Source organism: Canis aureus, chromosome 38 (genome assembly GCF_053574225.1).
Source record: "Canis aureus isolate CA01 chromosome 38, VMU_Caureus_v.1.0, whole genome shotgun sequence".
Taxonomy (NCBI): domain Eukaryota; kingdom Metazoa; phylum Chordata; class Mammalia; order Carnivora; family Canidae; genus Canis; species Canis aureus.
In genome coordinates this window covers 652,581-723,897 of record NC_135648.1, presented here as the reverse complement: position 1 = coordinate 723,897, position 71,317 = coordinate 652,581, and the positions used below count along the sequence as shown (strand labels likewise).

The following is a 71,317-nucleotide window of genomic DNA, read 5'->3' as shown; positions in this document are numbered from 1 at the left end:
TGAGGTTCTTACAAAGTTTGGCTGTTTGTCTCTCCCTTTATTAAGGGACAGGACACAGAAAGAAACCTGGGATTGGGCAGGAACTCTGCCTCTAAATGTAAGTGTTTCCCTTGCATTGTGGCAGCAGCACCAGGCTTTCCTCTAAGCAATGTTATCTGTCAATCACTCTTCAAAGTTCTGGGCTCCAGGGAAAGACTCAGAGGCAGAATGACTTCCTATGCACAGGTGAAGTGGGTCAGAGCATCAGCATCCAGGGGGAAAGACAGAGACAAAGACCTGTGACCTTGTCGGGCTTTCTGTGCTTCCATTCCAACACACAGGCCTGAACAAAGGATGCAGAAGTAGACACACACGGTAATCGAAGCCTTTACCTACTCAGAGAAGCCTTCCAGAAGGTCAATAGTAAGCTGGGGTTGTGTAGCAGGGATAAATATTAACTGTGGAGGATTCAGAACAGTAGAAAAAGATGGAATGTTAATCATAAAGACAGAGGGACAGAATTAGTGATGTGTGATGACCGTGTCTGAGCCACTTGTGTACAGCTGAGGCCACAATTGTGTTGTAATGCTCAGGAGTAAAATGCCTGAGGTGATGATCAGGACACAGAACTCCAGACATGATGTCGTGAGAAATAATTGAGAGAACTAAGAGTGTTAGTCAGGAGGAAGATGAGACCCCTAAAGGGATATGACCACTGCTCCAATAACTAAAGGGTTGTGATGGCTGCAAAAGAACCCCTTGCAGGTCTGCAGGGGACACTTGCAGAGCTAAGGGCGAGTGAGCATGGAGACATATCGGGTTCATCTTCGAATCCAAAGGTTCTCAACAATCAAGACACCTAACAAGAGAGCCCCTCGCTGCGTCGGGGATTTCTTATAACTGGATTTTGACTCTGGGGACTAGACACATTGCCCAGGTTTATAGAAAAAGTTCACAGAATTGGGTGCAAATGGAGGAAGGAGATTCCTGAGCTTCTTCTAATATAAAGATTGTCTGGTTGTCTCAGGCTAGTGGGAAGTTTTCAGCACTACGTGCTCTCGGGTCAAATGGCAGATCTTCCCACATATAATGGGGAGAGTCGTTCTTAGAACATTCTGGAGGAACAGAGACCTCATCTCTGTCTACACTGAGGTTGAGCTCTCCTTAGCCTCTTAAGCTCACATTCCCATGAAATCACAATCAGGAAATCCCCAACATGTGGGATCATTCTATGCCTCTCCCAAAAGCTTCATGACTGATTTCCATCATAAATAAATCTCCACACTTTTAACAATAATAATAATTGAAGATACTTGATTGCATCTAAGCAAACGCTATTTGAGCCAAACATAGGAGGGGCTGGACAGATCACTTTTCATTGGTTTTTGTCTTTTCCTGAATTAGATTCTCATAAGGTGGCTTCTCAGGTAAGTGATTTTTGAGGGTTGTTGCTCTCATGTGGGTTAAACACATGGCTTGATCCTTTCAAGCCTCCATTTCTTTTTCCATAAAATGACGGGATTAGCTGAGATGAGCTCTAAATCTCCTCTTGATTCAACACACCGCATGTGAACCTTCAGATGTCCTTGAATTGGGACATATCTTAGGTCACTTCTCCTGGTGCTTCCTGCTTTCCCCATCCTATGATCCTGTGCTGAGGGGTTAGCTACTCGCTTTTTCAAGCCAGGATTTTCAGCTTTGTGCAGAAGCACAAATATGGTCCCTTTTGTCAAATTCTTTCTGTTCACAATTTCAAGATGTCTGAATCTGATTCCCACTGACCAATGAGGAGACAGAACCAGAGCATGATTACGGAGTTCATCCTTATCGGCTTCTCAAACCTGGGAGATCTGCAGATCCTTCTCTTCTTCCTCTTCCTCCTGGTTTACCTGACCACTCTGATGGCCAATGCCACCATCATGACTGTCATCCGTCTGGACAGGACTTTGCACACCCCTATGTACTTCTTTCTCTTTGTCCTCTCCTGCTCTGAAACCTGCTACACCTTGGTCATTGTACCAAAAATGCTGACCAACCTGCTTTCCACGAGTCAGACTATTTCTTTTCCTGCATGTGCTGCTCAGCTCTACTTCTTCGTGGGCTTGGCTTGTACCAACTGTTTTCTCATTGCCGTAATGGGCTACGACCGCTACGTTGCCATCTGCAACCCTCTCAACTACACGCTTGTTGTCAGCAGAGCCACCTGTGTGCAACTGGTCCTAGCCTCCAGCTGCTGTGGCTTCCTGATCTCTGTGGTTGTTAATGTCTTGGTGTTTAGTGTGCCCTTCTGTGCCTCCAATCGGATCAACCACTTTTTCTGTGATATTTTCCCAGTCATCAAACTAGGCTGCACTGACACCAACATGAAGGAGATGGTCATCTTCTTCCTCAGCATTCTGGTATTGCTGGTCCCCCTAGTGCTGATCTTCATCTCCTACGTCTTCATTGTCTCCACCATCCTCAAGATTGCATCCGCCGAGGGGCAGCGGAAGGCCTTTGCTACCTGCGCCTCCCACCTCACAGTGGTCATCGTCCACTATGGCTGCGCCTCCTTCATCTACCTGAGGCCCACATCCCTGTACTCCTCAGAAAAGGACCGGCTCGTGGCAGTGACCTACACTGTGATCACCCCGCTGCTTAACCCCCTTGTCTACACCCTGAGAAATAAAGAAGTCAAGACTGCACTGAGTAAGGTTCTCAGCAGGTACTCATTCCCCAAAACTGTATGATGAGTTGGTAAGTGAGCAAAGTTATCTTTGGGGAAGAAATGAGGACTTCAATTACCTTGGTTCTTTTTATTGGGAAGTCTTTATGGTTGTTATGTCTGCTATGGAGGCTTTACCCAGTGGTCCCCAGAAAGTTATGTGAATGTGGAAACTCTCAAGCATTGCAGTCATGCTATTTTCATGCACTGGAAATCTAGGTTCTCTCAGCTGATGCTACAACTGACGCATTCGCCTTCTGAGTATGCCCAGGGACTGATACTCTTCTCACACTGAAAGACACAATGGCAAAGGACTTTTAAGTTCCAAAATACTTTTCTCTATATTTTGAGGTTTACAAATAAATGTTTATAATAAATTATTTATAGATAAAAAGAATGAATTTCCCATGGATTAATGAGGAGGGAATTCAAGTTCTAAAAGACTGATATTAGAGTAGAAAATGCAGACTTTGACTGACAGGAATTGGGTTTGGGTCTTGAGTTGGATCATTTTCCAGGTAAATGCCATGAGCCAGGGTTACCCTCTCTTGTGGTCAGTTATCCACTGGGTAACCTGAGACTCCCAATACTTCTTCCATTGTGTGTTTTAAGAACTCAGTAAAGTAGTCATAGATGCCATGCAATACCATGTTTGTCTGATTGAGGGTATAGGCATTACAAAATGTTACTCCCTTTCACTCTACCTTCCTCTTTCTTCCATAAACTAGTATTGTACTAAAGGACAGATATGGTGGGCAAGTAATTTGGCTACTGTGTGCAAAGTAGTAAAGTCAGTGTTGTAGGGAAACAACAATCCCTTTACAAGAAATGATCAAATTTCAGTTACCTGTTTTAGTGCCTCATACAAATTCCCCTGAATTTATTGTGAATTTTGTTAAAGATGTGCTTCAAAAAAAAAACCTTTATTATATATAATAATTTCAGAAATATTCATTTCTTAGCCATTCATTTTAGCACACACTAAGCTTTCAAAAATCTTTGTTAAATTAATAAATGATGATAAAAGACAGGTCATTGAGTTATTCTAATTTCCCTGTAATTGTAAATAATCACAAAATGGAATGGATTTTTTCCAGATATTCAGTGGTACCTTTAATATTTACATAATGCATTATTGAATAAAGATTTATTCTGTATGCTTGACTCAGAGTGTGTTTTCTACTTTTATTCATTTATCTAACAAATAATTATTTGGCAGCTGTCACTCAATAGGCACAGTGAGAGTAACTAAAATGAAAAACACTACAAACTAAAAAGCATTAGAATGCAGTATGACAATAGTTTGGGAAGTAATGGCTGTATATGTGTGAGGATCTACCTCAATCTTTGAGAAATCAAAAAGGATTTCATGAGGTAATATTGACATTGAGATCTGAAAAATAAGTGGAAACTAAGGAAGCAAAAAGCAATGAAGAGTGTTCTGGGCAGGTGCACAGACTCAGAGAAGGATTAGATGGCTCAGCTGCGTACTTTTAAGTGCTCCATGTACCCAAAATAGACCTCTGGGGTGACAGAGGTGATAAAGATAAGGAGAACAGAATCCTGTAGGAAGAGCTTTGTAGGTTAGATTAAGGCAGCCAAGTTCAACCCAATTATATGAACAAATTGGGTTTATCCAAAGGTGACTTGACTTGATTTACCATATTTTACATATCAAAATTGCTGCATTTATGGCAAAAAAAGGATGGACAGAATGATAGATTTATTGATTAAATTAGATCAGTAGATCAAAACCACAAAAATATACCACCTATCACTGGTAAGAATTACTAAAATTAACAACTCAGGAAACAATAGATGTTGGTAGGATGTGGAAAAAGGGGAACGCTTCTACACTGTTGGCAGAAGTGCAAGCTGGTGCAGCCATTCTGGAAAACAGTGTGGAAACTCCTCAAAAATTTGAAAATAGAGCTGCCATATGACCCAGCAGTTACACTAGTAGGTGTTTACCCAAAAGATACAAACATAGTGAATCGAAGGGGCACTTATACCCCGATGTTTATAGCAGCAATGTCCACAATAGTCAAACAATGGGAAGAACCCAGAATTGCATCAACAGATAAATGGATAAAGAAAATGTAGAATATTATAGACAATGGACTACTACTCAGCCATCAAGAAAATGAAACCTTGCCATTTGTAATAACATGGATAGAACTATGCTAAGTGAAAAAAAAAGTCAAAGAAAGATAATCACCATATGATCACATTCTTAAGTGGAATTTAAGAAATAAAACAGAAGATTATAGGGGAAGGGATGAAATCAGACAAGCTGTAAGAGACTCTTAATTGTAGGAAACAAACTGAGGGCTGCTGGAGGTGAGGTGGGTAGGGGATGGGGTAACTGGGTGATGGACATTAAGGAGGGCACAGGGGCACAGGATGTAATGAGCACTGGATATAAGACTGATGAATCATTGAACTCTACCTCTGAAACTAATAAAACAGTATATGTTAATTGAAATCAAATAAAAACAAAACAAGAGAAAATAAAAAGCATTATTCTAGAGGACTTACATTTCCAATCACCAAAATTATACTTAAGTTACATTTAAAAAAATATAGCATAATGAAGGTGCAAAAATATAAACGTGAACAATGGAAGAGAAAGCATCACTCAGAAATAGTCTAATCTACATATATTTGTCTGGTTCTGGCAAAGGTGACACTGGAATCAAGTGCATTCTGTTATATTCGGAATAAAAGAATCTTTACAAAAATAGTGCAGGATCAATGGATATCCACAAGAGAAAAAAGAGAAACTATCTCTATCTCATATCATACACACAATCAACTCCAGTTGGATACTAGAACTAAGTGTTGAGGGTCAAGCAATACATTTTCTAGACTATTTAAGAATTTATGATCTTGTGGGTGGGAGGGTGGGTGGTGGGCTACATGGGTGAAAGGGATGGGAGGTGCCCCACATCTGCTGTATGGAAGGGCAAGGAGAGACAGCAAGTGGACGGAGATGTCATCCCTTTGTCATCCCTCCCTCACATGAGCCTTGAAGGGGTTGTGGAATGGAAAATACCCTGGGAGAGGGTCTGGAATGTCTCAGTCCAGACTCATGACCTGGGTGGGCTGAAACCAAGTAAATAAATCTATGCTTCCCATTTAGGTAGTACGTCTGAGGTTTTCATATTGTTTTGCAGAACTTCTTGCATTCTGCTTAGATAGCCAATAGCAATTTCTGGCTTCATTAAAACAATCAGTACTTCTATATTGGAAATCACATCCCCCACATGTTTTATGTCTGTGAACAACATGGCTCTTAGTTGTTTTCATTGTCTCTAGAATTACCAGTATAAATTTTACTGCATAATTTGAGTCCAAGATTAATACATGTATTTGGCCTCAGGGTATACATTTCTATTTTCCTCCTTCCAAATGACTCCTCCCAAATTCACCTTATTAACATATCGTTACTTTACTTTTGCTCCAATTTCTTCTTATTAATATATTTATACTTGCCTGCACAGCACACCCTTAAATCATCTCAATCCATCCTGGAAGGGGACAAGGTCGTATAATTTAAGGTTCTTTGGGTTACAAATTAAAAGTAATCCAACTCAAACTGGTATTATCAAAAACTAAACCCATTGGGTCATGTAAGCTGAAAAGTCCAGTGTTGCAATGGTTTTGGGCACAGGTTGATGTAGATTCCAACAGTCATCCTCAAATAGTCTTCGAGATGTGTCTCAAAGTGCTGCTTCTTCAGTCTTGGCTTTGTTTTTAGCCTAAGCTCAACAGTCTCTGACACCTCCAGCTCGCAGAATCCAGTCCAAAGGAAGAGACAATTCACTTCTTCAAATGTCAAAACGAAAGTTAAGGCACTGAATCTTGCTGTGCCTGCTTGTCCAGACTTGAGTCACATACCCACCCTGAACCAAACCCTGAAGCCAGAGGGAACCCAGTGACTGACTGATTAATACGTGTCACCTGCTCTCCTCTGAACTTTAAAGTGAAGCAACTAGATGAGAGTGAGGCCAAAACTGGAAAACAATAAAGATAGTAAGGGTGGCCATTTGTATATCTTCTCTGGAGAAATGTCTGCTCCAGTACTTTACCCTTTGTTTAATCGAGTTATTTGTTTTTCTTTGCATTTAAGCTGTGTGAGTTCCTTATGTATTTTGGACATTAACTGCTTATCAGATACAAACTCTGCAAAAATTTTCTCCTGTTCTGTAAGTTGCCTTTTCATTTTGCAGACTGTTTCTTTGCTGTGCAGAAGCATTTTAGTTTGCTATACTTGACTTTTGCTTTTGTCGCTTGTGCTTTTGGTGTGGGATCCAAGAAATTATTGCCAAGACCAGTATCAAGTTAACATTCCCTGTTTTCTCTGAGAAGTTTATACCTTCAGGTCTTATGTTTAATTATTTAATCTATTTTGATTTGATTGATGTGTATGTTGCAATATATGGGTCCAATTTCATTCTTTTGCATGAAGATATCCAGTTTTTCCCAACACTTTGGTTGAAAATACTGTCCTTTTCCCACTTTGAAAACACACAAAAACCCAAGAGGTATATGGAAAATTGCTAAGCATCACTTATCATCAGGGAAATGGAAATGAAAAGCACAGTGAGATATCATCTCACACCTAGACTAAATGTTTAAAAGAATGAATTTTATCAAAAAGACAAAAGGTAAGTATTGGCAAGGAAGTGGAGAAAAGGGAACTCTGGCACACTTTTGGTGAAATTGTACTTGGAATAGCCATTATGAAAACAGAATGGAATTGCCTAAAATATTAAAAATAACTATCACATGATCTAGCGATCCCACTTCTGAGTAAATACATACTATGGAATATTATTCAGCCTTAAAAAGAGGGGGAAAAAAGGAAATTCTATCATTTGCAAGATGAGTGTGGAGAACATTGTGATAAGTGAAATGAACCAGTCACAGAAGGACAAATACTATAGGATCTCTTTTTAAGTGGAACCTAAAATAGCCAAACTCATCAGAGAGAATGGAGAATAAATGGCGGTAGCCATGGGCTAGCAGGAGCAGAAAATGTGGAGAAGTTGTTCAAGGGTAAAAATTTCAGTTATTCATCAGAGAGAATGGAGAATAAATGGCGGTAGCCATGGGCTAGCAGGAGCAGAAAATGTGGAGAAGTTGTTCAAGGGTAAAAATTTCAGTTATGGAACATGTGCTCTGGAGATCTACTCTACCACGTAGTACCACAGCTAACAATATAATATTGTGTACTTAAAACTGGCTAAAAGGATAAATCTCCTGTTTGGTGTTTTTACCACAAAACAATAATAAGAAGAATGATAATAATATTGATGGGAAGAAATGTTGGGAGCTGATGGATAAGTCTATGACCTTGGTAGTGGTGATGATTTTATGGGTGTGTATTTGTCCCCAAATACACAAGGTACCTGCATTAAATATACACAGCTTTCCACAGGTCAATAACGCCTTGATAAAGTAGTGCAAGTGAGTGACGGGCATCAACAATGAAACACACTTCAGCATTCCAATTCAAATAGGTTAAATTCTTGTTTCCTCCTTCTTCATGTTCTCCATTCTTTCTTATTCTCCTTTTTGTCCTCAGAACCGCTATTTCCTCATCTACCAGATACTTGATGATTCTCTACTGTGTGCCATGTCATTGTTAGGGGTTTTCAAGATCCACCTAGGTAGGGTGGGAAAGTGATGCTGAGATTGCACTCATTCCTCTTGTGGCCACAGGACAAGAGGAAACTAGAAATTTTGGAGATTAGAAAATATATGATGGCATTTTTATGTGAACTGAGAGGTCATTCATATCATAGAGTAATGTTGTCTCTGACCACTGATGCACCCAACACTCTGGACACATTGGTTTGATGTCTGCTACACGCAACAGTATGCTGTATTTTTTTATTTTATTTATTTATTTTTTGGTTAACGGAGGGGAGAGGGAGAAAAATGTACTCTGTCAGGGTGGTGTAATGTGTGTCCTTTCAGCTCACTCCCATCAGAGCCTTCGCTATAAAAAGCAATATTGCTCAATCCACCCTCTCAGCATGACAGGAAAGACTTCCCTAATTATGAGTACAAAAGCCAATCAAACATGTTTTATAATGTACTTATCATCATGAATTTTCTGCATAAATTTCCTTGTCCATTTGGTAATGTGTAAAATTGAGAAATCAACTTAAATTACTGAAATTTTCTAAAATTGCTGCATGCTGCATCTGAGAGTTGCTGAGAGCCCTCTGTTCCCCAAGCCCTCTCACCTGGCCTCAATTTTGAGCAATTTGGCATTTGGTGACTTGCCTCCATCTTCCACAATCATCACAGCTGTTAATTAAACCCAGTGCAACGTCTCCATGACAATGACTCTGGCATCAGGAGACCCAGCAAAGAACCGCCCGCTACCAATAAATACAATGGAAATGCCAACTGTTCTGTGGTCAGTGTTTGAAGTGGGTTGTGGACTTTGTTCAATTGGTACAAAATGGCAGGAGGAAACTGGTTGCCTTTGGTCGGGGTCTAAGTCCCCAGACCATCATCACATCTCTGTCCCTGAGTAGAGATCAGTTGCCTCTGTCCCATTTTGACCTTTTGCTTTTCTCCACTCCAGCTTGGCTTCTGTCTCCAACAGCCTCTGTGCCTCTGTTCTGTAAGGAAAAAGGAGGGCAGATGGGAGTCCATCTTTGAATAAGAGACATCATCTTGGACTGAACCCCTATCAAACTGAGAAAATGGACAATGGACAGGATGTGAGAGTAAACATCTAGCTCCCAATGGGATCCATGGTTTTACATCTCAGGTAAGAGACAAAGGGTGATGGACCCGTGCTGGTGCAGTGCCAATAAAATCAGACAATGCCACGAGTAAGGATGTGGTCTGCAAACAACATGAACCAGGACTCTTTAAGCTTTAAAGTGAGCTTCTGTAAAACTGTGCATATAAATTTTATACCTATCCAAAGTTAGCTGACTCATTGTGCTTTCTCAATTTACATAGACACTGGCTTGGTTCTGATTTAAGTCAGTAGGGCACTCAACAATATTTAACCACAAAATATTGTGTTCATTATATCAAGGATACTTAACATGAAATCTAACCTCTTCGTAAATGTGAAGTACATAATGCCATAGTGGTAACTACAGGCACGGTGCTGTGCAGCAGATCTCCAGATCGTGTTCATCTTGCATGGCTCACACTCATACCCATTGAACAGCCATACTGCACCTTCCCTCCCCTGACCCTACAATAACCATTCTCCTCTGTGTCTATGGGTTTGACTCTTTAGCTCTCTCCTATAAGTGGAATTTGCTCTTCTGTGACTGGCTTACTTCACACAGCATAATGTCTTCCAGGTTCCTGTTGTTGCAAACGGCAGAATTCTTTTTTTTTTTTTAATGGCTGAATAACATCTCATTGTGTATATATATACCCACAAAATCTTGAATAAGGACCTTTTTCAGAAATGGTTGTACAATGTGAGGTCTAGACAGTTACAATACAAGTCCCAAGACTTAGTGAGTCCCTCTGGTGAGCCCTGCAAACAATGATAATTGACAGGAAGACACAGAAACCCACAGGAACACACAATCAGAGTCGGTCAGAGACACTAGCACAAGCTTCTAGAGAATAGCTGGGCTCAGGAACAGAACATGAGATGCACAAAGAGGGAATTAGTATGTACATAATAGACACTTTGAGGAGGCATAACGACACGATTGTAATAACATTCTGAAAGACAAACACATCTCTTCTGCTGCTAGAACACCCACTTGGGGGCTTTCTGGTTTGGGGGCCTTCACAGTGCTCTCTGAAGGTCAGTTTCTCCATCTCCCAGATGCGACCGTTGGGCTAGAGCTTTAAGATCTCCTATGACCATTACAGTTATGATTCCGATTCTTTGTAGATCCTCCTAGGGAAGCAACAGGGCTAATGCTACAGACCTTCCCCAGTCTTGCAAAGGGAAACTGTCTTTATCCTACCAAATCCTTTCTAAAATTTGGTTGGTAAACTATTACCAAAACTGTGTTCTATTTCTTTCTTCCTGGAAATATCAAAAGGAATAGTGGTGGACTAATGGTGGGCATGAAGTTCTTCCAAAGAACTAACTGAAGTACGCTGGGGGTGAAGTTATTTTGTGACCTTAATATGGAATTTATGGTACAGAAACAGAAGAAAGGAAATGGAAAAATCAGTGTCTCTTGTTTCACAGACCTGTCTAAACATCTGCATTTCCTTTGGAAATAGGATGTCTCTGTTTGCTTTTACAACAAATCAGCAGGCAACGTGCAATTCGGAAGGGCCAGTCTACACTGAAGAAGAAGGCAGTCATCAGCTCAATCACAATGTTTACATGGGTAAAGCCAGTAGTGCCCATATTTTTATCAAAATGCTTACAGGTGATATAGAAACACTGTTTATCCTTCAAAGCTTTCCAGAAATGATTTGATTTTTCCTCAAAGTTTTCAGGCCATTTTGCTTGTACTTCTTTCGTAATGCTTATGATGGTCTGACTTGTAATATGTCTGCTGTTTGATGGTCTCTTCTCAGAGAAAGGAACAGCCATTTTATTTATGTTTACAATTTTCTGTGTTTAAAACATAGTAGAAATCATGAAATCATAAAATATGAGAATTAATGAACAATGAATTCTAGCTTTAGGAGTTCAAAGAATAGTTGAGTTTGATACCTAAAAATATAGATACCTAAAAACATGTTGTATAAAATATACATCATTGATAACTAAAAGCATTTGTAATTAGAAACTCCTAAGTTTATAATTCATATGTGAATAAAATTAACTACCATTTTATTTCCTAAATTTGTTTCATACTGAACTCCCCCACCCCCCAAAATGGAAAATGTAGGAAAACTCCTTTGCTTTCTACGAGGCATAAATAACCTACACTGGTGACTCTGCCTGCAGAGCAACCAGACACCAAATGGCTGGCATCATCCTTCAAGGTCCAGCCCTTGCTCCCTCCAGCACAGGCAGGACTCTTTGGAAAACCAGATTATCTTCAGTCAGGGTTGGAGAGCCCTGGGGGAATGATAACCCCTCTTAAATTTTCCGTCCCTTGGAAAGCATGGAAAAGGCAGTTTCATCAATTTGCCATGAGTTAAATGCTGATTATCTCACTGATGACAATATTTCTGGACCTGTCCCCCACAGAATGATGATAAAGTAATGGAAGGGAAGTATTTACTGAACATTCACTATTTACTAAATTAGACTTTTTAATATATATGATTTCAATGAATTTTCACTGTAGCCCTGGGATGCAGGAATTACTTTTCTCACCATACAAATAAGAAAATGGGACTTGGAGAATTTAGGATCCACTAGAATATACCAGAGTCAGAGTTAAAGCTGACCCCTGTGTAAGTTCAAAACCTGCTTTATTCCTACATTACTCAACTTTGCATGTGTTTACAAAACACATGTAAAAAAATTTGAGCTCATCCGCATGGAAATTGATTAGTAATCCTGAGAATCTGGGATCTGGATTTAGAAAGATAACAGTATACTGGTAATAAATATGCCTTCTAGGAAATAAAAAAACTGTGTCAGGCATTGAACAAAGAACCAGGGGAATAAGGTGGAGGAAGAGAAGGTCTGACGAGGGTGGGGCTGATACTATGGAAACACAAAACATTAGGGGCAGGACAGCAGCTGTGCTTCCCTGAACTGTTTATACATCTGGACAAAAGTGGTAGAGACTAAATTGTGCCCCGTCTCATGATATTTCCCCAAGATTGCTTTAGTTCAATATTTCTATAACAGATAGAAAGAAACCTAGAAATAAGCAAAACATATTATTTTCCAAGGATGTACAAAGCTTTGTCTCCTCGGTGGTCTTGGTTGCAAGTGCAAATCTGTGATTACAGTTGCACATCATTTTATAATAATCACTTCTGCAAACACCTCACCCTGAACCAGGAGGCCTTGGACTGGGACTTATTTATACGTGTGTCCCTAACACACAGCACATGGTCATAATCACACTGCTTAATACTTTTTGTGTAGCACCTGATATTCTTGATTTAGGGGTTCTCTGCTAAGGTAGGGTACATTGCCATTAATTTTTGTTCTTGTTATTTGTTAGGATAATAATTGTGAATGATATTTTTTTAAATGGGATAAACACAAGTCTACCTTATAATTTATCTCCCATTTACGTGCATTCTCATATGCTCTAGAGAGTAACAAATGTCCAAGGAATTGGGAATACATGGAATTCCAGGGATGCTCTCTTTAGTGCCATATTCGTATTGTATACTGAGACTGCCCTTTTTGGTTTGAAAGATACCGCTTAGTTCCTTGTGGTACAGAAATCCTTAGGCATCCTTGGTCGCATACAATCCTCATGCTCAGTAGGGAAGAACACTGAGGATTCTTTTACTCTGCACATTCTACGAAGGCTTATTGACATCATGAGGTAGGTAAAAATATGCCAAGTTATCTTTTTTATTTGTATGATTATTGTTTACCGAGAAGCTATTAGACACTTAAAATGGTTCTAGATACTGAAGAGAATTCAGATGAAGATCTATACAACTTATATCTTCCTCTCAAGGGTACAAAATCCAATGGGAAAGAGATGAGAAAAACACAACACAATATTTCAAAATTAAATAAACAACATATCAAATTGGCAATAAATTCTGAAGGAGAAACAACTCTTTATGGGGAGATATCAAGGAGGTTCCCCAAAAAAGCAGATTTGGCTGAGGCTGCAGAATAATGGTAAAACATTTGTAAGTCAAAAATGGGTTGTTAGCTGGCATAAGCAAAGAATAGAGGCAAGGGAGATGCAACATACCTGCATGATAGTGATGCATTCCATAAAGGTTGATATGACCACAGAAGCATAGTTTGGTTTCCAAAACAAGACCTTGAAAACCACAAAGAGTTGGAATATAGAGTCATGAGTGAAATTTTGCTGAGGGGAGCAATATGATACAATTTATATTACAGAAGTTTAGCGTGGCATCAGGGGCAAGACGCATTGAAGAGATGTGGGATGAAACGGGAAGGACGGGCACAATGAGGTGTCAGTAGGAGTTAAGAGAAGTGGTGGAAATGAACGAGGGTCCTGAGGAAGATGGGGGTTCCCTCTGCAGGAGGAAAGACTCTGAGGTGGACATGGACGATGCAGAGGTATATTCCATTCTGGAAAACTTTTCCCAGATTGGGAACCAGAAAGAAAGTTCAAAAGCAAGAGCCAGCGTGATAAGAGTATGTGAAGGTGCACCAATGATCATGCCAGGAAGTGTGGTCAACAGGGGCAAGGGGAATGCAGATCCAGGCTATGGAGAGACAGGGACTAAAAGTCAGAGAGTAAATATAAGGGGAATGCTAATGCGAAGCTGCTGAGGATCGTAGACAAGGTTGCCTCTTAATGTAGTGTATTGTGATGAATTATTCTGCAACTGAGGGTATGGACAGGTGTGAGGACGAGCAAGCCGAACAGCCAGGTTGGGGAAGAAGCAGAGTGAGGGACAATGAATGTGAATGACAGCTGCATCCTGCATGAGGAGACGAAGGGATAGTTGGGTCTGAGAAATTTCAAGAGCCGTTTGACTGTGGTGTTAGAATAATTATAGAGATGCAAGGTTGGACGTGCACTTGGCTGATTATAGGCACCTCTTTGTATCTTAAATACAAACTGGATGGAGGAGGAATAATGGATTTAGAACCCAAGTCTTAACACCTGCTCTATGATGACCAATCTCTTGTGATTCTACTAGTTTTCAGAGGTTTATCTTGACACTATCTCCTCCTCTTTTGGATTGTCTCTGAATGGTGTAGCTTCCATGGAGCAGGGCAATGAGACCCTGGTGAGGGAGTTTATCTTCCTTGGCTTCTCTTCTCTGGCCGGGCTGCAGCGGCTGCTCTTCGTCGCCTTCCTGCCCCTCTACCTGTTCACTCTGGGCACCAATGCCATCATCATTTCCACCATCGTGCTGGACAGAGCCCTGCACACCCCCATGTACTTCTTCCTGGCCGTCCTCTCCTGCTCCGAGACCTGCTACACCTTTGTCATCGTCCCCAAGATGCTGGTGGACCTGCTGGCCCAGAAGAAGACCATCTCCTTCGTGGGCTGTGCCATCCAGATGTTCACCTTCCTCTTCCTCGGCTGCTCTCACTCCTTCCTGCTGGCAGCCATGGGGTATGACCGCTACGTGGCCATCTGTAACCCTCTGCGCTACACAGAGCTCATGGGACACCGGGTGTGTGTGGGACTCGTGGCCACTGCCTGTGCCTGTGGCTTGACTATTGCACAGATTATCACCTCCCTGGTGTTTTACCTGCCGTTCCGCTCCTCCAACCAGCTCCATCACTACTTCTGCGACATCCCTCCTGTCCTCAAAGTGGCATCTCAACATACCCACTTGAGTCAGATTGTCATTATCATGCTCTGTGCATTGGTCCTGGTTATCCCTCTGCTACTGATTTTGGTATCCTATATTCACATCATCTCTGCCATCATCCAATTTCCTTCCACATTAGGCAGATACAAAGCTTTCTCCACCTGTGCGTCCCACCTCATTGTTGTCACCATTCATTATGGTTGCGCCTCCTTTATCTACTTAAGGCTCAAGTCCACCTACTCCTCAAGCCAGGATGCTCTCATATCAGTCTCCTACACCATGCTCACTCCACTGTTCAACCCACTGATTTATAGCCTCAGAAATAAAGAGTTCAGGTCAGCGCTTCACAGAGCTGTGCGAAAAATCATTTTCCTGCCACAATGTTAATCGAGATCTTGCTTTTTCCAAGCAATAAAGTGTAAGGTGTACAAGGAAAAATTCCCAGAGCAGAATTGATCAAGCAAAAGAGCACAGTTTTCAAGAATAGAGATCATTTCCCTCATTTCCATGTATAAAATTGAGAAAAACACATCTTCTTGGTATAATCATGTCCATAATTGCTTATGAGGTTTTTTTCAGTTGAGGGAAAAATAATGGATGGCTATTACAGGACAACTTTTATGTGTCCAGAATTCTAGACTCTGGCAAATACTATTATTCAGTCTCAGCCAGATGGGAAATAAACCCTGAAAAATACCGCATGCCCCTGACCCTCTGTTTCAGGGACCCAGGAAGCTCCTGTCTCCATATTTCTCCCTTTCTGGATATTTCCTGAGTCTCAGTCTTTCAATATTGGCAGACCACAACACTCACATGACATTACACTTGTACAGTGAGCATGACGATGTTGGGGGCTTAAGATGTATACAAGCAAAGTTCAAGCAAGAAAATTATGCAAGAAGTTATCCATTTCTGTGTTTCTAATGTATTATGGGAACTGATTTTTTTTCTAATTTTCTATGCACTGACACAAATCTAAATTTGGCTAGCATCTCTTGAAGATATTTGCAGAACGATGGGTTAAAAAGAACACCCTTAAACCTCACAGCGTGGCCAAGAAAGGCAGGCTAAGCTTAACCCTTTTTCGTGAACTATTCAGCAAATAGAAATCCCTGTGTAAAGAGCAAACAGTTTCTGTTCTCTGTGCAGCTCTGGAGTCTTGTGTGCATTTGAGACCAGGATTTGTGTTAGACATTTTTGTTTTCTTGCCTTCCGGCAGGAGTAAAAACAAACAGGGCACTCCGCTCTGGGCAGAGTTGCCTCCTGGCTATACGCTTCCTTCCGAGATGCACTTGTCAATAAAGGTCTCCTGACTGGATCATTTTGCTTCCACGTTTCTCCCTTATCTTCCACCAGATGCTCATCAATGACACATCCCTGCCAGGGCTTGCAACAAGAGGGAGGGGACGGGATGTCTCACTCGCAGTCCCTATCTGTTGTGGGAAGCTGAGCTTGTCTGCAAGGCTATAACTCAACTGTGCTTCTTCCATTTCTTTGAAGCTTGAGACTAGCTGAGAGCAAGGCCTGAAGACCACAGAGACTAAAGCACAGTTAATCTCTCTTTTCCTTAAGCCTGTTGCTCAGCTCAGACCCTAGCCTATCAAGATCTCATGAAAAGGAAATAAACTGATAACCCCCGTGAGAGTCCATTTCATGTGCTAATTGTTCAAACCTACAGTATGTGCTGCTGTTTCACAGTTGTTACTGGACGTGCACTTTGGGCAGCCTGGAAGTACACAGTAGCATCCATATTTTATAGGTGAGAAACTGACTGTTACAGAATTAAAACATCTTGCCCACTAGTGAGTCGAATTGATACCAAGCCCACATCATCTGCTTCTTTTAAGGTCCCTGCAGGGCTCTCACATGACTTCCTGTGAAGATATGATCTTTTTATTAGTTGAGGGTGGAACGCATATGTATTTCTCTCCAGCCGCAGAAGACTACGCCAGGTGACATATCTGGAAAAGATAAACTATGGATGACATGAATGACCTTCACCTCATAGTGTGTCACTAACCTCCACCCTAATAAGGTAGAGATTGTTGGGTGGGAGTCATAAGAAACTTCCCCCTTTTCCTCTGGTCTTGCCATGACTCATGGACTCTGCTACTTGGAGTCAGATACCAGAACACTCATAAGTGGGTGGGGTCACCGTGTGTTACAAGATCATGTGTGTTTGATGGCTCTCTGGACACTTCATCCTTACTCTTTTATTTTTTTATGTGATGAAAGAATTCAATTGACCTTGAGCCTGACCTCATAGATTAGAACTGAACAACATCCTCTCCTTCTTCCTCTTACACACACACACACACGCACACACACGCACACACACACATTCCTGTTAATTATAGCTCCACTCCTATGTATCATGCAGGAAAGTGGTAAGATCTTCAGATCTGGGGTTGGCTTTAGTGAGAAAGCCAAGCCCCTTAGGCCTTCAGACTAAGGTATTATTCCAGCTGAGCTTACAATAAACCCATGTTTTGTTTTGTTTTGTTTTGTTTTCCATTCAAACAAATTGTCGTCCATGAATACATCATGGGAAAGGCTAAACTGAGCAGAATTAGAGATCAGGGAAATTTTTTTGTGACCTCGGCAGTAACACAATGAAACAGCAGTACGAGTAGACCTGTGGCCTTCAGGCTGGCCTCATGCATTAGGACTGATTTTCCAGGACACCCTCTAACACCGAGCAGGCCAACCGCTATTCAAGAAAATGTAATTTTAAGCATCTCAACCTAAGATATCTACAGATTAGAGGAGAGTGAGTTAAGGCTGCAGACGAGACAGCAGCTACACCCTCACCCACAGAGACACTCACTCTACGGGAGGACAAGTCCGGTTCAGGCAGCAGAGATCCTCTCACCCCACGGAATTCCATTCCACAGAAGTCAGTGAAAGATTATTTTAAAATGAAAATGTGTGTCTTCCTACTCATTAATTTATAACGATATTAATACTCACAAAGATTGAGAGTTGATCAGATTGGGTATTTACAGTCAGAGAAAAAAATCAACACATTATTTTTTCCTAAACTCCTGATGCTTTTCTCATTTCTCTTGATGACTTTAATGAGATGTCAGTAGTTTCACACATTTTTCAGAAGACCAGCCGTTGTGAAATAAAAGATGGAATTCTATGTGGGCCTGCTCGGCTCTGCACGTCTTGCCAGGATATCTTTCCTTTGAGAAGACAGTTGCTCAAAAGAGCACCCTGAACACTTTTGTCCCTGTCCTTCCCTCCTCCTCCTCTCCTGGCAATTAAGATGTGGCTGTGGAACAAGTGCACCTCCTCAAAGAGGTATTGAGCCCAATGACCAGAAATACAGACAACGTGTGTCTAAACTGATGAGAGAGATCAGCTCGCAGAAAAAAACAGGTTCCAGAAATCCCCATCTTCTAGCAGATTATCCCTATCCCTTCTGCACTGACTCAACCCTTCCTGTGTTAATTCAAACTCATTCTATGCTCCGTGAGATGACTTCCTATATCTCCCCCCCTCCCCCAAAAAAAGAAAAAAAAAAAAAAACCTTATGCATTTCCTGCGATGACTTTCCCCACTATTCCACTCTATCTTGAGCTTTCCTTTATGGAAAACCTTTTGGAATGTGATTTTGCTTTTTGCTTTTGCCTTTTCCCAGCTACGTCTCAGTCAAGAAAGTTGCTCATTTCCCCTGATGAATCTTTATTATCCAGGTGGAAAGAGCTCCTGTCAAATGTAATGCAGTAATCTTTCCCAGGGGATGTGATAACGTAACCACAGAGCAGATGTTGTGTCTGTTTGGCAAGAGATCAAGAGACGTCTCTGGCAGCCATCAGTGGAGCAACAACCCAAAATGAATTTGTAGGAGACGTGAATTCCAGAGAGTGGAAGCAGGGCAGTGGAGAGACGTGCTGGCTGCCCTGGATGTGTGCACAGGCTCTGAAAGTCTCAGAGCAAATCCTTAGCCTGTAAATGAGGATTATCAGGAGGAAAGGGGCAGGTCTGGGATACATGTGTGCTCCTCCTGGAGCTCGACATAACAGGTGTTTGCAAATATCTGAAAAATAAATGATTTACCTCGTGAAACATCTAGAAATATATTTCACAATTTCTAGTCAAGACCTAGGAAAATGAAATCTTTACCTTATTAAGATATAAAGAAAGCCATTTTCTGAGAGATACAGAATAAAGACACACTATGGACAAGGCTCAGATGTCCCAATTCTGTAGAGATACCATGTAGTCCTTATTTTATCTTTACATTCAAATCAATTCCAATCAAATACCTATTTTTCTATAGTGTGATTGACATCCCTGCATTTCTAATGGAAGACTAATGGCAGATATATATCCAAGTATATTCTAAAGAGCAGTGGTAAGAGTTGTTATGCCAAAAAGCAAAATGCACAATGAATGACAGTTATTAAATTAGTGTGATATTAAAGCAAATTAGATCCACAGATCAAAGCACAGAATGAAAAATCCAAAAGTGATATTATGCAGCAAAATAATTAAGGAAGGGTTGTTTTATTTTTTTTATTTTTAAAAACGATTTATTTATTTTATTTTTTATGACTTTTTTATTTTTATAAATTTATTTTTTATTGGTGTTCAATTTGCCAACATATAGAATAACACCCAGTGCTCATCCTGTCAAGTGCCCACCTCAGAGGAGGAAGGGTTATTTTAAAAGAAGTTCCACATCATTTAATATTTAAAGGATGCTAGTTAGATTTTTATTTCACAATTTATTCCAAAAAAATTAATCAGCTTTCAGTATTTTTAAATATAGTAAATTTAAAAGATAATTTAAGTAAATACCTCTAATCTTGAAGAGCTCTCTAAATATGAAACCAGAAATGGTAAACAGGAAATGATTTTAGTGTATAAATGATTTCTACAATATCAATTAGCTATTAGTTAAAATAAAGGGCAGAATGAACAAAAGTATTTAAACGTTTTTAAAAATAATTACTTCTTTATAAGAATATAAGTATAGAAAAAATTTAATACTATAAAAGTAAAGCCAAATAATTGAAAAAAAATTAAAAATGAGTGAACAAGAAATTTTAAAAAGAAGATATAGCCATTATATAAAAAATTTTAGAAAAAAAATTCAACTGTGTAAGCAACTGAATTAACACCTAGAAAAGGTCATAAGGATCACATAAGACAGCATGCGCAAAGGAATTGTAAGGAATTTCCTGGCCCATATTAGGTCAACAAATAATAGCCAGTATTATCAGTGCCTCCCACAGCAGCTGGGGATCTCCTTAGTAGGAACTAGAGCAGGGTGGCTGAGTGGAGGAGCGGAATCAGCCTTGTTTTAGGTAGCTAATGCCAAAGTGACTCAGAAAGGTGTGGACTCTCCACTCTCCACCCCCCATGGCGATCCATACAGCCAAGTCTCAGCATCCTTGCCCAAAATGAAGGGCAAAGGGACAAACTATTTTTCTTTAGTTAATATTTTTACCATTACTTATATTTAGCTCTTTTGCCTTTTTTCACCTCTAGATTGGCTGTTCTTGCATTTTTCGCAATATTTCACTAGTTCATACTTCTCTCTTTTTAAAAATTTTTAAGAATTTATTTGGCAGAGAGATTGAGCACAGGCAGGGAGAGCAACAGAGGCAATGGGAGAAGCAGGCTCCCAGAGGAGCAGGGACCCCGATGCAGGGCTGGATCCCAGGACCCTGAGATCAGAACCTGAGCTGAAGGCAGAGCTTCACTGACTGAGCCCCCCAGGTGCCCCTCTTTTCTTTCTTTTCTTTTTATTTTTTTTTTTAACTCATAGGAGAAGGGCACAGTGTACAGAGTCAGAGCGTGGCTTCTATAGCCTCAGCCCTGGGTCCAGCTCCTTCCCTTAGCAGCTCTGTGACCGTAGGCAAGTTACTTAACCTCTGGGTCCATCACTTTCCTCATCTGCTAAGTTGTGATAGGATATTATTTATATACGTTGATGTGAGGATTACATCGGGTTAATAAATACAAGGCAGTGAACTCTGCGGAAATGCTGTTGGAATTGCGTTCTCTGTATTAACCCTTTGTCCTTAGTATCACAGCGGGAACCAGCTTGGATCAGGGGCAGAGTCCTCACATGCCCAGGCCTGACACGTCTTCCTCAACATAGCCCTTCTCTAACGGCTCACAGTGTGATTTTGTAATTTTCCCTGCAGAAGTCTGGCATATCCTTTTTTTAGATTTATTTTTATTTTGAGGATTTATAAACGGTGTCTTTTTCTCCCCTCCAATTCCTTGTTAGAATGTTTGTAAATGCAACAGATCTGTAAAACACTTTTAAAAAATGTAATAAAATTGTTAAATATTCTGACTAATTCAAATAAATTCTTTGTAAATTCTTTTGGGGTCCTACACACATAATAACATCATTGGCAGGTAATGACAGTTTGATTCTTCTTTCCTGATCTTTATTCCCTTAGTTTCTTTTTATCATTTTATCATATTCTCTCATAGTCTCATGTGAAATACTGAATAGAAGTGTCATTAATGGGCTATTTATATTTATCTCAAAGGGAAAATTTACAACATTTTACTATTAGATTTGATACTTGGCTTTAGCTTTTTTGTATTTAAACTAGATTGAGAGGTAGCTCTCCGTTTCCAGTTTGATAAGCTCTTGTTATGAATGCTTATATCATTTTCCTTTCATCAGTTACGGTGGGATATTATATTACAATTTTTCTGACGTCCAAAGGAGAATCCCTGGCATTTGGGGGGTTAAACTCAATATAGGTAATTGTGTTTTGTCTTTCAGGCTATGTGCTAATATTTGTTACGTGCTGACGTGCGTGTCCGTGCACGTGCATGCATGGGTGTGTGTGTGTGTGTGTGTGTAAACACACAACGTATGATCTCTCCACTTCTCTCGAGAGTCCCCTCTGACATTCTATAAGCCATCACTGAGTTTTACTATCAAGATCACGCCGGCCTCATAAAATGACTTGGGAAGTACTCTCTGTTCGTGTTCCCTAAAGAACTTGTGAATCATCGAAATGGTTGAGGCCATCTGGGCCTGGCTAGTTCGTTATCAAGTGGCTTATAAATGATTCATTTGTTTCTTATTTAAATAAATGCACATATCTTCCAGAATGGATCGAGTTTTACTGAGACTTCACTGATTTTCATCTGTCATAGACATAGATATAACCTTCTGCCCAGTTTGTTCTTACTGACTTGTTATTCTCTGCAGCATCTGTGGGGGAAATCCCTTTATCATTTCTAATAATATTCATGGCATTTCTCTGCCTCTGATTAGTCTTGCTGGAGACCTTTCAGATCAGTTTTTCTCAGAGGAACAGTTTTTGACTTTGCTAAATCGTCTATATTTTAAGTTTCTTTTCTATGTCAACTATCTTAATCTCTACCTTCACCATAACCATTCTTTTCCCTTTTGTACTTTTTGTTTCTAGGTCTTTTCCTAACATGTGATTTTAAGGCTATGCAAGTAGCTTTCATTCCTCTTCCTTTCTCTTAGAGGTTTTTATGGCTGTGGATTCCCTTCTAAGTACTATTGTAGCTGAATTTCTCAAGTCTTGTATGCAATATTTTAAAGATATTTTCTCACTAGACAATTCTTAAAATAGTAGTTACTTAGAAGTATGCTTCCTAACTTCCAAATGCAGGGGAGATTTTCCAGTTACACTTTCTATTTATTTATTCAGCAAACATGTATTGATCGTTATACACCATTCATTCTTCTAGCACCAGACATGGATCAGTGAGCAAAATGAAAAAACATCTCTGCCCTGGTGGGGTTTTATTTTGTTGTTATTATTGATACCCTCACTGTAGGCAAAAGCGTGTTTTGTGTGATTTTAATCGCTTCGTGTGAGTCGAACTTTATCGTCCAGTCCAGTGTATAGTAAATGTCCCTGTCCCTGTGAAAGGGGTATATGTTCTGCAATTGTTCGATGAAGCATTTTGCTATCTTTTTTTCCTAAATAAAAAGCTTTAGCATCATTGTTTAGTGCTTCTGTATCCTTATGAATCTGTGCTCTATTTTTTATAACAGTCACCAAGAAAGGTGTGTTAAACTCTCCACAATGACTATGAAGTTTCTTACTTCTTTCTTAGTTCTCTTAAAATTTTCAGTTATATAAATATTATATATATATTATATATATAAAGGATATCCATTATATAATATATATATGGTCCGATTATAGTAGCTTCCTAATGAATTAAACAATATGCATTATAAGCCGAACTCCTTATCATTGGTAATGTTTTTTGCTATAAAGCCTAAATATCACATTTTAATTCAGCTAGCACTGTATTTCTCTGTTTGGTTTTTGTAAGCCTTGACTATTTGGGGGTTTTTGTAAGCCTTGACTATTTGGGGGGGGGGGGCGGAGGGCGGGTATCATATTAGGTTCTGCTGTAGTAACAAACATTCCTAAATTCTAAAGGTTTATTTCTTGAGCATGTTGTGTTTGAGCATCAGGTGGCTACACCTACGCATTAGGCTCTGCTTCCTCTTTTCTGGGATCCAGGATGAAGACACAGCCCTTACCTGCCTCCCACTGTTCTCATTGTAGAAGGGAAAGGAGCAAGTGGATCCATGCCATAGTTCTTAAAGCTTCTGCTTTAAACATGGCCCACACTGGCATTTACATTTCCTAGCCCCAAAGCGAATCTCATGGGGCACCCGGGTAGCTCAATGGTTAAGCTCTGCTTTCAGCTCAAGTCATGACCCCGGGGTCCTGGGATCCAGTCCCACATTGGATTCCCTGCAGGGAGCCTGCTTTTCCCTCTGCCTGTTTCTCTGCCTCTCTCTCTGTGTGTCTCTCATGAATAAATAAATAAAATCTTAAAAAAATAAAGTAATATACATATTCACTCCAGATTCTTCATCTTATCTTCTCCTGAAGGCTGACCTGTGTGAATTACAGTGATTGGATATAATTATGAAGGATATAAAAACTAGGATGCTGCTTAGTCCAGGTAACTCCATTGTCTATGCATTTCTCCTATGCCTTGATTTTCCTTAAGTCTAATGTGCCATTTGTTTCCCATTGGGACCTTGGCTGATCAGTGACTGAAAACAGAAATGGCTTGGGGAAAAAAATGGGGTTCCAGGACTGGGTTACTTGCCTATATAAGAGCACACAGACAACCCTCTCACCAGCGTGTAAAGGAATGAGTTCATTCTGACATCTGATGCCATTTCACTTACTCAGGTAAGCACCACTGTGGCATAGTTTGAATTATGGAGGGAGGCCACGGCATTGGGCAATCAAATTTCATCATTGGGCTGCAAATTTCATCAGTTTACTAGGAATGGGAGCTACGGAATCATCATCTTCCTCCAAATCATATAAATTCTGTTTGGCTGGGTGGTTATTGACCACATTGATCCTCATTCCAGCAGGATGGTTGTGGAGTGGTGCCATGGCTTTCTGCTGTGGAACCTGGATGGTTTTGGTGATTCAGGGCAGGGGTCACTAAGCCGATGCTCTAGCTTAGATAGCACGGTAATCGTGGTGGCCATAAAGAATTTTTAAGCTCCTGGCATTTTCACAATTATAGAGCATGAAAACAGATTTAAAAAAAAAAAAAAGAAAACAGATAAAAACAAAGTTACAAGTAATTAATTGACAATTTAAAAGATGTCTGGAAAATCAGAATGTCCTCTTTTTTTTTTTTTTTTTTATTTATGATAGTCACACAGAGAGAGAGAGAGAGAGGCAGAGACACAGGCAGAAGGAGAAGCAGGCTCCATGCACCGGGAGCCCGACGTGGGATTCGATCCCGGGTCTCCAGGATCGCGCCCTGGGCCAAAGGCAGGCGCCAAACCGCTGCGCCACCCAGGGATCCCCAGAATGTCCTCTTAACAGATGTGCAGGAGTCCACATGTCCTAGAGTCTTAGGAAAGCTATCATTAAGGGGGAAGTCCCCGACCTGAGGGTATATTTAGCTTCGAAGGATCAACCTGACCAGAGCTCTTATGCTAAATGAGCTATGACATGACACACCAGATGGATACATTTCAACTGATCTAAGTAAGGCTGAGGTCTTGATCCTCCAATTCCCCTGAACCACCTTTATCTGTTGAGAAAGATATCACCCCCACCCCCATACATACACATCTAAGGGACTCAACCGTCCTCTGCATAAAAGACTGTGGTTGCACCTGGGCTATTTGCCCCGTCACCTAACTTTGTTTCTAGGCCTACAACGGGAACCAGATCACAATGCAATCTGGATAGAAAGGTGCAGGGCCTGCTCTGGGGTAGTTTAAACACACACACAAAAACAGAAACAAATACCCACAAGTCCTGCCAATCTGTATCAGTGGGAGTTAGGAGGCCATGTCCTCATGCAGGAGAGAATTATAAAGATCTTAGACCAGAGAAGAAAAAAACACCAATTTCAATCCTGGGATTCAGAATTCAATTTGTTGACTCATGCATCCAGCAATGGCATTAATTGTCTGCTATAATAACTAATAGAAGCCTGAAATAAATATTGACATACGGTTAACAAATTGGAAATGCCACTAGTTTTTGTAATACATCATCAAGGAATCCAAAAGCTCTGGGAAATGAATGTGTTGGGATAGAAAAACTAGAAACGACCTCCTCATCCAACCACTAAACACTATCACGCAGGAGACCTGGTTGTGTTTATAAAATGCAGTGGTAATAGCAATATAAACATCCTTAAAGAGCTCTATGGTAATTCTTATTGTAGACTAGAAATGATGAGAACTGATTTGTTTCATGAGAAGGAATGGGCAATTGGGTCCACCGATGTCAGAGAGAGTAATAGTATTCAGGAGGATGGAACCCTGGGGGCCACACAGAACTGTTAGAGATAAGATGTGGGCAATAAACAATATAAGTTGAAGTTTAGGGTGATAATTACTGTTATGACCTGCAAAGATCTGTGGAAATGGCTGACCAAGGGATTTCTAGCAATAAAATAGGTGAGCAGCCATTCAATAAACTGTTTGATTGTATTTTATGCCTGATGGATGACTGCGCAAGGTACCAGTATGGCAATTCATGGCCACTTACCTAAATTTCAGCACTACACCAATTCCTGAACCTCCTTGATTATGAGAAAAGATGGGTAATTTTGAGGAAAGAGACTGCAACATGGCCACAATTGTATCCTGAAAATCTTGACTTAGTATTTCCCAGAGGGAACTCATCATTTACCAAAGTTCCTGGGAACTGGATACAGGAAAATATCCAGACTTGGGGGGTGGGGGGTTCCTTAGATACTGTCTGTATATTTATGCACATCCCAGAAGACCAGGAATGCCCCCATGATCTACTGGTCAGAGTAGGGACCAATGGAGGTCAGGTATTAGATGAAATGTTGGTTCAGGTCCATCAGGATTTGAGTCTTTTTGAAACTAGGCTCGGGCTCTGAGAAAGCTAGCCAGTCTACTTCTTATTTGCTTCATACTCATGCTTATTTGTGCTTCTCAACCCAAAAGCTTGAGAAGTTCTTCAGGCACAAGTCCTTGGTGGTCCATGAACTGTATTTTTGTCCTCTGACTCCATTGGTTTTAACCTCAACTTTTCAGTATTTTTTTTTCCAGAATTGCATAGCCTTTGTAGATGGACTTTTTCCACTCAGCAATATGCATTTAAGGTTCTTCAATGTCTTTTCATGCATTTCATTTTCCATTTGTCTGTTCCTTCACCAATATCATGCAGTTTTGATTTATTGTTACTTTATAGTAAGTCTTGAAGTCAGGTAGTATCAGTCTTCCAACATTATTCCTCTCTTTTAATGCATTTTAAAATGTAGACTTTACTTTTATTCAAATAGGCCAACAGATCAGGAGACAATTGCCATTGAATAGATAGTTTACTGCACACAGTTCCTGCGGGATCACACATCACTGGTGCCATGCCAAGATACAGGTGAGTTGGGTCACAGGCAGAGAAGGTTTGAGGAACTGAGAAAGATCCCCTCCTTTGTGCTGTTGTTTTTGTTTTCATGAAAAGGAATGGGCAAGGCAGGGTAAGCAAGCTAAGCAGATTTAGGACTGGCCAGTTTGATCATTTCAGGGAACTCCTGAGTGCAAGGCCATCCCTAGTTTCTGATGGTTGGCCCTAGGATAACCACCAGAGGGGAATCTTGTAAAGAGCCTGAAAAAGCAGATATTTGGGGAGTATGGGCCCTAGATTGTTTAGTTTGCACATGAAAAGCATACTCTAAGGAAAGCCGAGTGTTATCTCCTGGAATTGGAATACTCTAGCCCCAGGGGGGCAGTCCCTCCCTGGTCACAGCCCCGGAATGTTAAAGCAACAGGTACGTTTATTTGGGGAATATAAAAACTAGTGAAAGGGAATAAAGGGGAAAGGAGAAAAATGAGTAGGAAATATCAGAGAGGGAGACAGAACATGAGAGACTCCTAACTCTGGGAAACGAACTAGGGATGGTGGAAGGGGAAGTGGGCCGGGGGTGGGGGTGACTAGGTGACGGGCACTGAGGGGGGCACTTGACGGGATGAGCACTGGGTGTTATGCTAGGTGTTGGCAAATTGAACTCCAATAAAAAATAAATTTATAAAAAAAAATTTAAAAATTAAAAAATATAAATAAATAAATAAATAAATAATAAATAATAAATAAATAAATAAATAAAATCCGTTTAAAAAGTAAAACAACAGGTACAGAAATCAGAAAAATGTGGTTAACGTGCACTGTTGTGTTGGCTGTTCTGGGTTTTCAGCCTTTCCATATAAACGTTGACGGTCAGTTTCTTGATATACATAAAATAACTTGTGATTTTGATTGGGAATACTTGGAATGTGTAGATCCAGTTGGAAAGAACTAACATCTTAACAATATTGGGTCTTCTCATCCAGTAACATGGAATATTTTCCCATTTATTGAAATCTCCTATCTCTTTCATTGGTATTTTGTAATTTCACAAACTGGACTTTTCTATATCAACTCTATTATCCTGTGATCTTGCTTTAATCACCTACTAGTTCCAGGAGGTTTTTGATCTATTCTTTGGGATTTTCTATGTAGACAGTCATACCATCTGGGAAGAGATGTTCTTATTTTTTATAATTTCTATTTTGTTCTTTTCTGGGAGCGAGGCAGAGTCTTCTTTCTCCAAAGATAATCTGTACTTGTGTCTTGCAGATCTTTAGAAAGACTACCACGTAGACCCACTATAAATTTACCACTTTAGATCCACTACAAATTAAATTCAGAGCTCAAGATTTCTTAAACCAATAATGATGCAAATTTGGAATTAAATTAGAATGAACCCCAACGGTTCACAACCTCTCTTGAATGAATGTATTTTCCTCACCCTGACCTATGCCTTTGGTCAGCCTTGGGGTGATTTTCCCACTATTCCTCTTAACAGGGAACTAAGGCATGCGCTTAGTTTTGCCTCATGCTTATCTTAAGGCACCGTCCTTCAGAGTTACAGCTTAAAGAGGAAGATCTACTTTTTGATCCACATTTGGTGGGTGCTGAACTTTCATTTCTATCAGTGACATTCTGGGATTCGCTCAAATCATCAACTTGGCTTTGTCATTCCTTCCAGCTAAGTAAATCTCCTCACTCTGGAAGGGACTTCTAGCCCTCCACTCACCTCTCTAGATTCTTGCTTTCTTTCAGATTTTGACCTGAAAATTTCTGGGACACTTTCATCTTGTCAATCTACGAAAAATTTTAAAAATATTTCCCCAGTAACTTAGTTGTTTTCGGAAGAATGATTTGCTGGAATACCCAGACTGGCTACTGCCAGAAATATGCTCAATCTTTTTCCCTTGAATATCCTGGTATAAAACAGTAGTTTCCACTTCACTTTCTTATTCCCAGTGTTTTTGTTCATAAAGTCATGGGATGAATCTCAGCCCTGGTTGTGTTTGAGGCTCTTCACTGGGAGGTGCTGTCTTTCTAGAGGCCCTCATGTTCACTGGCACACACTTCGGCATGCCTCTTGTACGTAATTGTGCTTGTATTTGTCTTCTGTGCTAAATTAGAATGATCAGTGTGATCCATTCATCTTTGAATCACCATCATGCCTAATGTCGTGCTCTGCGAATCACTGCACTCTATGAATGGCTGCTGAATAAAAGTCTTTACCTCACAATCCGACCCTGAAGGACGTTTAAAAACCTAGTTGTCTGACTTCTTATCCAGGCTTTGGATAGAGAAGTGAGACAGAGATTTCCTACATAATCACCAACCCTCACCTTTACCTCTTACACTTTATCAAATCAGTCTTCGTGTAAATCTCAGGGTTGGAAAAATCTCAGGGTTGGTTTCTCTTGACATCCCAGTGTTTTGTACCATTTTTTGCTTAAAAGTAACTAAACTCCCCCTATGCTAAAAGAATACTTAGTTACCTTTTTAGTGCTTTACAGAGTTGGAAAGCTTTTTGCAACCTGAATTATTTCTTCTGATATTAGATGAGATGCCTTTGTCCACATTCAGCCATTTATTTTCTCTCTCCCATTTGCTCCCCTAAGTCTCAGAGGGCCCTAGTCCTTAGAATCCCAGAAGGCTATAAATACTCTCCAACTTAATTATAGAATCTGAATTGACATATGAATAGAGAATGTGCTATTTTCTGACTCTTATTTAAGACTCAAAAAGGTTAGGCATCTTAAGTGTCAAGATAAACACTTCATGAAATGTTTAGGTGCATTTTTTTTCAATTGCTTAATCTTTCAGGACAGATGTCATTGCTTGTCCAAGTGACCTTCTACTGCTACTTCTTTCAACATCCAAAAGACCAACAGGACTCTGAGCCACTAAACTCAAAGTCATATGTCAACTTTCTCAATCATTTAAACATAAGTGGGTAAGTGTGTTTCCTTTGTCAGTTACTGTCTGAAGAAACATTTTCCACTAAAGATTTCAAAGATTTTATTTATTTATTTATTTATTTATTTATTTATTTATTTATTTATGAGAGACACAGAGAGAGAGAGAGAGGCAGAGACACAGGCAGAGGGAGAAGCAGGCTCCATGCAGGGAGCCTGATGTGGGACTTGATCTCCGGACTCCAGGATCACGCCCTGGGCTGAAGGCGGCACTAAACCACTGAGCCACTTGGGCTGCCCCCACTAAGGATTTCAGATTTGAATGTATTTGCATAATAGTTTTTATTATTATGAAAAAAATCTGCATCAAAGTAGAATTCGATTTGCTTTTTTCTTGAAATGAAAGAAGTATCCACTCTTGAGTGTACATATACATACAAACAAAAACACATATGCACGCATACCACGCTTTACACCAAATTGAAATGCTTAAAAATCTCAGAAATAAGTAATGACAATGAGGTTAGAAGTTTATCAGTATAGATTTCTATTTTGTTTTTTAAAAAAAGATGACTTTACGAATAATTAAAAAACTTAAGGGTTATATAGATTGTAGTAGAAGAGCAAAGAGCACATCCTAGGGGGAAAAAAATCATAGTCTATGAGAAAACTCGGAAACAAAAGGAGAACAAAAGCATGCCATCACTTATTAAGGTTTGGTTGTAGAGTCTGTTATGTGCCTTTACCGTGATGGGGCTGCAGATTATCCAGAACACATTGCTGTGGTCCCTGCCCCAAAGAAACAGTCTAAAGAAGGTGTGTATATGTGTTACCATGTATTATGGACTATATTCTCTATATGTTCTATACTATATATAATACATAGTATAATGTACTATATTATGTATAATATACTGTATTACATATAGTATTTAGTATAGAATAAATGGTATATATAATAATCTATATACTATACATAATATAGAATGTGTATAGTATATGGTAATATATATTATATATATATATAGTACCACAAGATGATATCCAACTTGTTCACCATATAAGTATTATTGCAAGGTCTCTAGATATTAGGAGGAGGAAAAGCATCTATGTGGACTCTAATAGTCAGGGAAGGTTTATTGGAGAATGTATACGGTCTGTTTTTTTTTCTGTATCTGAGTCCTCATCATGTCCCACATTCTCCTTATACTTTATAGCCATTGGAGGAGCCAAGAAGTTGAGGGATGTGGAGTAGTGCAAGTATTCCTGGTATCTCCTAAATCCTGAACAAGGTTCTGAAAATAAGATGATTTAGGGCTCTGGATGTTATTGTATTATGAAATAGGTGTTATTTTTATTTTATTAACATTTCTAGCAATAAAATGGCTTAGACATGCTAGCCATCTCCCCCTGAATGAAAGCATGTGTTATAAAATGGCACTCTAGAAAATTAAGGAAAGGAAGTGTTTGAAATTATACGCTGAGAAATTTTGCTTTCAAGAGGCAATTACCACTTCTTCCTTCTGTACCTTAACTGAACTACACACTGGTAGAAAAATTTCCAAGGGTGTGATGTGGAGAGAGCATTGGAGATATGGTTTGAAGGTTGTTGAGGTCTCTGTTCGCAGACTCTGACAACAGAAGTGCAACACACAGCCCGGTTCGAGAGGAATAGTGGAATTGCATTTCCCAATCGCAACATGAGAAATCTACCTTTTCTTCACCTCATCGTCCCCATTCTAAACCCTCCAACATGCCTTCTGATGTAGATCAAATGATGAGCTGGATTCTCAGACTGTTCTCTGCCAGGAATTGTTCTTGAACTTAAAAAATAAAAATGGTATTTGCTTTCATTGTTGCACACATTTGCTGATTACATTTGGCCAGTGACATGTGCTTTTCTTGCTTGCCCCCATCCTAGCAGGCCATCCACTGTGACTGCCAGTGGTCAGAGGACAGGTGTATCATGCTATCAGTAATCATCTGCACTAACAGATGTTATAAATGATGCGCATAGTTTAGATATGTGGATATTCCAAAAGCCTTTTTTTCATTTTGGAAAAATAATAGTATCATATTTAGAAGCAGTAAATCTTTCTTATTTATGTTTGGATAGTATTTTTTTCCACCCAAAAGAGGTAGAAATACTCTGGAATACGTAACAGTGAAGTATATTTAGAATCATCAAATTAAAATATATTTATTGTTAAATATTTGGAAAATATAAAAATATATCTGAAAGCAAACCCAAATCACCTCTAATCTTATCATAAATATGACTTGGTATTTTACTGTAAATATGGCTTGTATGTTGCTTTTTCTCATATTACAGTAGAAGACTTTCTCATGTCCTCACATAGTCTATGGAAATATCGAAGTTGCTTCTTTTGTTACTTCTTTTAATCTTTGTATATTTCTATAATATTGCTAATCATTCTTCCATTACTGGAGATTAATAATTTCCTGTAAAAGTCATCAAAGGGAGTATTTTTGTTGAGAGAGAGAGAGAGAGAGACCTGGAGAGAGAGAGAGAGACTTATCAATATTCTGGGCCTGAAAATATGATACTGAAAGAGAAAGCATCAGGAAAATGTTTTTATTACAATGACAGTCATCCTTTTGTCTCTCCCAAACTCACTCACAGAAAGAAATCATCCAGATGCACAGTTTCAATAGAACCACTATGGTTACGCGGTTTGTCCTGGTGGGCTTCTCTAGCCTGGGGGAGCTCCAGCTACTGCTGTTTGTCATCTTCCTTCTCCTGTATTTGACAATCCTACTGGCCAATGCAACCATCATGGCTGTTATCCGCTGCAGCCGGACTCTACACACTCCCATGTATGGTTTCTTATTCATCCTTTCCTTTTCTGAGTCCTGCTACACATTTGTCATCATCCCTCAGCTGCTGGTCCACCTGCTCTCAGCCACCAAGAGCATCTCCTTTGTGGCCTGTGCTGCCCAGCTTTTCTTCTTCCTTGGCTTTGCCTGCACCAACTGCTTTCTCATCGCTGTGATGGGGTATGACCGCTACGTGGCAATTTGCCAGCCTCTGAGGTATACACTTGTCATGAACAAAAGGCTAGGGTTGGGGTTGGTTTCCCTGTCTGGAGTCACAGGTTTCTTCATTGCTTTGGTGGCCACCAATCTCATCTGTGACATGCCCTTCTGTGGCCCCAACAGGGTCAACCACTACTTCTGTGACATGGCACCTGTTATTAAGTTGGCCTGCACAGACACCCATGTGAAAGAACTGGCTCTATTCAGCCTCAGCATCTTGGTGATCATGGTGCCTTTCCTGCTAATTCTCATCTCCTATGGCTTCATCCTTAATACCATCCTGAAGATCCCCTCGGCTGAGGGAAAAAGGAAGGCCTTTGCCACCTGCGCCTCCCACCTCACAGTGGTCATCGTGCACTACGGCTGTGCGTCCATCATCTACCTGAGGCCCAGATCCAAGTCTGCCTCAGACAAGGATCAGTTGGTGGCAGTGACCTATACTGTGGTTACTCCCCTACTTAATCCCCTTGTCTACAGTCTGAGGAATCAGGAGGTGAAGACTGCCCTCAAAAGAGTTCTGGGGATGCCTGTGGCAACCAAAGTAATCTAACAAAAAACCTTAAAATTATTGAGGGAAGCTACAGAAGTCAAAGGGAGAACATTTTCTCTGGCCTTTTACCAATCCTGTCCCAATGCTGTCAACATTTCCAAAGACTAAGACCACTGTTCCCTTTTTCTTTCTTCCCCATTCCAGAAAAAGGATGAGTCGGTCTACATGCCACATTGTCCAATGCCTGGCTAAAAAACAACAACAATAACAACAAAAAAACAGGGATGCCTGGGTGGCTCAGTGGATTGAGCATGGGACTCTTGATTTTGGCTCAGGTCACGATCTTAGGGTTCTGATATAAAGCCCTGCATTGGGCCCCCTGCTGAGAGTGGAGTCTGCTTAGGATTCTCTCTCTCTTTCTCCCTCTGTCCCTCCCTGCTCACAGTCTCTCCCAAAACAAACAAACTGGAAAACAACTCACACTTGGCAAAAAGAGAAAAGGATAAGGTTTTTTAAGGGAGGACAATACTCAAACTAAAAGGTGGCCGTGGTTAGCTTTCCTGGTTGAATAGAGAACAGGATCCAAAGCTACTGGAGTCATCTTATCTAGGACATAGGCATCTGCGTAGGCATCTATGTAGTAAACCCACTATGCACCAGGTTCCATGCAAAATGGAAAAATTAAAAGGAGAAATTAATAGCTTATAGGGATGAAGGAGAGGCAGGAACATGAACAGTGAAAGAAAACTATGACAATGCACAGCAATCAGATCTATGAAATGGATATAAACTAAGAGTTATAAGAGCCAAAAGAACAAATATTTATTCCTGCTGAAGAAAAAAAAAGAAAGTTTGGAATAAATGAGATGAGAAGAGGGGAAAGAAAATTTGAGGTGGGCCTTAAACGAAGAGCAAGATTTCAACACTAACGAATTGGGTTTTCCAGTGATGAAAGCATTGATCACTATTACCAGAATTTTTTTCAAAATTTAATACTAGTTTCTTATTATATTAATTATAAATCAAACACATTAATTTTTTTTAAACACATTAATTTTTGTTTGTAATTTTGCTTTGCTTTCATGGTGATGTGTTCAAACTTTTAGTGGACATAATTTTATTTTAATAACGGACCTAAAACAACCACTAGTGACATCATATTTGCTGCTGAAGTGGGACACAATGACTTGGCAGGATGAGCACTGGGTGTTATGCTAAATGTTGGCAAATTGACAATAAAAATTTTTTTAAAAAATAAAGTGGAGCACAATGCTCTGGGAAGGCTCAAATGGCCTGGATCTTGCAGCTCACTGACCCTGCAGTGGTCATAATGCTAACTTCACAATGACTCTAACATCCAACTGTAATAATTTGAACTATAAACACTAAGATTTTAAATCTATTACTTTATTATTTTATTATATCTATTATTTCAATTTCAGATGATATGTAAGACCCTTTGAACTGATGTGCCTTGAAGTTTTCATCCTGACAACTGAGGGGTTTTTTTTTCTTATGAATATGTGGATTATCTAGTGAGCACATAGCTTGTCTTCTTGCTGGGAGCATCGATTACTATTAATTAGACCTTTTCTCTGCCCAGTGACCCAACCCATACTAGAATAAAAATCCCCTGATTTGTTAAGATAATGTTTCATCACCCAAAGGAAAAATGGTTATCATTAATTGTGTGACTGTGAAAATTACTTATAAACAGGGAACATATTTTATATAACAAGTTAGACAGCGTGCTCTCTTCTCTGTGTAAAGCTCCCGCTGATTCCCTCTGTATAATAAACACGCGTGTCCAGCATATTGCTTTCTGGGATGTCTGTGTGGTTCAGCCCATACATATTAAATTGTCTATGGGTGTTCTCAAAACCACCTGCGATGGTTGTATTTATTATTCTAATTATTCTGCTTGTGACATGTAATTTTGTAGCATGGCCTGGTGAAGTATGATTGCAGTAAAGATGATTTGTTTGTAATATAGCTAGATGGTGTTTTGATAAAATAAAATATGACCAAGAAAATCACAGAAGAAAGGAAAATCATAAAAACCTAGAAGTGTCATTTGCTTAGATTATTTTGCAAATGTCCTTAAGTTCCTGCCCATCTGTAAATTCCTGAAAGTTTTTCTAATGAATTACGGGTGGGCTTCTGCTAGATATGCTCTAAAGGGCTCCAGTCACAGGGGCCGACACTTGAAGTAAAAGCCTTATCCCCAAGTGAAAATATTTATAAATATGTGTATATTCAGTTGAAATAAAACATTTCAATTATATAAAGGCCATTCTTTCCATTTTCCGCTCTACCAGACTTTTTTTGAATTAGTCTACCAACTACCTGACCCTATTTGGGGCAGCTGAGAGGGCTTCTATTTTATGTTTTCAATGATGTAAAAATATTTATTTTTCCTATGGATTATATAAAGACATAGTAACCCAAAAAGAAAAAAAAAAGTGGGGGGGATTGTGCTATGATGATGGACATATCATTGATATGATATTTTGATATGTTGATCAAGGACAGTTGATTAATTGTCCTTGAATGCTATTTTAGGCCATACAATCTTACAGAGTTGTATGGCATTACAAAGGTCATACAATCTCTGTAGCTGAATCCCACACATGCCTTGTTAGCAAGTAATACACTACTTCCCTCTTGAGGTGACCTAGGCTGGAGTTTTCAGTAACCCCAGGTATGCACACATTTAAGAAGAGAGTCAGAATGGTTTCCAGACAGAAGCTGTGTGCGGGCTGGTTCACTGCCATGTACGGTGCCATTTGCAGAGCTGTCCCTACAGGACCCACAGGCAGCACAGGTGCACACACCCCTACAAAGGGGCTCCCGAATGACATGACTCTCCGAGGGATGTTAGCCACGTCCCAACATAAGCGAAAGCTCCTCACGCATCTACACCCCAGGTCTCAGCTCTGTCTTTCTTTAATCCCTGTGCCCAACGCTGTCCTGTAACCACTGGCATGACCTCCGCTAAGTTTCAGAGGAGAGTGAAGTCAAGTCCACAGACAGTGATATCGCCTTGTCTTAAAGCAAACTGGCTTTCTCCCCCAACGGTGTGCTGTTTAACTCCTAGCTGGGGTTGGATTGTGTCACCGAGACCTACCTTCTGCCATTGCTTTGGTTGAGTCCTTTGTCAATTTACACAGTAAACACTGAAAATGTGTCTTGATCTCTTAACTCCATCCTTTACACTACGGAACCCGGTATCTTTCTAAGATGAAACACTGCAGCTCATCTCGATCACACACTCGTTCCTGTGGCAGAAAAGCAAAATAAAATATCCTCAAGTAAGAAACGGGTGATGTGTGTCACGAGCTTGTGGGGAAAACCCTGGCAACGTTGAAAATCAGAACTTGTGACTTGCAGGTCTCTGTGTGCCCCACAGGTGCTTTCCCATTAGCTAGCATGCTACCCCAGTTTTAGACAAAGCTGGGTCTCTATCAGTTGCTTCATTGCTTTTCTTCTTCTGACCATATGTCTGCACACCTGGTATCTCAGATCATCCTTCTATAGACTTCCTGCATAAAGAATGCACTTGACCATCGTGTTTTTATGAATCTGTGAAATGAAATGATAATCACTCTGACTTGGTACGTATTCTGGTTCTCAAACTTGTCACTCCCCCAGTTCCACACCCTTCCTGAAACTCGTATTTCTTATTATGCCAACAACTTGCTGGTTTGCCTGTTAGTACATTAGTAGATTTTGACACATGCTTGAGATACATTTTTCTAAGGGGTTTTTAAATATATTTTTAAAAACACATTGGGCGTCTTGTGAGATCACATCCCAATAATTCATCGTGACACACAAAGGCCTGTGTGTCCTGCTCCTTAGTTCCACTCTTATTTATGGCCAGATGCTCTCCTCATATTCTATGTCCTTGCTTTTCAACTTATTTGAGGTGAAAGACTAATTCTCCCAAAAATTTATTACATACCAGTGATGTTGTAAAATATAATGAAAGTGAATTATTTAAAAACCAAAATTAAAAGGACGTACAGGAACTGCTTTTGTCTTACTATTAGATCTATATACAGAAAATTATTCAATTGAATTGTAAAAGTTTCTACATATTTACTTTCGGTTCCTGCCTTCTCTTGTTAGGGAGGAGTAACAATGCGTCCTGCTCTCCTCCTGTTCCTCGGAGGGCATTGCTCTGTGCTTCTGATATTTCCAAAATACTCAGAAACCCACAACATTCAAAACTGAAATATTGTCCATCTCTGGGCCTATAACTTTGCAGCTTAGGGTCCCCCTGTGAGCAAGCCGATTCTCAGTTTCTGTGACATTTCTGATGCTTCTCTCACAACCCAGCAGGAAGAACTGGACGCTCCTTCCCTTCTGCCCACAGCACAAAATCCTTGCTTCCGACCGGCAGCCTCAGCAATGTCTTCCAACCATCGGTTGGTGTGGCTAACCCAAACATTGTGGAGTATTTCTCCAACGTGTTACTGCTCTCCAATAAGTGTCTTCAGCATAGACACATCTCAATTCTAGACCTAAACCCAGTGGCTTGTCTAAACTCTCCATTCTGAATTTTAACGGGCATTTCAAATTAAACATCCAAAGCTGAATTCTCAGTCTGTCCTCCAACTCTGTTCCTCCCACAGCCTTACGTCTCTTGATTAATTATAATTCTGAATGGAATTCCAGCTCCTCAAAACAAAAACTGGGGGTCATTCCTATCTTTTTAGTACATATAATACAGCAGGTGGAATCTGTCATCCAGTTCTAATGGTTCTGCTTACAAAACACACAGCTTCAGGTCTCTGCCCGCCCCTTCCTCCTCCAGCCCTATAGTTTACGATGGTCATTGTCTTCTTGAGTTTTTACAGTAGGCTTGAAATAGCTCTACGTCCATGCTTCCCCTGTCCCCAAGTCTATCTATTCTCAACAAATAAGGACGACCCTAAGAAGAAGTCCCATGTTGAATTCCTTCTGCCTTTTTGAGGTGCTTGTTAGTAACATCATCAGTAAACATTTTCCAGTTTACAAGAGTTCTAAACCTCTAGTTCTTGAAAAAAAAAAAAGGACAATTTAAAGGTCAGCATTAAAAAATAAAACTTGAAGATCTCTAAATATTACAAAATGCTACCATTCTAAAAGCTGTGTACACATAATTAAAGAGCTTAATTAAAAAAAAAAAAAGACCCAAAAGAAGTCAGATTATATCTCTTCTCAAGTCAAAGATCCCAGTGGTTCCCATTCTACTCTGTGAAAGGGAATCTGCCTCGGAGTGACCTACAGGACATTAGTTGTCTGAGGGCCCACTCTGCCAAAAAAACATCATTTCTGGCCACTCTCTGGAGCAGAGACCTGCAGAGAAGAACAGGACAAAGGGGAGGATGGCTTCACTTCTGTTCCTTGCCTACTTCCTTGGACTAAATCTGAATTTCAACCTGTGGATGTGTATATTTTTATTGTTCCATGCAGCTTTTGTGTGTGGATGGAAAAACTCTCTAAAACATGTACCGGCTTAAAGTTTGTAGTGGGTTGAAGCCATCTTAGTTACAACACAAATACAGCAAACTACTCTTCAAACCTTAAACATTCACAATATTTCTGTACATTTATGCATTAAATACACAAATAATTATGAAACGTGGGATACATGAAATTAGAAATATTAATGAGATGCTAGGAAGGCAAATCCAAGAGGAAAAATAACTACGAGCTTATATTCGGTGTGTGTGTATGCATTTCTCCTTTATGAAAATGGTAGCTCTTCAAGTTTTTATTTATTTTGAGTCCAGTTGGAACTCAGTACATTGAAAGACTTAAAAAGTATTCTTAATACCTGTCATATTGAAAGCATCCCCCAAGCACTAGTAGCAACACCTTTGCTTACCACTACAAAGCCATATGTGCCCCAGAACCCAAATTCCACATTAAAAAAAAAGAGGAATTTCCTATAAGGGAGGTGTTTGCTTCATTTTCTGTGTCAAGAAAAAAGTAGGTTACCAGTATTCTTCAAAGGCCTAACCTCCTACCAGTTCCCCACCATATACTGCATGTTCAGCCATGCTGAAGGTCTAACAGTTTTTAAGAACATGCCCAGTACAATGTGGCTTTCATTTGCAGTTCCTTTGCTTGGAATGGATGCTCTTTCCCCAGACACTGCCTGGCATGGTTCTTGTTCTTGTTTTACGTCTTCTCTCAAAAGCCACCTTCACAGAGTGGCTCATTCTGTCTACTGTCTATGCAATAACAGCCCATTCTCCTCCCTCTGATCCCCTTCCTCACATCAGGTTGAAATTATATCAGGTGTCATTATTATCTCACATAAAGTATTTTTATTTGCTGTCTGTTTCACCTGCCCTCCACTATCATGGAAGTTCTGTGGATAAAGGACTTTACTTTGTGTATCTGCTGCATTTCATTACCTATCACTAGGTAGTCTTCCATCAATTACTTGTTGAATGTGTAGTATTGTAGTTAAGCATGGGGTTTGGGAGCAAAATTGCCTACAGTGCTTACTAGTCTTGTGACCTCTGTCTTTTACCTATATAATGGGAATAATGGTGTCTGCCTCAGAGTTGTTCTGAGGATCACATGAGTTAATATGTATAAAGCATGTATGTAGGAGGGATGCCTGGGTGGCTCAGTGGTTGAGCGTCTGCCTTTGGCTCAGGGAGTGATCCCTGGATCCTGGGATCGAGTCCTGCGTTGGGTTCCCTGCAGGGAGCCTGCTTCTCCCTCTGCCTGTGTCTCTGCCTCTTCCACTGTTTCTCTCATGAATACATAAATAAAAGCTCTAAAAAAAAATAAAGCATGTAGGAAAATGTCTTCAATATAGCAGTTTCCGTTTAAATGTCTATTAGTATTCAATCAGTTTTAACCATACATAAAATAAGTTATTTATTTATTTATTAGAAAGAGAGCATGTGTGAGAGAGCAGGGAGGGGCAGAGGGAGAGGGAGGAAGAATCCAAAGCACACTCTACAGTGAGTACAGAGCCCAGGGTGGGGCTCACTCCCTCAACCACCAGATGATGACCTGAGCCAAGATCTAGAGTCAGACACTTAACCAACTGAGCCATCCGGGCACCACCCCCCATAAAATAGGTATTTCTCTTATTTGCTATAATAATTGAACTCCTGGTCAGTTTGTGGTCGTTATCACATTATCAACAATGGGATTGTTACATTTTGTTCACACCTGGATCAGGGTCATGGAAAGGGGAATGGAGTGTAAAAGAAGTTATAAAGAAGGATTTGCTGACTGACTATTTGGGAACAGTGATGAACCAAAGAGCTGAAAGTTTAGATGTTAAGAACCATCAAATGACAGGACCATTTACAGAAGAAAGTAAGAGTGAGGACAGAGTCAACAAAGGAGAATCATAAACTAATTTTAATTCCTTAGGAGCAAAGTCGAAGTCCCCAAAACCAATAGGTCCCCTCTGTGAGTAACCTGAAGGAGCCTTCAACATGACCTTTCCTGTGAACTCAGGCTCCAGATCATGTTCTGCATCAATATCGTTCTTCACGAGGAAGGTGATATCTTAGGAGCCTAGATCCTCATCCTAGTTGACATCACTCCACTTAACCAAGTTGTCCACACCCTCAGCTTTCTTCATTTCTCAGGTAGAAGACGGCAGACGAGCATTCTTTCAGCCATGGTTGGCTGAGGGCATATGGCTCCTGAGCTTGGCCCAGCACATCCCGATCCCCCCAATCTTCCTGCAGCCTCCTCCAACAATTACTGCCACTCCTGGAGAATCCACCAACAACCAAGAATAGTGCATCCATCTCTGTTTTCAAATCACCTCATGGTATTTTCACTGCATTTGTGTGCACAACAGAATACAGTAGGCTCCAGGTTGGTACCACCAGCAAAGCAGATCTCCTCCTTGGTTTTCTAGCTAGCAGGACTGGAAAGTACTCTCTTACTATTCAAAACACCCTGGCCCTTATTCCCCTAGAGGAATAAGCCTGTGTTCCAGGGCTTCAGCCAGACTTACGCAGTTAACAGTTCTAGGTGACACCTCTCTTGTGGGATGAATTAGTGACACACTTTGCTCTGCTCCTTGCCCGGGAGTTTAAGTTACATTAGATTACCCAGCCTGGAGGTCTACCACAGGGATGACACAGAGATTTTCTGACAATCTTCTGAACCAATATGCAGAATTTCCCCAAATCCTGTTGAACTGGTATTTCTGATAACATAGTCTTTTACCCTCAGGCCTCTCTCTGATCCCATTTATGCCAATTTTGGGGTAGAGGAGATGATGCATATGTGTAGGTATCCCAGGTCTGTCTCCTTTGAGTGTATACCTTGTGCCTCACACAAAAATACGGTCACTACTCAACTACAGGACCTTGTCAGAAGTTGAGCTAGGATGTGTTAGGGTATCGTGTTCAGGAACCCAGAGTTTCCTGAAAATCACTCTATTCAATAGTTATCCTTCCCTAAGAGATTCCCTGGGGATCACTACAATTCAGCAGCAGAGAAACCCAAAGCACCACTTTGTGGTTAATGGGGCTCCTCACTCACAGGATAGAGGACTCTGATGAGATCTTCTGAAATCTCATCCCTCCTCCCTTCCTTCCTATCTCCATCTTAGGCTCTTGCCACTCTTAGAAAGGCAATAACCTGAGGGAAAGAGAGAGCTGTCCATGACTATATTGCCATGATATTGATAATCCACTTACATCCTCAGTAACATCAGCACTTTGGAAATGTCAGTTCCTGAAAACCTGTGGCTTACTAGAAAACTGGTATCTCTAAGATCTTTAGTGGAAAGTCAAAGTTTATGTCATGTGTTCATTCAACAAACAATTTTGGTCACCCACTATATGTCCAGCTACAATCTAGACACTGGGATACACGTGTGATCAAGACAGATAATATACATGATGTCACAGTGCCTACATTGCAGGTGAAAATGACACTAACCACATAAAAGCGAATGAGATAATTTCAGCCAAATTCAGTATTTAACATAAATAACTAAAAAACATTGGAATAGAATGTGACTGAGGCCAAGTGGCCACTTGGGCTACACTGACCACAAAGGACCTCTCCATGAGGATGATGTCTGAGCTGGGAGCTGAAGGTTGCCCTGAAATCATCTTTGGAGGATCAAGGTGAATGAAGAATGGCCCCAGGTGGAGGGAAGAGTTGAAATAATGGCCTTGTGCTGAGAAGAAGCTTGGCACAAGTAAAGGACAGAAAGAAGCCTAGCATCACGGAAGCGCAATACACGGGGGGTGTGGGGGTGGGGGGAGAGGGTGTTGGACATGGGCCTGAGAGTGAGCCTGAGGCATCTTAGGAGCTCAGGAATCATCGTGACCAAAAAATTAGAGGAGTGGGGAGAAGTCCACCTAAATGGGAAACATCCGAATTCTATTTGCATCGCACACTTGTGCTAGAAACTGAGACGTCCTTACGTGAGCCTCTTCATTTTGATAAAAGTCACCGCCTTTGACCTTGTGCCATGTGAGGGGGACCTCGAACTTCATCCCAACAGCCCTGTAAAGTTCCGCCGTCCTCCCTGGACTCTTCTATATGAGCTGTCTGAACATGTCATGCAGGAAGTGCTGGACTCTTGGTGGTGGAAGGCCTGACCCCAATACCTTGTTCATGGGTAGGATTATAGCCTGGGTAAGGGGTCATGGAACCCTTTCTCTTAATTTTAAAATGCCCAATATAAAGATTGACAAGTTTCCTCTAAGAAATCTGCACAATCTGCCCAATGATCCCACCCAGGGGAAGGTGTCTGCAGGACATCTGCATGAATGCTCCACCTTAACAAGCTTCCAGCTCTCTGACAGGCTCAGTCGATGTGTCTCAAAGTTAAGTCGATAATTTCAAAATCCATATTTTAAAAAGTAAAGGGAAGACTATAAATAATAATGCTAGGAATAATAATAATAAAGTAAACTCATAAAGAAGAGTAAACGCCAAGCATCTGATCGCTCTTTCCATTCTCTGCCTTGGGTCTGCCCATGCTCCATCCCCATGTCCTCTTCCTAACCACTCAAAGTAGGACTTTCTTTCCTGAGTTCATGCCACATGAAGACGAATGGCCACACACAATCTCAAGAAGTGGGCACGTCTCATGTTCACTCTGATGGGAGATCTCTCCTGTATCATTATTTTTTTTGGAATTTCTCTGAAGACTCACAGATACCTTGGTTACTGTGAAGTCCAGAGCACCCACCTGCCTCCCTCACCTCTGGTGAGAGACACAGGGAGACAGAAAGAGTTTTAATAAGAACACAGCCAGGTGATTCATCAATGTCAAAGGGGAATGGATTTGCAAATATCTTCTCCCATTCTGTAGGTTGTCTTTGAGTTTTGTTGACTGTATCCTTTGCTGTGCAAAAGCTTCTTATCTTGATGAAGTCCCAATAGTTCATTTTTGCTTTTGTTTCTTTTGCCTTCGTGGGAGTGAATGGGTGACGGGCACTGGGTGTTATTCTGTATGTTAGTAAATTGAACACCAATAAAAAAAAAAAAACAAAAAAAAAAAAAAAACAAAGGGGAATGGATTAAGAAATCATCACTCAATTTGACAAAAAAAAAATTATTTCAGTCAGCATTTACTGAGAAACATCTTCCTCTGAACCAGCTACATAATTTGTGGAGCAAATACAAAATTTGGGAAAACACAGTATCTCCCAGCGTTAGTGAGGATTTTGAGACAGCGACCTGCAGAGATCACATGCCCATGAAGCTGGCCCTGAATCCAGGTTAGGCTTTTGGTCATAGGTGTAAATGCAAACACCGACATCCGGCTTCAAGCAACGGAGAAAAAACAGAAAAGCAAAAATCTAAATAACAACTGTTCAGAGTAGGAAGACATGAGGGTATTTAGAACGATCCATCCAATTTTGGAAGAACAGAAGAGCTTTCAACCGGGCAATCCAGGGAAGCTTCCATGAGAAAGAAGCATCTGAATTAGAGATCGAAAGATCAATAGCAATAAATTTGTGGCCCATGCAGAAAAGATATTACTAGAAGATGGGGGGAAAAATAAAATAAGTGTCCAAAGGGGTGAAGATTACTGCCACAATAAGGTGTTTTATTGAAATTATGCTTTGTTTATGGGTATGAACCATGTTTAAGAAGAGGCAGAAAGTATTTCACGTGTTAGGTAAAACTAACGTCGCCAGAGTCGATTTAGGCTTGCTTTCAATTTCTCTAAAAATCTATTTTTGACCCATGATTCCTGTGGCGTGTAGAGCTGGTGTCCAGACGTCCTGGGCTTGGGGGTGTTGGTCCCCGTGGGCGAGTCAGGACTGGGTGCAGGGGCCTTCCGATTTGAGCTGTGGACGAAGAAGAGGATTTTTATCTCAATGAAGGGACGTCAGAGAGAATGCAGGGAGGTGGAGGAAAGAAGAACGAGCTGATGAAGAGTTGAAGAAACAGACGAGAAGAGGCTCACCTGCGCTTTTTACAGCAGGTGTGCACCACGGGCAGCGTGAGCAGGGTGACCACGGCTGCCAGACCGCCGAGGGTCAGCAGGGCTGAGTTTCCACCTCCTTGGGCACAAAACCAGGATGTCAGCGAACAGGGCTCTGTCACCATCAGTGCTTCTCCTTCCACAGACGGGCCTTCCCAGATTCTCCCTCTGCGTGTTCAAGACTTCACCGCAGTTCTTCCTGAGTCCGTGTCCCCAACGCTGTCCCCGCCCCATCTCTTTCCCAAATCACCAAACACCTTTTCTCTTTAGTACTTGAATCCCCTCATCCCATTTTGGAAGTTTAGCCCTGGTCATTCTCTGCCCTTCTTTGCTTGGATTGATCCACCTCTGTCCTCTTCTCCCCACATCTGCCTCACACCCCAGGACTCAGGAAAGGGGCCCCAGCCCTTCCTCACCCCAGTGGAGGACCATGTCCTGGCCCCCTAGACTGCTGTGCTTCACCCGGCAGGACAGGCCGGCCGCCTCCCGGGCTGCCACGTCCAGGGTCGCTCGGAGATACCACGTGCCGTCAGCATGGGGCAAGAAGTCGCCTCGCCGGGTGCCCCGCTGCTCCTGCTCACCCCGCATCCACGTCACCCGCACAGGCTTAGGGTGAAAGCCGGAGACGTGGCACACCAGCCGCAGCCGGCCAGGCCCAGGGCTGGGATCAGCAGACAGCCAGGCCTCGGGTCGCACTGCGGGGGGAGTACACACGGCGCTTAGGGGCCCCTGGGACCAGGCTTAGGGACGGGGTGCTCTTAGCAGTTGGAGTTCACTTCCTTCTCTTGTCTAAGAAACAACCCTAAACCCGCACATCCGACTATTGGCCTCCCAGTGTATGTTTCAAAGGGATGGTCAGGAGTGGACCATGCAGGTCAAAGCCCTGGGGATGCTCACCTTGTCGCCCCAGCTCTGCTTTTCCTGCTTCAAGGATCCCCGCCAGGAACTGAGGGCAGATATAGCTGATGAGGCTCTTCACGATTTCCTTAATATCTTGGTACCTGTTGAGCATCTCACAGACCTTCCGAGCCCGACTCCCCGCTCCTGGAGATGGGTACCAGGAGTTTCCTTGGAAACTCAGAAAATCTGAGCCTTGATACGCTCCATTCAAGAAGCTTTCCGAGGCCTTCCCAGTGTGCAGTCTACAGCCGGCTGATATCTGGAGCTCGAAGGGGTCTGAGGGCGGACGAGGAGGACAGAAGCCGTGTGGAAACAATTAAAGGGAGGGAAGATCTAGGAATAAAGGGCGTCAAGGGAAGGGAGATTTGCTCTGGAATCACAAAGCATGCTGGAGCTGGGTGGGGAAGGGGAGGAAATTTGTGGAAAGAAAATGGGACGATGAGAAGGTATTTAGGAATAATGAGGAATAATTGATGCAGAGAGACTAGATGGGAAGGTGTTGGAAAGCTGGGGGCCAGGCTAGAAGGGCTCACTTGGGAATGGTGAGGTACAGGCTGGGGCTGGTAGGAGAAGGGACGGCCGGGTCCTGGCTGGGAAAGGCCATGTCGGGGGTCCAGGGGGTGAGCAGATCACGAGGAGACAACCATTGCAAGGATCCAGAGCACGAAGATGCGTACAGCGGTATGAAGAGGTGGGTACTTGCAGGCCCCTCTGTGTATGTGCTGGGTGGGTGGCTGGGGTGGGGATGGTGGCGAAACGTGAAGCAGGAGAGAGCATGAGCCAAAGGGGGGCAGGGGACACGTCAGGAAGACTGGCTGAAGTCCAAGCCCCTTAGGAAGAGGGCTGGAGCTTCCTGGCAAACATCGGCGTGGAACAATGAACTCACATTCAAACTGAAAATAACGTGCAAAGGCCTGCACTTCGATGGCGAAACCGTGGAAATACAGCGTGAACAGGCTCTGCAGATTCTTTAGCTCCACTGCACTGAAGTTCCCCCGGGACCAGGGCCACAGGAAGCGGATTGTGTCCCGGACATTGTCCCAGCCATGCGTCTGCAGCTCGCCCAGCCAGCCCCCGCCCTGCGTATACGCCCAGCTGTAGTTGGCAAAGGAGGACGTCTGCAGCACGCGGAAGGAGGGGGGCTCTTCTGTGGCTGGATGAGGGGGTCCTGCACCCTGGGATGCTGAGAGGCCAGGCCATGTGGAGAGAGGCCCCAAGGATGGGTGAGGGGGGTGCACACAGGAGCGGAACGCCGGGTCGGTCCCACAGCCTGCACACATTCCCACAGCCTACCCCTCTCCCCGGGCCAGCCTCGTCCCCCCCAAAACCAGCAAGAGGAAAGGAGACGGGGCAAGGTACTCTGCCTGGAGCCAGCCTGACCCGCGGACTCCAAGGGCATCCTGTGGGAGCAGTACTTCCTCCCGCGGATCCTCCCAGCACATCACCCTGATGCACCCAGCCTCAGGAATCCTCCCCAGGGCCCTTCCTACCCCCTGTGCTTGCCCCGCGCTGGACAAGTCCCCCGAAGAGCAGGAGCAGCAGGAGCGGCATTGCAGCTCAGTCGCTCGCAGGATGCCCCGAACAGGCCTCAGATGCCACTGTGCTCCGAACTCTCCAGTGCGGTCTGACTTCCCCTGCCACAGACAGGCAAACCTCACCCTCTGCCCACTTCCCTGTCAGAGAAACCCTCCTGCCTCCCCAGGGCATGCCCACGGGACTCTCATTTCCCCTCCCTCTCCACCACTCCCTAGCTTCCAGATGTTCCCCCTGCACCCCCAGACCTCCGCTCTGCACACCCGCTGTCAGAGGAGTCCTGGCTCAGGACAAAGTCTACAGTCTGTGGTCTTGCTGGAAAATGCAGATCCGCCTGGCCTTGGAGAAATGGGGTGCACGCTTGGGTTCTCAGTGTCCCCTTCCGTGAAGAGAGAGGATGGAAGGGGTCATGGAGCCCATGGCCTTTCTAGCGGCCTCCTCCTCCTGCTGCAGCTCCTTCTCCCTCTTTGTGATCCTCCGTGACTCTCTTCTCTACTTACCCATTCTTCCCTCTCAAGACTGCTTTCATCCCTCCTGCTCCCTTACTTGTTCTCCCTCCCCTCACCCCCTCTGTCTCTTCATTCTGTTCTTCTCAAGCCATTGTCCGAAGACACGGGGCGTCCAGAGAGCAGCTGTACCCCCACCATGACAAGGAGTGTCCGTGGCAATGCAAGTGGACTGATAATCTAAGAAAAGGCTCCTGGGCCCAGCTTCTTCCCCCAGACCACCTGTTAGGGTTGAAGGGGTCTGAGGGTGGGCTTGCCCTGGCAGTGGGGAGCTGGCTGGCAGGTAATTCCCACTTGAAGGATAGGAGTGGGTCTGGAGGGAGCACACAGGAGTCTTGGATCCTCCCCATCCCCAATTAATCTAGAAGTCTGTGGGCAGGCCTCACTCTGGGTGGAAAGGGTGCTCAGTTCATGGCCTGGGAGCACGGGTATCCCCTGGGTGATGTCTGACCCAAAGGAGGTCCACTGGAGCAGGGAAGGAGCACTAGGGGCCTGGCGTGTGGCTGAGAGAATTAGCTACTGTCTAAAGCCTTTATTTTTGTTCTCTTCATGGATGCTTGCTGGGGAAGCGTGCAGCCAGCTGGAATACCGGTTCCTTTGTTTGGTTCTCCTGTGTTCATCCAGCCAACACTGCATCGGAACCCACCTGGTGCCAAGAAGTCCTTCAGAGGAAACAAAACAAGCTCAACCTAAAACCTCTACTTCTCCTACAGAGAAGACTCAGAGAATAGTGACCAATTCTTAGAAAAGGCCCACACTCCCTCTCATCCTGGTACTATTTCTGAATTCTAGGGGTAAAGAAAAAATCAGACAAAATTGGCTACTTTCAAAGAAGAATGACACTGACTTCAGATACCTCGCACGCAAGGCCATGGGGAGATACTTCAAAATTCTGAGGTGATAAGATCATCCCAAAGTTTTTTCTCAGGCCAATTATCATTCTCTGATGAGGCCAAAATTAATCCATATTTGAACACTCAAAACCTCAAAGAATATGCTCCTTCATGAAACCAGTTGTCTGAGTAAAAGCAAGAATTAACCCAAAGGAAACACCCAAGAAATGATGTAAGAAATGTCAGTATCAAAGTATGTTAAAAAGATATAGTCAATTTTCAATAATTGCTTAAAATGTACTTGTAAAATTTAATACATTTCTTTAATATTTAAGAAAAAAAAGAGTTAATAATAGAAGAATCACGTTCCATATTACCTCACCAAAACCTGGGTGGGGAAATGAAAAGAAAGAGAGAAATAGGCTTATTTCAAATCATCTCTTATTGCTCAAGAACACAATGCAAAATGGAATCAGAAAAATCAGTTAAATCATGACATTTGGAGAAAACTTGATTACATAGAGGTGACAGAGAGCATGAACCTTTAGCTCCTATCTCCAAAACACCTGAAATGTTTAAAAATGTGTGTTACAAAAAACCACATGAATCCATTATCATGCTGGAAAATGCTGAAAAGATCCAATTGAGGAAGAGAAGTTTTAAAGTCTTTCAGGGACACTGGGGTGGCTCAGCGGTGGAGCATTGGCCTTCAGCTCAGGTCGTGACCCCGGGGTCCTGGGATCGAGTCCCACATCGGGCTCCCTGCATGGAGCCTGCTTCTCCCTCTGCCTGTGTCTCTGCCTCTCTCTCTTTCTGTGTCTCTCAGGAACAAATAAATAAATAAAATCTTTATTTTAAAAAAAAAAAGGACAGGTGAAATGGGTTCAACATGCTGAGCATAGGACACACTCAGGAGAAACACCAGGCACACCGAAGAGCATGTCTGCAAAATGTGGGTGACATACACAAGAGTTGATGATACTCGATAGAGTCACTTTCTTTTCTCTTTTTTTTTTTTTTTTTTTTTTAGTGACAACTCAATTTTATTTTTATTTTTTTATTTATTTTTTATTGGTGTTCAATTTGCCAACATATAGAATAATACCCAGTGCTCTTTCTAACACAGGTTAGAGAGCCGGTGAGCTTCTAGCTGCAGGAGTGCTTGGGTGTAGGCTGGTGACCCAGGGCCTGCTCTCATAGGGGAGTCATGCGTCCACCTAGGGAGGCACAGGCACCACATAAGCCTATCTGATACGGGGGCAGCTAGATCCCCCCCAATTGTACATTCTTTGTTCTTTCAAGAACCTGGACAATTTGTGGCATCACACACACAGAAATGTGGAGGTCAGTGGGGTGTATTCTGAGTACCAGCCTCCTAGTTCTGCAGAAAGTCAGGTGGATTTGACAAATTTATTTTAAATTTTACCTTAAAAAGTAAAAGCATAAGATCCTACATATCTTGGCTAAATAGTAATGAAAAGAGTATTTGTCTCACCACATGGTACAGCATACTAGAAAGTTAGTGTTAAAACGTGTCCCATGAGACAAGTGGGTCCTGAGCCTTGGACACCAAAGGCAGCACGAGTTAGTTGATAAGCCCTTATGTCATGGGCTGTACTGAAGAGCTGTCTTGTTTATCCAGCAAGGGAAGGATTTTTTTAAGATTTTATTTATTTATTCATAAGAGACATACAGAGAGAGAGGCAGAGACCCAGGCAGAGGGAGAAGCGGGCTCCATGCAGGGAGCCCGACGTGGGACTCGATCCTGGGTCTCCAGGATCACGCCCTGGGCTGAAGGTGGTGCTAAACCGCTGAGCCACCCGGGCTGCCCAGCAAGGGAAGGATTTTGAATAGGACCATGACCTAGTTAAAAATGGCATTTAGGAAAATTTCCTAAACTCCAATGAGAGTTACAGGAGAGTGCATCAGAGCGGGGTGTCAGCAAGATGGTGGAGGGTGATAGTGATCCGAACAAAGGCAGGGACAGTGAGGATGGAGAGGGATGGAATAGCAGAGAGAGCATGGGGGTGACCAGTATTAACCAAATTAGGAGGCATGGTCAGGAGGAGACAGATGGTGCCATCCGCAGGGACAGACAACACAAGTTTGCAATGGATGGTGCTGAGGTGCACAGTTTGGTCTGGGTCATATTGAGACTGAGGCTCCAGGTGGAGGTGTCGGGTGGTTCACAGCATGTGGGGTGTTGCCCGGGGGTGTTATGGACTTCACAGAACCTGTCACCCACGTGGTACCATAACCAGAAGTGTAGATGTCTACAAATCTGTCCCTCTTTCAAATTATATCCGTAAATTAGATTAGTAAGTATTATAATTGTATGTGTCTTAGAAAACCTTCAAGTCTCTTGAAGTTTGGTCATTTAGCTCTTTCGTTCATCAAATAAATATTGATTGAACACTTACTATATGCCGGGCTTTTTTCCAGAGGCTGAGAATATAACAGTAGAGCAAATTAAGAGTAAGGAAGGAGGCTATAAACTCCTTGTCCAGGTAGAGTTTAGTGTAAATAAAAAGACTCATACACATGAACATATATATGAATTTTCCTTCCAATCGATTGGAATGACATAACCCAAACATTTATGTCACAAATAACTGTACTAATTTGAGGAATTTTAGGATCATTTCCAAAATAAAAGCAAAAATAGGATAGAGAGAAAAACAACTGCATTATTCCACAAGAAATCACAGTTATATGGGTAAAACTAACCACACACCACTTTGCTATTTGGAGGTTACTGAATCCACAAACCGCTGTAATGAAGTGAGCAAAACAGAAATAAATTCCTGAGAGCAACCCAACAATGGTGAACAAAACCATTAAGGAGATTCCTTCTAAATTGAAAGCATGAAGATAAATTCCACAGGAAAAAATATATAACATTAATTTTTTTGCTACATAAAATGGTAGAAATCTTTCCTCCTCGCTTGACAAAACTTCCTTAGTTCATAACCACAATTTTTCACTTAAAGAAAAAAAGAAAAAACCCTTACCATTTGCGGCCAGGTCTCTTTTAAGAAGAAATTTCCCCTCCTACACCTCTGTCTGTCCCTCAAACTCCCAGATCCCTTTTGTAAACCTTCTTACCCAAACAGAAAGATTCCCTGGAAACCCGTCACGAGTTGTGGCTTTAGACAAATTAACCTTCCTAGGAATGAAAATGGTTGAGGGGGTGGGGGGTGGGGGAGGGATCACCTAGAATCAATTTAAAATAGTAAACACATATTGGAACACATTTGTGTAAACGTAAGGAAGTGGTCAATCTGCTGCTCCTGGAAACTCTGTAATCCTCTGACGACCTTCCTGTTTTTCCTGCAGAGGAGTCCGATCTACAACTTTAATGATTTTGTAATAAAAAACGAGAACTTAACAAAACATTAACAGAACGTGTAAAATAGCATCAGGTCTTACTACCTGGTAGGCAACCACGGTTTTGTGTGACAAACTGTCATCTTTCCCCCTGAAGGTGCCATTCCACGCCAGCTGCAGGAGGAGGGTGGACAGGAGTGCAGGCGGCTCTAGACGGGTACCTAACCTAACGAGGTCTCTCCTGAGCCTTCTTCACCTGCAGGCTATCAGCGGATGCTTGATCTCGCAACTGTGCGCAGTCAGCTCCCTCTCATGGCTAACTCCTGGGGGGCCTGAAGATGATAGCGCTTTTCCTTCCTCACCTAATTCGAAATCCCTGTGACATTTTCTCCCTGAGCCTCGTTCTTTCGCAAAGACATTTCCCTAGATAGCAATTCCATTCCAGTGAACAGAGCCCATGTTGTCTCAGAGCATCACGGTAAAAAGACACGAAAAGGATGCCAGCAGCATCAACCCACGTGGCTCGGATGATGCTCCTTACGGTGCTTTGCCCTTAGGTCCCCCAAGAGCACGGCGGTGATTCTTCCATGAGCTCACCAATGTGTCCACGTAGCTCCCACATTTTGAAAACCCATGTGCAAGCTCCCCGGCCCCGTCTCCCTCGTCACTGACTCATGTGCCCGGACAGTGTTGGCTTTTGACATGAACTAGGCCCACATGCTCAGAAGGATGGTGCATGCTGAGGCCCTCAAAGTGCTTACCTCAAATGAAAATCTCTGTCCTTCTCTCCACTTTTAGTTGCATTTTACTTCTGCAGCACAAGAGGTTTTCAGTTATGCTGCCCACATCTTGCCGCAGTGCTAATGAAACGATCTGCATGATGGAGACGTTCCATTCTGTACTGCCGAGTACACCACTTAATTTAATTTAACTTAATTTAATTTAATTAACTTTTGGAAAGTGTCGTTTTAGTGTCCAAAGCACAAGGAATAATTTGCAGTTTTTATCCACATCTCTATAGCTTTCCATGATTCAAATGTGTCCAGCCCACAGATCAACCAGACGCTCGCCTCATACCCGGGTCCTGGAGACGGCCACAGTTCAGCCCAAGCTGAAGCCACTGCAGACGGGCATGGTAGCCGTAGTGCTTCATTTAGGGAGACTGGAGGAGTCGTCACCGCAACGGCCTGCGCGTCTCTATCCACACTACCAAATTCATGGCATCTTTATTCTACGGGTGATGATGACTCTTTCTTTATCCCCTGTACTATTAGGTAGATGGAAGATGGAACAGCCCCTGGGAAAGGCTGGTTTCTCATGACCTGTGTGCTGCTTCTCTCCAGCCAGGAGACTTGACAGTTCTCAGTAGGTTCATGAACACTTCTGATGACAAAATATTTGAATAGGTTTAATACTGAATTTCAGCCTATGCATTTTTTATTCTGTTCAATTCAACATATTGTCCATCTATCTCTAATTTATTTTTTTCTTTCTATTGCTCATACTCCAGGATTTTTTTTAACTTGTTTTTAGTTTCTATCCTAGAGTGTATATGCTCTCAGAGCAAGTGCAATTTCTAGAGGCACACACTTGTGTAGGTCATCTTATCAGTTAATAAATATGCTTTAGGAGCTCTGAACTCTGAACTTCTTAGACTTTTCTTAGGAATTTACTAGGGCTTTTTAAAAATGTTTTATTTCAGAACAATTTCAGATTTAATGAAAAGGTACAAAGATTATATGGGGCATTCCTATGTATCTTTTATCTGGTTTCCCCTAAAATTAATATCTTGCGTAACTGTGATTAATTTGCTGAAACTGAGAAATTAATATTAATGCAATTATCATGAACTAAAGGACAGATTTACTCAGATTTCACCAGATTTTCCAGGAATTTCTATTTTCTGTTCAAAGTTTCAATCCTGGAAACCACGTTGCATTCCGTGTCATGTCTCCTTAGTTTTCTTGGTCTTGTCTTGTTCCATGACCTTGATTTTGAAGAGTACCGGTCAAATCTTCTAGAATTTCCCTCACTTTAGGGATGTCTGATGTTTTTCTCGTGACCAGCTTGGGGTTGTGGGTTTGAAGGAAAAATGCTATGGAGGCGGCATGCCCTTCTCTTCACACCGTCTTAGGGGTATGTGCTATCAACATGACTTGTGACTGGTGGCATGCACTTTGACCATTTTATGTGGCTAACGTCATCTGTCAGTTTTTTCCACTGTAAAGTTACTCTTTTACTTTGGAAGTTAGTGCATTGGAAGTTAGTCCAGCCCACACATGAGGGCAGATAATTAAGCCCTACCTCCTGGAAAGGAAATATCTATATAGGTAATTTGGAATTCTTCTAGGAGAAAGATGTATCTCTTTTCTCCCATTTAAAATTTTATTCATTATTTATTATGTAGGGCTTGTGCATATTTGTTTTATACTTACTAGGATTTTTAAGACCTACTATCACCTCTACTCCAATCCTTGTTAGTGACCATCCTTGTCTCTGTTACCCATTTCCTTAATTTTCCTTGTAAACCAGCCTCCCAAGTCAAGAGCAACTCAAACTCTAAAGTTGTCTCTATCTAATACATATATCTAATACTATATGAAAAGTGTTGCAAGTTCTTTTCACCAAGAGTCACTTAAAAAAAAAAAGAAATGAAACAAGAGTATTATTAGGTCATCTTACTGTATGTGGATATAACATAAACCAATTGCACAATTCTGGAGTTACAGCCTCCCCATATGAAATGGGATCAACTACATTACATTCCTCATGGGGTTATTATAAGGATGAAACAAGGAATGTGGCGGGGGTGGGGGGAGAAGCACACAAAGCATTTAAAAATTATTAGAACCAGGACACCTGCATGGCTTAGTCAGAGTCTCTTGGTTTTGTCTCAAGTCATGATCTCAGGGTCATGAGATTGAGCCCCACATCTGGCTTCTTACTCAGTGGGGGGTCTGCATGAGATTCTCTTTCCCTCTCTCTCTCTCTCTCTGCCTCTCCCTCCCTCTGAAAGAAAGAAAGAAGAAAGGAAGAAAGGAAGAAAGAAAGAAAGAAAGAAAGAAAGAAAGAAAGATCTTTGAAAAAAGATTATTAGGGCTATCACCATCATCATCACCATCATCATCATCACCATCACCATCATCATCATCACTATCACCATCATCATCGTTGATGATGTTTGCAGCTTGAGAAAACAATGTCTCCCATGAATGTGCTAATGCCATGAATCAATCAGTTTCCATCTGCCTTCCTGATTACTAAATCTTTGTACTTTCAAGGTCATGATTTTATTGACTTCTAAAATAACACTGCCGATGATGAATTACATCATTTAGGGAAAATTATCCTGCTAGGAACAGCTGGTAAAACTAGATTTTGAAAAATATCGTCTATTTAAAGACATCTGAGAACTCTCAAGGCAGTGAGGAATGGAAAGTCCATGATCCAGGAAAGCAAAGAAGTCCTGGGAGATGAAAGTCAGCATTTGGGACCATGTTTTCCCTGACAGGCACCTGCCATTCCCAAGAGTGGCACCCAGGAGGTCAAGAAGCTGAGCAGAGACTTCCACAGAGTCAGGGGCTGAAGGAGACAAACACTGGAATTTAGGTCTAATTGGGAGAGAAGCCCTGGTAAACAGCACAGACTCTAGGTTGAGACCCTAAAAGCCTACATTCTAAAGCCTTCTTTTCAAGGGGTGCAAGTGAATCAGAAATAGAAAAAATAGAGCAGACCTTGTAGGGACTGAAATCCATACTTGAATGATTGCAATTCCTGGTTCGAATAGGGTCAACTGACCCTGCTACCCCCAACACTAACTGCCACATTGAGTGCAGAAAAGGGCAAATAAATCAAAATAAATGCTTATTGTGTTGGATAAATTTAACTTTGAATTTATTTAAAATGTTAACTTTACTCTGTGAAATATATTGAAATATACAGCAACTGTAGCACATAAATCAGGAGAGGGACAGATGTGGTAAAAGTGTTCTGGGATCATTGCGCTAGCATGAACTGGCAAAATGCCAACTTATAATACATTTGATAAGCTTCAGATGGAAATCAATGTTTCTGGAATAACCAATAAAAGCATTATAAAAGACCATGATACCAACCAGCCTAACTGAGGAAAGGATCTAAGTTTAAAATACTTACTCCAAAAAGTGGACAGGGAGGCAGGGAGGAGGAAGAATATAAAAGAGACCAGAGAGGAGGCAAACAAGAGCAAGATGGCAAAGGTTAGATTTAAACCCAAAATCTCAGTAATAATCCTGAAAATAAGTAGACTAACTAGAAGACAAAGATTGTCAAACTGAATAGAACATGAAGATATCATATCCTGCTCATAAGAGAAATACCAGGAAGGTAAGTAAACAGAAGATTTGAGACTAAAACAATGGGAAAGATACAGTCTGACAACACGAGTCACAAGGAAGCTCGTAGAAGGCTGACATTTAAGTGGTGACAAAGTGGCCACACAGGCAAGGGAGCGGGGCCTGTAAAGGAGGAAATTCATCACGGAGGAGATGTAACATTTCTAAACTCCTTCACATCTAAGCCTACGTTCTCAAAATTATAAAGCAAAACCTGATAGAAAATATTTTCAAATGTATAATAATGGTAGATATATATTTTTTAAAGATTTTTATTTATTCATGAGAGACACAGAGAGAGAGAGAGAGGCAGAGGCACAGGCAGAAGGAGAAGCAGGTCCCATGCAGGGAGCCCGGTGTGGGACTCGATCCCGGGACTCTAGGATTATGACCTGAACCGAAGGCAGATCCTCAATCACTGAGGCCCCCAGGTGCTCTGAGAATTATTTAAGTATACCTTTCTGAGTGACAGAAAAAGCAAATCGGCAAGTATATTTAATATTTGTACAGCACACTTAATGAGTAAGACTCAGCTGATACACTTAGAATTCAAGAATTTACCAATATAAAAATATATATTCTTTTCAAGTGCACATGAAACATTTATTCAGATGAATGGATGAAGAAAATGTGGTGTATATACATACAATAGAATATTACTCAGCCTTAAATTGAACACCAATAAAAAATAAATTTATTAAGAAAAAAGACTATTACTCAACCTTAAAAGAAAGAATCTCGTCATTTGTGACAAGGATGAGCCTAGAAGACATTATGCAGGATGGAATAAGCTAGTCACAGAAGGACAAAAACTGAGTGACTCCACTTACATGAAGCGCTGAAAGTCATCAAAACCCACAGGAGAAGAGAATGGAATGGTGGTTGCCAGGGATTGGGGGGGAGGGGGAAATAGGGAATTTTTTTTTAATGCATGTAAAGTTTCTATCATACAGGATGAATACATTTTCCAGATCTGCTGTACCTCGTGCCTACAATTAACAATATGGTACTGTGCACTTTAAAGTATGCTAAAGAAGGTAGATTTCATGTTAAGCGTTGTTGTTTTATTTTTTTTTAATATGGAATGCTTCACTAATTTGCATGTCACCCTTGGGCAGGAACCATGCTAATCTCCTCTGTATTGTTCCAATTTTAGTATAGTACTGCCAAAGCCATCACAAATGTTTCTTTTAATAGAAGCATAGATGACACACAGTGTTACATTCATTCTAAGTGCACATCAGTTATTCAACAACCGTATACATTTTCTCATAGGAAGTGTTCTTAACACACACACACACATGAACCCACAATTAGAAGGAAACTTTTGTAGGTGACGGCTATGTACATATGGCTGTACTAATGTACCGTGGATGTGTGCATGTGTCCAAGCTCATCAAGACGTATATAATAAATGTGTGCAATTTTTTGTGTATCAATTATACCTCAATGAAGCTAAAAAAATGATAATATATTTGTTCATGAAGCTATGTGAATAAATTTTAAAAGTTTAAAACAGTACAAAATGGTTTTTGACAACTGGAAGTAAGGTAAAAAAAAAAAAATCAATGATGAAAGTAGAACCAGACATTAGTCCATGTCTGGAAACTCAGAAATACAAATTCTAAATAACTGATGATGATGAGAAAATATATCGAACTGACAAATTCGATGCAGCTTATCAAACTTTCTGATATGCAGTGACATCCATGCTTAAAGGGAATTTTTATTTTTTCTTTATTATTTTTAAATTAATTTATATTTACTTCTTTGAGAGAGACAGAGAAAAAGAGAGAGAGTCGGGCAAGGTGGAGGGAGAGAGAGAATCTTACACAGGTTCATGCCCAGGTGGAGCCCGACGCAGGGCTTGAGTCCATGACCCTGTGATCATGACTTGAGCCAAAATCAAGAGTTGGAAACTCAACCAATTGAGCCACCCAAGTGCCCCGAAAAGGGAATTTTAAGACTCGGAAGCACATATAAGAGAATAATGACTGAATATAAATTACTTAAGCACCTACATTAAGAAATTAGAAGTATAATGTAATATTATGGTTTATAATAAGAAATACATATTTGGTCTTTATTCCCATTTCTGGCACAGAGCTCCTAAAACCCTTGAATTCCCTAAGTGGTAAGAGTACTTGTTATGCTAATGAAGTGACTTTTGGATTGCACCTAACCCCTGGACCCAACCCTATGATTGGAGGGTTGGAACTTCCAGTCCCACTGCCCCAGGCCCTTGGGGAGGAGAGAGAGGCTAGAGGTTGGATCAACTGCCAATGGCCAATGATTCAATCAACCATATTTATGTAATGAAGCCTCCATAAAGACCCAGAAGGACTGGTTTAGAGTGCTTCCAGGTTAGGGAACACATGCAGACTCAGTGGAATGGCACGCTTGGAAAAGACATGAAAAGAAGCTCCAGAGTCTTTCCCATACCTCATCCCATGCATCTCTTCCATCTGGCTATTCTTCCATCTGAGTTATATTCTTTTAAAGAAACTGGTGATCTGGTACATAAGATGTTTATCTGAGTTCTTGGAGCAAATGGGAAAAAGGACAGTCTCTTCAATAAATGGTGCTGGGAAAATTGGACAGCCACATGCAGAAGAATGAAACTGGACGATTCTCTTACACCAGACACAAAGATAAACTCAAATGGATGAAAGACCTAAATGTGAGACAAGAATCCATCAAAATCCTAGGGGAGAACACAGGCAACACCCTTTTTGAACTTGGGCACAGCAACTTCTTGCAAGATACATCCATGAAGGCAAGAGAAACAAAAGCAAAAATGAATTATTGGGAGTTAATCAAGATAAAGAGCTTCTGCACAGCAAAAGAAACAGTCCTCAAAACTACAAGACAATCTACAGAATGGGAGAAGATATTTGCAAATGACCTATCAGGTAAACGGCTAGTATCCAAGATCTATAAAGAACTTATGAAATTCACTACACAATAAACAAATAATCCAATCATGAAATGTCAAAGACATGAACAGACATTTCTCCAGAGAAGACCTACACAAGACCAACAAGCACATGAGAAAGTGTTCCACATCACTGACCATCAGGGAAATACAAATCAAAACCACCATGAGATCCCACCTCACACCAGTGAGAATGGGGAAAATTAACAAGACAGGGGACAACACATGTTGGGGAGGATGTGGACAAACACTCTTGCCCTGTTGGTGGGAATGTGAACTGGTGCAGCCACTCTGGAAAACTGTGTGGAGGTTCCTCAAAGAGTTAAAAATAGACCTGCCCTATGACCCAGCAATTGCACTGCTGGGGATTTACCCCAAAGATACAGATGCAGTGAAACGCCGGGACACCTGCACCCCGATGTTTATAGCAGCAATGTCCACAATAGCCACACTGTGGAAGAAGCCTCGGTGCCCATCGAAAGATGATGGATAAAGAAGATGTGGTCTATGGATACAATGAAATATTACTCACCCTTAGAAAGGACGGATACCTACCATTTGCTTCAAGGTGGATGGAACTGGAGGGTATTATGCTGAGTGAAGTAAGTCAATTAGAGATGGACAATAATCACAAGATTTCACTCATACGTGGAATATATGAAATAGTGAAAGGGACCAAAAGGAAAGGAGGGGAACTGAGTGGGAAAAATCAGAGAGGGAGACAAACTATGAGAGACTTCTAACTCTAGGAAACAAACAAAGGGTTGCAGAAGGGGAGGTGGGCAGGTGGATGGGGTGACTGGGTGACGGGCACTCAGGAGGGCACTTGCTGGTATGAGCACTGGGTGTTATGTTATATGTTGGCAAATCGAACTTCAATTAAAAATATAAAAAATAAAAATTTTAAAATTAAAAATTTTTTTTAAAAAAGGAGCAAATGGATCAAACCCAAGGAGGAGGTCATAGGAACTTCCCATCTATATAGTTGGCTAATTAGAAGCACAGGTGATCACCTAAATTTGCAATTGGTACCTCAAGTGTGATGTGCAGTCTCGGAAGGACTGAAAGTCTGACAGGTGGGATCTGATGCTATGTCCAGGTAGACAAAATTGTGTTGAATTGTAGAATTCCCCACGGGTGTCAGAGACTTTCTTATTCGGTTTGTGTGTGGGAAACCCCCTCCCCCTACACATTGGAATTTGGTGATCAAAATACTTATTAACAACAAATTAAATGCAAAGAAAATACCTCATTTTATGGCACTTCATGTTATTGCACTTTGCAGATACTGTATATTTTACAAATTGAAGGGGTTTTGGCATTTCCACATTGAACAAGTCTGTTGGTGTCATTTTTTCAGCAGCATTTACTCACATGGTGTCTCTATGTCACATTTTGGTAATTCATGCAAAATTTCAAACGTTTTAGTTATTATATTCAAATTGTTGCACTTGCATGATGAAACTCTAATAGATGTGGAGTTGCTTCTTATGAATGGGCAAAGAAAATGCTTTTTTGAGATGTTCTTCACCCCTAGTGAGGATTCTGTGAAGATTGTTGAAATGACAACAAAAGATTTAGAATATTTCATAAACTTGGTTGATAAAACAGTGGCAGGATTTGAAAGGATTGACTCCAATTTTGAAAGAAGTGCTACTTCAGGTAAAATATTATCAAACAGTAGAACATACTACCAAGAAACCATTCATGGGGGGATCTCTGGGTGGCTCAGCGGTTTGGCACCTGCCTTCAGCCCAGGGCGTGATCCTGGAGTCCTGGGATCGAGTCCCACATCGGGCTCCTTGCATGGAGCCTGCTTCTCCTTCTGCCCCGCCCCTCCCCGTGTGTGTGTGTGTGTGTGTGTGTGTGTGTCTCATGAATAAATGAGTAAAATTTTTTTTAAAAAAAAGAAAAGAACCCATTCGTGGAAGGAAGAGTCAATTGGAGCAGCAAACCTCATTGTGGTCTTATTTTAAGAAATTGCCGCAGGCACCTCAGCCTTCCGGAACCACCATCCTCATCAGTCATCAGCCTCCAACATGAAGGCAGACCTTCCACCAGCAAAAAGATTACTACTTGCTAAAAGTTAAGATGATGCTTAGCATTTTTTAGCCATAAAATATTTTCAATTAAGCTATGTACATTTTTTAGACATAATGCTACTGCAATTAATAGACTACAGCATACTGTAAATGTAACTTTTATATGCATTGGGAAACCAAAACATTAATTTGACTCGCTTTATTATATTTGCTTTATTGCGGTGGTCTGAAAGTAAGCCCACAATATCTCTGGCATATGACAGTGGAAGGCAGGAAATGATAAAATTATATGCTCATAGAACCAGCAAAGCCAAAAGTTAGTTTTTGAAAAGTTTATACAATTGATGAACCCTGTAAATATAAGAAACAGAAAGAACAAACAAAAGAGGGAACAAATTTACAAGATATTGTAGAAAGATGATAACAATGATATGAATATTATGAACAAGGTGGTAAGAAACTGGATTGGATAAATCCTGGAAAAACACAACTCATCAAAGCCGACACAAAAAGAAAGAGACAATTTGAATAAACCTACATGTACTTTTAAAAATTAGCAGTGAAACTTAAAATCTCTCCCATACCAAAAAACAAACAAAAAACCCCCAAAATATTAGACTTCAATGATAAATTTTACCAAATACTTAAGGAAAAAGAAAATAACACAAAACTCCCTGAGAATAGGTACAGAGAAAAGATTTCTCAACTCATTTTATGAGGCAAAAAATCCTGACAAGGAAATTATAAAAATTAAATGAACAAAATATTATAAGCAAAATACTTGCAAACTGAATCCACATACATACATTATGACAAGATGATTTATAGGAACATAATTTTACTTTACCATTTGAGAATCAATAAGTGTGATTCATAACATTCAGGCGAAAAAGGATATAAAACATCTTGTCATGTCAAGAAATGCAGAATAAGCACCTAATAAACTTCAACAACTATCCATAATAATAATGACTAGAAAAAGTTTTTATTAAATTTGAAAAAATGTCCTTAATCTGATTTTTAAAAAAAAAAGTAAATTGGAGCACACAGCAATTATCATAACTAATGTTAACTCCTGGATAATTCTTATCTAATAAAAGTAAAAAGATGAAGGGACACCTGGGTGGCACAGCTGGTTAACTTTTGACTGTTGGTTTAGGCTCAGGTCATGATCTCAGGGTCGTGGGATTGAGCCTCACTCATGACTCCGTGCTCAGTGAGGATTCTCTCTCCCTTTGCCTCTTCTCCTCCTCCCTAACCTCTCTCTCTCTTGCTCTCTCTCAAATAAATAAATATTTTTTTAAAAGACGAGAATGTCAGCTCTCAATAATTCTATGCATCATTTTTCCTGGAGGTCACAATCAGTGTAATTGGGAGAGGAAATACAACAAAAGATGGAAGGATTAAAAAACAATTAAAATTTTCAAAAAAAAAAACAATTAAAATGTTCATATTTAGAGATGTCAGAAGATTATGTATAGAAAATCCAAAAGGATCTACAGATAAAATATTAAACTGAATAAGTTAACTAAACTTGGCTACTGGAAGCAAGGTGAAACTACTTTAAACATATTTTTCAAAAAAAAATAAATAAATAAATAAAATAAACATATTTTTCTATGTTAGCAGAACTCACACACACACACGTACACACATTCTCACACAAAAGGAGTTGGAAAGTCCTTGTGTTTGACACTAAGGATCTAATTCTGAAGGCCATTCACCCAGAAGTCATAGTTAAATCATAGAAGCATTAATTAAGGTTTTCCAGATAAGGACAATCAGAGGAAAGTCATAAACCCAAGAAACCACATCGGAGGGATGACTTGGGGAAAGGAGGAGACAAGGAGGGTAAATAAAAAGTATAAGAAGAAAATAAAGGAGCCGATGCAAGAAATCAGAGATCATGGGGTATTAGAATTTTCAAGCAACTAAAGTTCTAGCCCAGCCAGTTCAAAGGGAGAAATGAAATATATTAGATCCTTAAATAACTGTTTTTATTTGTTCTACTTTATTTGTGAACTTCATTCCTGGGTCAGCTTTACTTCTGGAACAAAACTCCACAGCGATTTCGAGCTTTGAAGACATTGTACCACCCCGACCAAGAGAGAGCCCCTTCTTCCTCAACCACCAAATAGAAAGTCAAGCTTCAGGTGGTTTGGACCAAATTAGGTCACGTGTGCACCATGAACCGATTATTCTAACTAAGCAGGGGGATGGAATTCTGTTCATTATCGTACACCTTGATTCTCATCTGGAGTCAGTTTTGCCCCATAGGAGACATTTGGCAAGGTCTGAAGATGCATTTGGTTGTTAAAACTGGGGAGGTGTCACTGGTATCTAATGGGTAGAGGACGGAGATGCTGAACATCTTAATGTACAGGACAATTCTCCATAACAGAGAAAGATCTGGCCCAAAAGGTCAATAGAGTGAATGTTGAGAACTATTTAGAGATGGTTTCCTCAAACTTAATTGTACATCAGAATAATCAGAAAGGCTTGTTAAAAATACAGATTTCTGGTTCTCATTCCTGGATTTCCTGACTCCATAGGTCTAGGGTAGGCTGCTTTGCTCACAAGCTCAAAGGTACCATTCCAGCTGCTGATTCATAGTCCACACTCCAAAAAACACACTCATCAAAGCCCCGGGTGATAGCTGAGGCCGCCTCTGCTCTAAGGGAAGGTGGAGTTTAACGCATCCTGGAAAATTCACCAGCTCTGATAACAGAGAGGGGAGGAAGCTGTACATTTATTTCAGCCATCTCCTAACCTTCCTCAATCCTGAAATTCATATTCTCCTCAAATTTCCAGTTGGGAGAATTGTTTTCAGTACCTTTGGCTTCTCCAACGTCTCTGCTCATTCTAGTCTCCCTTCCCAAAGTCCTATAACAAATACCCTCAAATTCTCCCCTTCCTCCTCCTGCTATTTTAATCAAACTGAGTTTGGTTTTTTTCTTAAATGAGGTTTCTAAAAAAACTACGGAATAAGCAAAAGAATCAGCAAACGTAAATCAAAATACAACTGAATTGCTATAGCACAGATATTTTTTGAAAGCTCTCTTGAGTCTTTCGAGTGAATATTTAACAGCCCACCTGCATCATCATCATCCCTCCTCCATCCTGCCTCTCTTTCCCACTGGAAATGTGAGGAGCAGGATCCCATCCAGATGAAACTCTGCAGATGGGCTAAATCACAGCACGGACACAAGCGATTTCCCATAGAAGGCTTCAGGGCAGAAAAGAGTGGAGCATGGTATTTTTTTGCTAAGTGAGAAATATCTTAGAAAGAAGAAAATCCAGAATCTCAAGGAAGGGGTTGGGGATAGGGAAGGCTATAAGTTTGGAAAAGACCATTAATGAGGTAATTCTATCAACTCAGACTATTTCACTGAGCAAATGCTTGTGCACGGAAGAGCTCATGCATGCTAGAGATTGACCTGAAGCAGGCCTTGCTCTCAAGGAGTTTGCAAGGAAAACGAGCAGAAACCCGGAAATAGCTCAATGCCAGGGGTACAGAGTGAAGTGACACCAGACAAGGGAGAGTCACTTCCACTGTAGCACTAAGGAAGGCTTCCTGGAAGAAGAAGCGTCTCAGCTGCGCCTCGACGGTCAACCAGGTAGAGTCGGAGACATTATGGTAAACTTGCTCAGCATCTCTGCGAACGCAACCTTCCCAGCATAATGATACTTTGCCTACTTGACAAATGACATTTCAGCAGAAGCAGAAAAAAAAAAAAAAGGTCTAACATCAGAAGCCAAAAGGACGTCACCAGTAAGTGGTATATAATATTTCTTTTTTTTTAAGATTTTATTTATTTATTCATGACAGACACCGAGAGAGAGGCAGAGACACAGGCTGAGGGATAAGCAGTCTCCATGCAGGGAGCCTGATGTGGGACTCGATACTGGGTCTCCAGGATCACGCCCTGGGCCGAAGGGGGATGCTCAACAGCTGAGCCACCCAGGTGTCCCAGTATATCATATTTCATTTATTTTGAGACACATTCTCTCCCACACTCATGTGTAGGAAGTCAAGGAGAATCCTACTCTTGATACCACCTCATAATAAACTCATGGTTTTCTCTTATTTTCCTGTTAGAGCTAGTGATTAGCATTACATCCTATAGGAACTCTGATACTATTGAATAGGAGGATTATTCAGTGAAATAAGATGCTATCGACCCCTCCCCGGCTCCCAGGGCTGACAACTTGAATTTGTGGGCTTCCGAGTGCTTATCCCAAATGGAAGAAGAGTTCATGAGATGGCGAGGGTTCATGAGATACTCTGATAGGACCTGTGAAGAACACAAGCAAAAAATAACTGCAGAGTTGACGCTCGTGCTCCCATGCTCATAGCAATGATATACACAAATCGCCAAAATGTGGAATCAGCCCAGGTGTCCGTCGACGGGTGAATAGTAAACACCCTGTGTCCTGTTCGTGCAATGGAAATCATGACTCGGCCTTGAGAACACAGGAAATTGTGACACGTGGATGAACCATGAGGCCTTGTGCTGAGAGGAATAAGCCAATCACAAAAGGACAACGCATAAACGTATGACTTAAATGAGGTCCCCAGGGGTGTCAAATTCCTAGACAGAGTATAGAATAGTGGGGAGCAGGGGCTGGGGAGGGGTTGTTCAATGTGTACAGAGTTCTAGTTTTCCAAGATGAGATGAGCTCTAGAAATTGGTTGCACGAACATGTGAATGTCCATACTTCTAAGGGTAGGTTTTAGGTCTTATGACGAAGGTTTACCACCATGGAAACAATAGATTTACATAAAGAAGATGGGACTGGGGAGTAAGGGAAGAGGGTCTGGTGGAAAGACTGAGGTAATGCGATGCAAATCGATAAAATGGTAGAAGGAGTGGATGTGTAGACCAAAAAAAAAAAAAAAGATTAAAAATAAAAACTCTTTTTAAATATTTTTATATTTTTAATATTTTTATATTCCCCAAATGAATGAAAATGGGGATATTATATTGGGTAATATAAAAAATATTAAAGAGTTTTTATTTTTAATCTTTTTTTTTTTTTTTGGTCTACACATCCACTCCTTCTACCATTTTATCGATTTGCATCGCATTACCTCAGTCTTTCCACCAGACCCTCTTCCCTTACTCCCCAATCCCATCGTCTTTATGTAAATCTATTGTTTCCATGGTGGTAAACCTTCGTCATAAGACCTAAAACCTACCCTTATAAAATATAAAAAATAGTGAAAGGGAATAAAGGGGAAAGGAGAAAAAATGAGTGGGAAATATCAGAAAGGGAGACAGAACATGAGAGACTCCTAACTCTGGGAAATGAACTAGGGGTGGTGGAAGGGGAGGGGGGCGGGGAGGGGTGACTGGGTGATGGGTACTGAGGGGGGCACTTGATGGGATGAGCACTGGGTGTTATTCTGTATGTTGGTAAATTGAACATAAATAAATAAATAAATAAATACTCAAAAAAATAAAAATAAAATTAAAAATAAATAAAAACTCACCAGCGCCTCCAAAGCCAAAACGGAAGACCTATCAGAAAGATCAAGACGGGCAATATTACTGCCAAAGATATCAAGCCGATGGAGATGGAGTTTCCTGGAAATTAGGAAAGGACACAGGAAGTCACTTCAAAACCCGTTCTCTGATTCTTCTCGCCTTCCTTTGCCTGCTCCTGGGGTACACTCCCTCCATCCCTCCCTCTGCCTCCTTCTATCTCTCCATTCCCCTCTCCCTCCACCCCTTTCTTCGTCCCTGCCATCTCACCCTGTCCCCCTCTGTCCCTCCCTCCATCCTTCCCTCCTCTTCCCCTACCCCTTCCGTCGTTAAGCCCCACCCTCCTCTACTCTCCCTCTTATCTGTCCAGCCCTGCTCACGGCCAGCACCCCCTGGATGCTCGTGGACCCACTCCCTGTGCCCAGCGGGGCCCCAGCCCCTCCTCACCCCAGTGGAGGACCATGTCCTGGCCCCCTAGACTGCTGTGCTTCACCCGGCAGGACAGGCCGGCTGCCTCCTGAGCTGCCACGTCCAGGGTCGCTCGGAGATACCACGTGCCGTCAGCATGGGGCAGGACGTCGCCTCGCCGGGTGCCCTGCTGCTCCTGCTCGCCCCGCATCCACGTCACCCACACAGGCTTGGGGTAGAAGCCGGAGACGTGGCACACCAGCTGCAGCCGGCCAGGCCCGGGGCTGGGGCCAGCGGACAGCCAGGCCTCGGGTCGCACTGGGGCAGGAGGCAGCAGGGAGGTGTCAGACGGTGACTCTGCTCTAGAGCCCAGGGATTGGGAAGCTCACAAGTTGGGACAGGGACCCCTTCTCCTCCTTTGGAAGCCAAATCGATTAAGCCCCTCTCTTCCCAGGCACCTGCTACTCTTGAATTTAAAACAAGTGGTGGGAACTGGAATGGAAAAGCCTCTGGGGGTGGAGGCCGGGGACAGGACTAACCTGGCCTCCTCAGCTCTGCCTTCCCAGCGTCGAGGAGGCCCAGGAGAAACCGAGGGCAGGTTTCAAAGAGGAGCTTCTCCGCGATATCCCGGATGCCTTCATACTGAAGGATGAGCTCACAGATGCGCTGCGCCCTGCTGCCGCCCTCCGGGGCGGGCACACAGGAGTGATTCTTGAGGCTCAGGAAGTCCAGGCCCCCTAAGGCTCCCCGCAAGAAGCTCTCCGTGCCCCTGTCGGGGTGCAGCTGACAGCCTGCTACACCCTGGATCTCAAAGGGGTCTGGATGGAAGGAAAATAGAGAAAAAATTATGAAGAAGCAAATGAGAAAGAGATGGGGGAAGAACCTGGGATTTGGGATTCGGGAGATGCGAAAGGTCTAAGGTGTCAAATAAGGGGCCAAAACCTCATTACAGCAAGCAGGGATTTTTCAGAAGGCTGAGACCCGGGGAGGCATGCACGTCAGTAATGGTAGACACGCAGTTGTGCTAATGCATGTGGGAGGAAGGGAGGGGGGCAGAGTGCGAGGGCTGGGGTGAGCCGTCCAGGGGGCCCAGGAGGGGGACCGCGCAGGAGGTCCCAGGAGGGGCAGTGGAGGAGGAGGTCACCCGGGCTTCGGGGCAGGGGAGTGGGGCTCCTTGCTGGGGTTTGAGGGAGCAAGTCGTGTCCAAGCCAAGCAGGAGATGTTAGAGACGGCAGCAGGAAGAACCCGGAAGGCTGTGCGGGGTGTGGAGTCAGAGCGAGCACCTGCTTCCGAGATGGAGCGCGGGAGGGCAGGTGGGCGGGAGCTCCCAGGGAGCAGCCGCCTGGAGCAGGGGGAGAGAAGGCCCTGGGAGCCCCCTCCTTGACCCCAGAGGCCTGGACTCACATTGCATCTGGAACTCCGGGGCGTGGTCCTGCACTTCCAGGATGAACCCGGTCAGGTAGACCTGGATGATCTCCTCCAGCTCGACCATCTCCTCGTCACTGAAGTTGCCCTTGGACCAGGGCTTCAGGAAAACCGCCCTGCCAGCGTCGGCGTCCCAGCCGTGGATCTGCACGTCGCCCAGCCACCCCGAGCCCTGGTTCTGTGCCCAGCTGCTGTTGGCAAAGGACGAGATCTGGATGACACGGTACGAGGTGGGCCCCTGAAGGTCTGCAGGCGCTGGAAGGGCGACAGAGGGGCAGGGGAGGGACAGTCGGGGCCCATGACACACGGAGAATTGGAACCTCTGGGTCCCGCAGAGAGCCCGAGACAGGAGTCTCCAGGGCCTTGGCCCCTGCCCCCCTCCGAGAGCCACCGCCCGGGCAGGTGCAGCCGGGTGCCCACCTGCCTCGCCGCCTCCCCCCGGGTACAGAGCCGTGGGCCACAGCAGCAGCAGCAGGAGCCGCATCTCCCCGGACAGTGGGCTGCCCCCCTCGGCCACTGGGCCCACCACTTCTTCGCCCCCGGCACACAAGAGCTGCACCTCCCACAGCCCGAGCCTCCCACTCACTCTCAGTTCCCCCCAGCCTGACTCTAGCGTTGATTTTCTTATCTCCCCGGCCTCCAGCTGCTTCCTGTCTTCGGTTCCCTTCGTACTTAGCGCCTGGGAAGACGCCCAGTGTGGTTGGAAGGTCACTTCGCCTGCCGGGTCTGCACCCCTACAACCTCCAACAAGAGGGGGACGTCAGGCAACTGCTGGGCTAGCTCCACTCTACAGGGATGCTTCGGGTCCATCCACGCGGCTCAGCCTTCTCCCCACCTCGTTGCTCGGGCCCTGTGTCCTCACCTCCCCCAGCGTCCACACTGGCCCCTGTGGCTCATCTCACGCCTTTGACTCGTCCCTCTAACCCACATTCTCATTTCTGGGCAGGGTGGTTGGGTTGGGGGAGGTGGTGTATGCTGACCATCACTCACACCAAGGCCAGCGAACACCACCCCACCCGACTGCGGTGCTACAGATGCAGAGCCCAATGCAACAAATACCGCTGTGCGTGATGCAAGCGATCAATCTCATGCCATAGCCAGTTTTGAGGGTAAAAATGACATCTTCTACCAGCGAATGGTCTCCTTTCAGTCGCTCTCAAGCTTTGGAGCACAAGGTAACTAACCTTGAGGTCCGGAGAACTTGGGGAGTCAGTCAAGCATAGCTCTCTGTAGAAGGTTCACAAGCAATAGGGCCGCCTCCTCCTCCTCCTCCTCCTCCTCCTCCTCCTCCTCCTCCTCCTCCTCTGGCAACATCCCTAAGGTCAACATTTTGGCCTTTGTGACACCAAACAAAAGATTACTAGGTGAGCAGGGTGCTTGTCGCTTTTCACCAAATGCTCAGAGGTGCTAGTCCTAAGATGCCATCCCCCGTCTTCTCTGGGATGCCCCTGGCAGGCTGCAACAGTACACTGAGCATCTTCTGAGTGAAATATTTGGACTCTAATCAATATTAGCTGCAAGGATGATTCTTTGATTTTTCTCCAATCAGGAAAAAAAATGACAATTTTGCATAGATCTACATACCGTCTAGCAGAAAGGTGGTGGTAAATCATTCCAAGCATAAGGAGCCTTCAGTAACCGATCCATTTATGTAGATTAAAAAAAAAAAAACGCAAAATGAGGATTGTAACGATCTCTATGCCTGGAAATAAACAGCTCCCGGTGTTAAGAGCAGCCTTTATCCAACACCGATTGCAAAGTCCAAATTGCAAAGTATGTAAGTCAGAACAATATTCCTGGAATCCAATACCTCCTACAAGCTAATTCACTTTTTAGGTCACAGCCAGAGGACAGCAGAGGCTTAACGTTACTTGACATTGTCATTTTTTTTTTCTTTGTAAGCCTTGAGTTTGAGACAGAGCGCCCAAGACTCGGTTGGGTGTGCTGGCAATTCGCTGGCATGCACCAGTGTTAAGAATTTAGGGGTGTGTGAGCATAATGAGCAGATTAATTCTCCTACGTGACTAGTATTCCACTGAGGGCGAGGTGGCGGCAGGAGAGGCAGTGCCGGCGGCCGTGGCGGGGAAGCCAGCGTCAGCGTGAGCGCCCACGGCTCCTGGAGCTCACTCAAAGCCCACGTGAGAACTACAGGCTCCGTTGCAGGGTCAGCACCTGACAGGTGTTCTTGTGCCCCCCTCCCCCGCGCCCCCGACACTGTCGCTGTCACCACCACCACCCCTGCTCCGTGCAAACCAGACCTAAGGCGTGGATGCAAGAGGCACACCCGGAGCTTGGTTACACAGCTACTCCACGCGCAGGCTGTCGGCCTCCTCTCCCGAATGGCCCAAGCCTCCAAAACCAAACGCCGGGGGGAGGGGGGGGACACACCAATCTTTCGACGGCCAGTTAACGCCGATCAAGGAGCTCAGAAGACAAGGTCCCCCCTTTACGGGTGAAAAGAAGAGAGAACAGGATTAACAGGTGAAAACTCCCCTCTGATTCCTTCCTCCAAGATCCCAGAATTAGAAATACAACAAATATCCTCAAATTCTACCCCAAGAGCAAAGAAGAGAAGCGTCTTGGAGCCAATCATGAGATTTCTGCAGACGTGGGGCCAGCAGGGGCCCCTCCAGCAAAGCACAGGTGGCCTATGAGTTGGCACCCAGCTGGCATCTGGGCTGGGAGCAGCCCCGGGCTCTCAGCAGCCACAGGAGATGGAGCCAGGCAGCCCACTGAATTGCTCGAATTTCGT

General features: G+C 42.3%; 5 protein-coding genes and 1 non-coding gene across 6 annotated transcripts; 3 read left to right on the top strand and 3 right to left on the bottom strand.

The window, feature by feature from the left end:
• Positions 1-1,763: 1,763 nt before the first annotated feature.
• On the top strand, positions 1,764-2,708 carry LOC144307261 (olfactory receptor 10T2-like). The gene has a single exon (XM_077886874.1). It carries the CDS (start codon positions 1,764-1,766, stop codon positions 2,706-2,708), a length of 945 nt encoding a protein of 314 aa, XP_077743000.1.
• An 11,783-nt stretch (positions 2,709-14,491) lies between these two features.
• OR10K2 (olfactory receptor family 10 subfamily K member 2) lies at positions 14,492-15,436 on the top strand. The gene has a single exon (XM_077886931.1). The coding sequence runs from the start codon at positions 14,492-14,494 to the stop codon at positions 15,434-15,436; it is 945 nt and encodes a 314-aa protein (XP_077743057.1).
• A 17,036-nt stretch (positions 15,437-32,472) lies between these two features.
• On the top strand, positions 32,473-33,420 carry OR10T2 (olfactory receptor family 10 subfamily T member 2). The gene has a single exon (XM_077886932.1). The coding sequence runs from the start codon at positions 32,473-32,475 to the stop codon at positions 33,418-33,420; it is 948 nt and encodes a 315-aa protein (XP_077743058.1).
• A 10,979-nt stretch (positions 33,421-44,399) lies between these two features.
• LOC144307439 (T-cell surface glycoprotein CD1e, membrane-associated-like) lies at positions 44,400-47,344 on the bottom strand. Its single transcript, XM_077887272.1, has 6 exons — positions 47,188-47,344; positions 46,584-46,880; positions 45,695-45,973; positions 45,214-45,492; positions 44,780-44,876; positions 44,400-44,660 (listed from the first exon to the last, which is right to left on the bottom strand). Exons 1-6 carry the CDS (start codon positions 47,246-47,248, stop codon positions 44,495-44,497), a joined length of 1,179 nt encoding a protein of 392 aa, XP_077743398.1. The 5' UTR covers positions 47,249-47,344; the 3' UTR covers positions 44,400-44,494.
• Positions 47,345-57,342: 9,998 nt separating this feature from the next.
• Positions 57,343-57,446, bottom strand: LOC144307463 (U6 spliceosomal RNA). Its single transcript, XR_013374342.1, has one exon. It is a non-coding gene; the product is annotated as a U6 spliceosomal RNA (small nuclear RNA).
• Positions 57,447-65,078: 7,632 nt separating this feature from the next.
• On the bottom strand, positions 65,079-69,282 carry LOC144306993 (T-cell surface glycoprotein CD1b-like). The gene is made up of 6 exons (XM_077886534.1): positions 68,986-69,282; positions 68,545-68,820; positions 67,680-67,958; positions 67,180-67,458; positions 66,741-66,834; positions 65,079-65,541 (listed from the first exon to the last, which is right to left on the bottom strand). The coding sequence occupies exons 1-6, from the start codon at positions 69,047-69,049 to the stop codon at positions 65,520-65,522; spliced, it is 1,014 nt and encodes a 337-aa protein (XP_077742660.1). The 5' UTR covers positions 69,050-69,282; the 3' UTR covers positions 65,079-65,519.
• Between the last annotated feature and the right edge of the window lie 2,035 nt (positions 69,283-71,317).

What these genes read in the sequence shown, in the direction of transcription:
- LOC144307261 (XM_077886874.1), top strand. Translation starts at nt 1,764, where the DNA reads ATGAGGAGACAGAACCAGAGCATGATTACGGAGTTCATCCTTATCGGC.
- OR10K2 (XM_077886931.1), top strand. Translation starts at nt 14,492, where the DNA reads ATGGAGCAGGGCAATGAGACCCTGGTGAGGGAGTTTATCTTCCTTGGC.
- LOC144306993 (XM_077886534.1), bottom strand. Translation starts at nt 69,049, where the DNA reads ATGCGGCTCCTGCTGCTGCTGCTGTGGCCCACGGCTCTGTACCCGGGG. An exon ending in GGGGGGAGGCGGCGAGGCAG is followed by an intron (nt 68,821 to 68,985) that starts GTGGGCACCCGG and finishes TCGCCCTTCCAG; the next exon opens with CGCCTGCAGACCTTCAGGGG. An exon ending in GGCAGAGCTGAGGAGGCCAG is followed by an intron (nt 67,459 to 67,679) that starts GTTAGTCCTGTC and finishes CTCCTGCCCCAG; the next exon opens with TGCGACCCGAGGCCTGGCTG.
- OR10T2 (XM_077886932.1), top strand. Translation starts at nt 32,473, where the DNA reads ATGCACAGTTTCAATAGAACCACTATGGTTACGCGGTTTGTCCTGGTG.
- LOC144307439 (XM_077887272.1), bottom strand. Translation starts at nt 47,248, where the DNA reads ATGCCGCTCCTGCTGCTCCTGCTCTTCGGGGGACTTGTCCAGCGCGGG. An exon ending in GGACATGGTCCTCCACTGGG is followed by an intron (nt 44,877 to 45,213) that starts GTGAGGAAGGGC and finishes TTTGTGCCCAAG; the next exon opens with GAGGTGGAAACTCAGCCCTG. An exon ending in ACCTGCTGTAAAAAGCGCAG is followed by an intron (nt 44,661 to 44,779) that starts GTGAGCCTCTTC and finishes CTTCGTCCACAG; the next exon opens with CTCAAATCGGAAGGCCCCTG.